Source organism: Prionailurus viverrinus, chromosome B2 (assembly GCF_022837055.1).
Source record: "Prionailurus viverrinus isolate Anna chromosome B2, UM_Priviv_1.0, whole genome shotgun sequence".
Lineage (NCBI taxonomy): Eukaryota > Metazoa > Chordata > Mammalia > Carnivora > Felidae > Prionailurus > Prionailurus viverrinus.
The window spans coordinates 3,221,886-3,280,474 of NC_062565.1; the positions used below are offsets into that span (position 1 = coordinate 3,221,886).

The following is a 58,589-nucleotide window of genomic DNA, read 5'->3' on the forward strand; positions in this document are numbered from 1 at the left end:
CAGATCTGCTATCATGACAGCTTAGCGCGTTGGGGAGAGTAGCTAACCACTCTCTCCTTTCTTCTGTAGCTGCCTACCAACATCTAGCAAAACATTCCAGGTTGAGTATCACCAGAGTGGTTTCGATAGCATCACAACAGTTCTTTATGGAAATAACCGCTTACCATTGAGGCCACAACTCACTTTTCAAAACATACTTATTGGGCAGATGTTCAATAAGATCTGATGAGGAAAGCAAAGGCCGGCAGAAAGTAACCAAAAATGAATTATCTGACAACACGTGGCCCACTGATGCGCATTGGAGACACCCAGAGCATGACATGCCTACAGCTTGTCATGACTCATGCTTTACTAGACCATAAAGGGTAACCCTATCTTGACAACGGCCACCCCTCCAAGATCCTGTAAATCTCACTTTCAACACACACCAAGTCCTTGGAGACTTACTTATCCCTCACTCCCACTAACTAAAAAGTATATCATCAGTCACCCCTCACAACCCCTGCGGAGCTCTTTCCGCCCACGGGTCCTGTCCCTGTGCTTTGATAAAAAGCAACTTTTTGCACGGTGAGACGTCTTGACCACCATGCGGCCGACTGAATGGAGGCAGAGACCAAAGAATTGAATTAGGATGCTAGACCTGGGAAGAAAAATGATCCAAATCTTGAAAATAAGGCGAAAAGATTACAGAACATCCTTTCAAAATTATGTTAGAGCATGTTCAACATGCCCACCTAAGGGGCCACCGATTTTCTCGGATATTGCTACTCCAGGGCTTAGACTCCGTAAAGTTAAAAGTTATCCTGCAGAAGACTGATTAATTTCAAATGATTCCTGTCCAGCAGAAATGCAGCTAGTTTCTGTCTTTTGGAAAATAACCCCAAAGATTATACTTTTTGCTGTTCTGTGGGACATTCGCTAGTTTTTCACTCAATTTTGCAATATTATTTGAGCATTCTTTTTTTTCCCCACTGATAATGCATTTACCAGTCTCTTCTCCTGTCACTTGAACTAGTTTACTAATACTGTCCATTTCCTCATCAACAACCTAAATAAATCTCTGCCATTTAATCTCCATTGATACTTGAAGATTAGACTTTGACAGTCTCCAAGGTACTCCGGTGGCTGAGCAAAAGCTATGAAGTGTGAAAGTGTCCATTTTTATTATAATCTGGTGCTTTCCTGGATGGGACTTCCCTACGCTTCCCCGGGAAGACCACTCCGTGACTGTACAATGTCCGGACGCATGCAGGACACGTTTAGGAATCCAGATTTCAAGGGAGAGTTCTCTGGGCTCCGTTTCATTCCATGCACTACTTTCTGCAACCTGTTGTGGGTGGGACATACATGCGCTCAGGTTGGGGATAATCTTTACAGCTGGGAAAAGTACTCCAAATTACCTAGTTCAATTTACCCTTTGGGGCAGAGTGAGGAGGTGTGATAAGATCCATGACCAGGTGGGCTTCTTGTTTCATGGGGGCGGGGGGGGGGGGAGCCACATATTTCTAAGTCAAAATCACTACCTACTTCCTACCAACCTCCTGCACAGCACTCTGCTGATTCCTGCACTGTTGGTCTGCAGATTTCTGGTTTCTGGATGTCATCGTCACTCGTCCCGTTCCAGGCCCAGACAGCTGGATAATATGGGGATGCCAGGTTCTGCTTCTCAGGTGACCAGAGCTGCTCAACCTTCCATGGTTGTTGGTTCATCAGGGTAAAGTGGGGGCGGGGGGATACTAGAGGTGATGCTGTCTTCAGAAATCAGAAATCACCATCTCATCGTTCCCCGAAGCTGGAATTTTCATCGGGCAGGAAATGTCACTTCTGAGTTCCCTCTAATGGAGTTCAGGGCTCGTCACAGCAGGCACGTTGCTCAGCACTTTCTAAGTATGTGCCGGGGGCTCCCCAGGAGCCATCGTCTTTAGAGCAAAGTGGGAAGAGGGGTGCAGGAAGGGCAGGATGGGGCTAAAGAGAGAAGCTAAGTCACCGCAGCACAACAGCCTCGGTCTGCAAACGCTTTCTCACATTATTCTGTTTCAAAAGCGCGAAGGAGAACCGGGAGGATACTTGCTATCGAACAAATTCAAACACATCGAAGATGGTGGGATGCGGTCCCCAAGGGGCCTAGGGAGGCAGGAAAGGGTCTCTCCGGAGGGAGGCCGCCTCTGGGCGGAAAACGATGCTCCAGGTGAGGCTCGAACTCACAACCTCGGCATCACCCGCACACATACTGCTGTATAAGTACCGCGCGCTAACCGATTGCGCCACTGGAGCACCTGCTCCCCACTTCCGGTCGCTAGCTACACGGCCTACGCAGGGGCGTCCGCCGGCGGGAAGCGAGCCCAGCCCGCGCGTCCCCGGCTGTCCCCGCGCGCCCAGGCGGAGCGGGTTCCTCTGCCACCCCGCCCGGGGCCCGAAGGCGCGGAGGGCGCTCTGCTCGCGGAAACGGCGGCGGCTGCTTCCGGGGACACACAGGTGCACGCGCTCGGGCGACCCCGGCGGGCCCCCCAGGACTGCGCTCCACGCGCAGGGCTGGCCGGTGGCGGGGGGGTGGGGGGGCGCACGGAGGCCGCTCTCCGCCTCTCCTCCCACCCCCCCCCCCCCCCCGCGGTGTCCCAGCACCTGGTGGACACCCGAGGATGCTCGCGGCCGCCAGAGGGCGCGTGCGGGGCTGCCCGCTGCAGCCGAGTGACCCGCGACCTGTCGCCGGAGCCCGCGGCTCCTCCCACCCCTGGCATCCCTCCCCGGGACAGGACATGGGAACTCCCGGGACAAACAGCCGGAACAGGTCCGAGATCGGCTCCCCCAAGTTCCCGGTGTCCCAATGCCACGTCCAACTAGGTTTTCAAAATATCTAACTGCGTTAAAGACCTCAGAGCTAGGAGAGTTGTGAGAAGGTGTGTGTGTGTGTGTGTGTGTGTGTGTGTGTGTCTTTACGTTTACCCGGAGTGCGGGGTCTTTCTTGGGGGTGGGTGACGTGGGAGACAGATTATGTAGAGTTAGCTGGCCGTTTCTATCCCTGGCACTTTCTTCTTCTTTTTTTTTAAATTACCACTTGTCATGTACATGCGTATATGATATGTCAAAGCAAACAAAAACTGTACTGTAAGATAGAAAAATGTTGAGTCCTATGTGAAAGGTACTATGTGTTTAAAGAGGCAAAAGAGCCCCTGAAGTCTTCTGGAAGCTTATAAATACCAGTTGCCCCTAAAGGTGTCTTCCAACTCAGATAAAAGATTACCACGGAACTTAAGAGCACTAAGTAATGTCCCACTGTCTTCCACAATACGGATAAAGGGCATCTGGGCACCCGAGGAAAAGTCTAGTGTACTGAAGCTACTAACTCAAAGGATTATTTTTTAGAGCTACACAGACCCTGAGAAAATCCTAAGCTGCTCTCACGTGGGAAATGTGCAGGAGACTGAGCCTTGGTCCATCTTTTCTCAGACTAACCTAAGTCAGCCTCGTGCACTAAGGTGTCCACTGGAGGTCATGAATTAACCTCTCCTAAGGCATCTAGAATGGAACTATTTGGGTGCCACCCTTGGAGAAAATGGTGACTGGTGGTCATCTGTTTTCTATAGATTAGATCAGCTCAGGTATAGATCTCTGGTTGGGAAAGGTTTGGAATCTGTGTGTGGACCCCACCCCATCGTACTGAACTGCACTCAAGAATCACACTCCCCGGGGCCACTGAGCCAAGAAAATATGTTGCCCTTTCCAATGGAGCTCCCGCCAACCTTGAAACTTAAAGACCTTGCCATGTCTACTCTCCCTAAGTCTCAGGATTGGGTCTCCAAGTGCACGTGGTTGTCAAAAGCGATCTTTACCTTGTCGAATTACATCTGATTTCCCGCCACAAACATCCCTTCTTTCCCCGGCCACTGGCACGAGCAGACTATCCTCTTAATTGTACAACGGACTCGTACAAAAACCTATAGTTCTGAGCTAGAAATGTATTGCACACTCGACAAAATTCCTACTGAATTTTTAAACATTTTGGTATAGTGGATACCTAACAGGAAAGGTCGGCTGAGTGAACGTGACAAATCCCTCCACCCCGAGGAGGAGTCTTGTGTTCCTGGATCATTCATTCGTTCCAAAAATATTTATGTGGCACCTGCCTCGTGACAGACAGTATGTTAGGGCTCAGAACACTGAAATGAATAGAATGGACAAGATAGTCCTGGCCTTCCCAGAATTTGCATTTTAAAAGCTTCCAGAGAGGTTCTTAGCAGCCCTCTGCGTCGTCCTCTCCTCATTCTTTATATTTACTTACTCATTAATTCCTTCATCAACAAACTTGCCGAGTGTCCACCATTGGCCAAGCGGCGTGCTAGTCAGTAGGGGGAGGGGCCAAAGGTGTCACGTGGGCTAACAGCATTCTGATGAAGGATGGAAGTGGGCAGTCTGACCAGTGCACCCTTAACACAAAACTGGTTTCCACTTTTATCTCCCCAGGTATCTCCATGATTGTCCTGTAATCTCTCTCACGTCCCCTTCAGTCTTGTACAGGAACCTTCAGTCTTGTACAGGAATGCAGTGTTCCTGCCTAGTCAGTATTAGAAGTTAGAACGAAGGACACAAGCCGTAACTTTTGAGGTACACGAGTGCCAAGGAAAACAAAGACATGGCTGGGTGGAGAGGTGTGGGAAATGTTTTTTTTTTTTTAATAACCTCTATACTCAAGATGGGGCTCGAACTCACAACCCCAAGATCAAGAGCCACATGCTCCACAACAGAGCCAACCAGGCGCCCTGGGAAATGATATAGGTTTGTGGGTTTTTTAATGTTTTATTGATTTGGGGGAGAGAAAGCATGGGCAGGGGAGGGGCAGAGAGAGGGGGACAGAGGATCTGAAGCGGGCTCTGTGGATGCGGGGCTCAAATTCACAAACTGTGAGATCGTGACCGGAGTCAGAGTCGATGCTTAACCGACTGAGCCAACCGGGGGCCCCTGCTATGTTTTTTGTTTTTTTAAACAGAGACAGCAGGGAGGAAGGTAGAGTTCACATACTTAGGATGTCACCGAGTGTCCCTACCAAGGGGGACACAGGCGAGGACCGCAAGCTTCTACTCTTGAAGAGGTTAGGCTGTCACAGGATTAAAGCTGAAACAGAACGATTAAAAGAAGAAATAAGAGAAAAGGTAAGCCGGGACCGTCAGCAGGAAGATAGGGGACAAGAGGCAACGACCGTGCCAGGGAAAGCTGAGCATCAGAAAAAAACTTGACTTCTCTCGACATCACCGAGGAACGGATTTGGCGTCTGCTATTTTTTTTCCCCCCTTTCTGTCAACAGGTATTGGCTGAGATCTTCTTGCATGTAAGGCACTGGGCCGAGTGTGATGGGAGGTTAAGTCGGGGCTCTTGTCCTCCAGGGACTTCCAGCCCAGGGACACCCAGAAAAAGCGTAGTAACAACGCAAGGCTGCGAGGGCCCGTGCAGGGTTCCAGCGAGGGGAAGGCTCTCGGCCCTGCCGTCCAGGGCACAGAGACAGGAGGGGACAGGGCCGGAGGGAGGAGGCAGAACTCTGCAAGCTGAGAGGAGATGGGACTTGGATGGCGGTTTAAGGATGGGGAGAAACCCCAAAGGCAGTGAGAAAATCTAGCTCGTGTGCCTTCCCCTCACATTTTTCCAGTCAGCACCCTTTTGTGTGAAGTGTGATATAGGCCGTACCCGCGTCCTCATCCTGGTGGGCACCTTCGCGGGCTCGGCCCTGCTGTGGTGGGCCTTCAACCTCTCCACCTGGGTGAGGGTAGAGGTCCCGGGCACTGCCCCCGTCCCGTTCAGCGCCCTCTTGGCCATCTGCAGCGGTGACGTCACGGGCTGGATTCCTTCATCAAGATCGAGTAAGTTCTGCGCTCGAAAGGGAGGGCCCCACACCGATCCCATCCTTCCCAGGAATTGTCGGCCCCTCTTTCCACCCCATGGGGGCCCGGTGGGGCGTCAGGCCTCTGGGGGGGACCACAAGCCCAACTGGAATCACCATTCTGGAATCACCATTCTAGAATCGCTATTCTAGATCTTTTTGCGGCTCCCTCTGCTTCCCACCAGTTGCCCTTGGCTCCCACCTTGAAGTCTGTGCCCTGCTTCTTTAGCATTCTAGGGACTCAGACCCAGGAAGGAAGGGGACCCTAGAGGGAGCTGCTGGCCTTTCTCCCCTCTCCCTTCCTAATTCAGACCACTTCGCATTTGGTCGGATTTTCGTGATCGTCGCCCTTCTTCTGTCCTTCTTCCTGAGCTTTATCCTCCTGGCCTTCCCTCAGCCCCTTCCTGGCACCAGAAACACTGCTTTCTCTTCACAGCCACCTTCTTCCTCCGAGGCAGGGGATAGGAGGGCGAGGACCCCCGTCTGCACCTGGTACCGGGCCGGGGTGGTGGTCCTCTGGGCAGAGCCCCTCGGAAGCGGGTCGGGGACGACTGAGGAGAAAGCGAATCCAATGCAAATGAACCGGACGAAACAGGGTCGGGGAGGCAGGGTGACGTAGCCCCTAAGGGACGGAGCCCTGGGGCCATAAACTAAGCTGACCGCACAGGTCGTTGTTGCCTTTCTTTCCGCACAGGGACCCGTGTGTTCCTTGGGTTATTGCTGCACAGTCTACACATCCGGAAACCAAGGAGCTCACACAGGGAAGCGAACATCACCTTTCTCTACCTCTCCTTGATCCTTTCGCTCAGCGCCACACTGTTTTTCTTATCCGGTGAACATTCTCGGGGCTCTGCAAGTCCTGGGGGTAGATCCTGAATGCAGAGCCATCACCTGTGGGGCTCAGCCCTTCCCCTCAAGTGCTGCTGGTTCTGGGCGGGGATTGGAGCAGTGGTTGTGGGCCTGGATTGGGTGCCGCGAGTGGTTGTGGGCCTGGATTGGGCGCAGTGGTTGTGGGCTGGGATTGGGCGCAGTGGTTCTGGGCCTGGATTGGGTGCCGCGAGTGGTTCTGGGCCTGGATTGGGTGCCGCGAGTGGTTGTGGGCCTGGATTGGGCGCAGTGGTTGTGGGCCTGGATTGGGTGCCTCGAGTGGTTGTGGGCCTGGATTGGGCGCAGTGGTTGTGGGCTGGGATTGGGCGCAGTGGTTCTGGGCCTGGATTGGGTGCCGCGAGTGGTTCTGGGCCTGGATTGGGTGCCGCGAGTGGTTGTGGGCCTGGATTGGGCGCAGTGGTTGTGGGCCTGGATTGGGTGCCGTGAGTGGTTGTGGGCTGGGATTGGGCGCAGTGGTTGTGGGCCGGGATTGGGCGCAGTGGTTGTGGGCCTGGATTGGGCGCAATGGTTGTGGGCTGGGATTGGGCGCAGTGGTTCTGGGCCTGGATTGGGTTCCGCGAGTGGTTGTGGGCCTGGATTGGGCGCAGTGGTTGTGGGCTGGGATTGGGCGCAGTGGTTGTGGGCCTGGATTGGGCGCAGTGGTTGTGGGCTGGGATTGGGCGCAGTGGTTCTGGGCCTGGATTGGGTGCCGCGAGTGGTTGTGGGCCTGGATTGGGCGCAGTGGTTGTGGGCCGGGATTGGGCGCAGTGGTTGTGGGCTGGGATTGGGCGCAGTGGTTCTGGGCCTGGATTGGGTGCCGCGAGTGGTTGTGGGCCTGGATTGGGCGCAGTGGTTGTGGGCTGGGATTGGGCGCAGTGGTTGTGGGCCGGGATTGGGCGCAGTGGTTGTGGGCTGGGATTGGGCGCAGTGGTTCTGGGCCTGGATTGGGTGCCGCGAGTGGTTGTGGGCCTGGATTGGGCGCAGTGGCATGTCCCCGCCCACCGCGGCTGCTCCTACTCTATAAAGTCAGAGTTTTGCCTTCACCGAAGCCACAGAATCCACTCTCCTGAATCGTCGGTGAGAACCGTGTCTTGGAGATCAGAGAAGATTTGGAAGACGGATTCTAGCAGGACGAGGGGCCGGTGGGGGGGAGACGGGATGGACAGAGAAGTCCGCTCCCTGCAGCACGCTCCCATTGGTCGAACCCGCTTTGCAAAATGGTTCATCGTTAAACTTCCTGACATGTATCAAGTAGCGTAGCGTTCCAGCTTCAAAACCGTCGTTCTTTCCTCGGGAATTCCCTCTTTCTGCAGCTTCCGCCACTTGTTGGCTCCGGTGTGTTTTACGGAAGCCAATCCAAGTGGAACCCAAGCAAACACCAGGGGCCGATGAGGCCCGGCAACAGTCGTAGAGGAAACTGGGTAAACTGGGCTGGCCTGACCTCGGTGGCGGCAAGAAGGCTAACTGTAAGAGACACATCGCGTCCAACGTGTAACTCAAGGCTTCCCGGCGACACACACTCGTGTTTCATTACCGCGTGGGACCAGAAGGAGTTGGCCTGTGACTAACCCGTGTTCAGATACGGGCTAGGATTCCAGGAGTTTAAGTTTTCACAAGAGGGAAGACCCAGGTGGGGTCCCGGGAGGGATGAGTGTGCTTTGGCTCTTAGGGATTTGACATGAAAACCTTCTCCTCACCCTGAAGATTCCTGAGGCCCAGCCACCCGCACACGCTGTTCCCGGTCTCCCGGAAGTCATCTTCTAAAGGTAACAAAGCTCATTCCCCATCTGTGAGGCCCAAGTGTTGGCAAAAACTTCTCTGCCCCGTGGAAATTTCAGGAGTGGAACCTCTTCACCGTTGTATTATTCAGGACTCTTTCTGGTGCCGGGAACGAAACCAGATCTAAACTACCTTAAACCATGAAAATCATTGGAAACACGCATGAGTAGCTCCTAGACTCAAAGAAAGCTTTGGTAGAATCCAGGCTACACAACAGATTTGGGCGGGGGTGGGGGGGAGGACAGCTAGAATCCGAAGCAGGCTCCAGGCTCCCAGCTGTCAGCACAGAGCCGGAGGCGGGGCTTGAACCCATGAACAGCAGGGTCATGACCTGAGCTGAAGTCAGACACTTAACCAACGGAGCCACCCAGGTGCCCTTAATTTTTTATTTTTATTTTTTTGATGTTTATTTATTTATTTTGAGAGAGAGAGTGCACACACGCACTCGTGCCGGGGAGGGGCAGAGGGAGAGAGAGAGAATCCCAAGCAGGCTCCGCACTTTCAGCCCAGAGCCCGATGCGGGGCTCGATCCCGCAAACCGTGAGACCACGACCTGAGCCCCTGAGCGGGAAACCAAGAGTCTGACATTGGACGTTTAACCGGCTGAGCCTCCCGGGCGCCCCTTAATTTTTTTTTTTTCTTATCGTGTGCATGTCATACATGGAAACAACAAAAAGAATATTAAAACGTGTAAGAAATGAACCAGCAAATCTGGAAAAAAACATCGCCAGTGTATCTGCAGCCTCCGGCGCCCTGCCAGCGGCCTTTCTAGCTCTTTTCCTGCTGCTTGGCTCCCGTTCTCCCGCCGACTCAAACCACAGTTCCTTCCACCTGGTGAAACTTCCCTCAGCTGTGCCAGGCACCTTCTGGAACGTGCAGGCGTGCGCGCCCGGAACCCCCTGGCCCCTTCCTTCCTTCTTCACAAGGTCAGATGTGTTTCTCCTTCAAGACGAAGTCGGCTGTGACCCGGTCAGGCAGAGCTCCCGCCGACTTCCCCTCCGGAGTTCGGTGCCTCGTTTCCATGCTGGTAACAACACATTTTCTTCTTTGTTTCTGGGATGACCGGTCTCCTGTCTTACTGTGCTGATGAGTTTCGATTTGTCTCTCTCTGGCTGGATGTTTGCTCCTCGAGAAAATGGGGATTCAGCTTCATCTGCGAATCCTTAGTGTTTCACACATTGCTTGGTAAATACCTATGCAGTTATTGAGTTCTGAGTTATTGAGTTATTTTGAGTTTGAGTTTTTGACATGAAGTTGGGGGCCGGCGGGGGGAGGGGACCGGACGTGGCTGTCAGTGGAGACCACGTCTTACAGCCGAGATCCGCCAGGACCTTCCCTGCCCCATGTTATCTAATCTCCCAACAAACCTGCAAAGTGACGGTCACCCTCACACCGCAGATAGGACATGCGGAGGCTGAAAAATTACGTGATTTGGCCATCGCATAGCTGATAAAAGGCAGGGTCCAGGTGTGAAGCTGGGTCTCTGTCCCAGCCCGCTCTCCGTTTCCCTAGCAGCGCCTTCTCCTGGACGGCGACGAGAAGAGAGGGTCCGCCTCACGTCGGAAGACGTTAAACTGCGGCGATGCCCGAAAGGAGCCGCTCACGAGGACGAAATAAATTAAAAATGCCGACAGCCGTTGAAGATGCCGCAAAACTACGTGTGGGAACCGGTGAGGGTTGTGTGTTTTGCAAACTTGGTGGCATAAATTACTGAGAGAGTTAAGAGTTGAGGGCCCCCGCTCCGTCCCGGGGGAGCAGACGGCTGAGTCCCAGCGCCGTGCTCTGTGTGGCACGCGTTGGCCGCGGACACTCCAGACCTACACACTGCGGTATCGTCTCACTCCGGGGTCGTGAAGATCCGTGACACGCGGCATCATTAACAGCCCAAAGTACATGCTTCCGATACCTAGGTCAACACGTTGTCAGGTGCAATGAACGTCCGGCTACTGTACCTGCATCGAATACGAACTGCAGGTCACGTCACTTCTCTGAGGGTTAGATCCGGAAATGGGGCCGTGATCTGATGTAGGTGAACGTAAGGAATAGAGCTCTCAGCTCTCAAAAATGCCTTAAAGGCTATTGATTTCATTTTATGTCAAACCCAGGGACGGAGCTGACTCCCGCGTGGGTACCCCACCGCCAATCCCACGGCCCCCACGCCTCCTTTCCAACAGAAACATGTTTTCCTTCACATGACAAAATCCCCTCCACCTCCTCGGCTTTGGAGGAGATAGACCCCCCACTCCCGGCTCCAGAAGAAGAATTAGGGTTGACCTAATCAACCACAGTGGGCCTGCTCCGGGGAATAACTCCCGCCAGTTATGCACATCTAGCCGGAAATCTACCGGGAGCAGACAGGAGACGTTGTCCTCCACAAGAGACAGAGGAAAGAGGCCTGTCTGGGTTTTTGTCTTGTTTTGTTTTGTTTTCCTTCTGGACTTTAAAGCTCGTGAGAGTTTGAGGAACTGCAGGGAAACCGGCTGGAGCGTGAGATCCATCTGTTGAGACGGGACGGGGTGCAACGATTTTCCCTCAATTCTTCAGGCACAGACGTTCACTGGGGAACTCAGTTATTGCTGACCCTGAGGGTGCTGCCCTCAAGGGACACGCAATTCAGTGAGCGACACCCCCCGGGGAAACGGCCCGTGGGCAGCACAGCGCCATCTAGGGGAGCCCCGGGCGCTCTGCGCCGACGACAGCGGGAAGGCACAAAGCCCGAACTGGGTAAGAAGGAGTCTGACCCGGTTGGCGGTGTTTCTCACCGCCTGCGGTCACGCTGGTCCCCGACCCCCGGCTTCCGGCAGCTCTCCAACAGCTAGGCCGCAACACCTCCATCATTTGGGGTTGGCAGGGGCTCGGCCACGAGGTCAGTGCCCTCAGCCGGCGGGACACCGAACTAATGAGACCTCGAGGTAGACCGCGAATCCGGAAAGGGGCCGAGTGCACGCGAGCGACACCCAGAAACCGGGGGGACGGAGGAATGCGAGGACCTGGGGAAGACTAATTACTGATGCTTGAACGGCCGCCTCCGCCGGCGGGGCCAGTGGCGCAATGGATAACGCGTCTGACTACGGATCAGAAGATTCCAGGTTCGACTCCTGGCTGGCTCGGCGGCCCCTGTCCTTTTGGGGGCAGAGGGGGCGGTGGGGCTTACCACCTGCAGGGGCTGTTTTATTATGAGGAGTTGCATTAGAACTCTGGTTCCGTCCCCACACCCCTGAGGACGGAGGGAAGACGGACGAAGCAGGCCAGAGTCTGTCACAAATGGACCAATGACATCTTCGACACCAGCCCATTTTGCATGAAACCGTCTCCGGTTTGGGGACGCTCGCCCCTTTGTTACCGCTCCGAATCCTCTGACAATCCTGCTCCGTTTCCTCCGGTGCGGGGCCGTCGGAATCCACACCGCAACAATCCACAGCGACTTCATCCCGGACGGAGGAGAGAAGCTGGAGGGCGAGGACAGAACGCACGGGAATCATCCACCAGCCCCCCCTCCACCCCGAGAGAAGCAGCTGGGAGACGATGAGCCCTTCTCTCGGTGACAGGGAAGACCTAGACCTTGTGACTACCCAGTGGCAGGGTATGGGGCTGGGCTCAGCTGGGCGGCATGGGGCCCAGACGCAGCGGGGCTCCTCCCGCCCCCGCAGGTGCAGAGCAGCCGCCCCACGTGGCGCAGTGCGCGCCCTGCGCATCGCGCCCCTCCAGCCCCGGGCCTCCAAAGTGACAGGTCCCTGTGGCCGCTGCTGCTGCAGGGCTCGTCCCCACTTCGGGGGCGGGGGGAGGGGTGGTCACCGACGCACACGCGAGCGGGCCAGCCGACAGAATGGCAGAGAGAGGATCCCGGCCAGTAAAGGGACGGACTTTCTATCCTACTTTGAGACCAACGCTGGACGAGCGCAGGGGGCAGCGGAGAGAATTCGGGAGACAGAAAAGAGAACAGAAGGGCCTGGGCTGAGCGGCTCCTTCCATCGTGGCGGCCCAAACTTTGTCTTTAAACTTTGGGGAGCAGAGATACGTTCCTGGAGTCCAAACTCAGATGCCACCAGCACTGGTCGCCACTCCAGTGACAACCACTATTAACAGAGCCAGTGTGTCTCCCACGGGCAAGTGTGTAGGGATTTGCACCCGCATTGGCTTCCTACTCGCAAAGCCCGCGGTCCCAGACCTCCCTCTGTACATCCACTTCGCTCTGCGCTGGAAATCCGTCACGAGGTCATCGCTCTCCAGATGACCCAGATCACCAGCGAGGAACCGACGTGAGCGGCTCATGTGACTCGAAGAAAATAGGACTTGAAGGACTTGAAGAAAACAAACCTGAATCAGACCTCTCCAGGTAGGGGACCCTGCAGTGGGAAAGTTCCCATGTCCTCTGCCTCCCGCGATGACCCCACTTACAACTCAACCCACCCTGTTTCCCCCCCCCCCCCCCCCCCCCCCGGCCTGGCCTGTGTCTAGACCCACTTCCTGCTGTGACGCGGTACCCAGGTGACCCTCCCAGGCCCGCCGAAAACAAAACTTCTTCCTCTCCCAGACTGTCAGGTTGACCAATGGCAAACAGGTACCTCCGGCCCCTTTGCTGCTGGATTCCTGCCCCGTTCCCGGGGTGCACCCCACCTTTGTGTCCAAAATGGAAGCATTTTCATTCTCCTGAAATTGGCTTCAGCCTCTGATTGCAGTCCCAAACCTGCTCTTTATGAAGGGGACCGTGGGGGTAACACGTCTTCCTAACGTCTCTGTTGACTGGATTCATTTTGTTCTTAAAACAGCGATGTCGATTGACATCTTGCACACGGGAAAATAAAGTCACGTTGAACCCCCACGTTGGGGTCTTCCGATGGGGAGAGGAAAGTCCCACCGATCACCCTGCTGGACCAATTCCTTGCCTCGGACCTCAAAACCGAGGCCCAATTCCTCCTCCGATGTCTGCATTACGGAATGCCTTTTCTCCACGCACAGGGCAGTGGTTCCTTGGGACCTCTCCATAGAATTCCATATGAGATCAGATCCGAAAGAGTTTCACACCCAAGGGCCTTGGGGTCAATCCATCTAGCATCTAGGGACGTACTCTGACCCCCGCCCCGCCCACAGCATGCAGTAGGCCCTCAAATGAAGATTTGCCGGATGAGTAAAGGTGTGCAACTCCAACCGAGTTACTGGAGAATACCTCTGGCTGGACCCTCACACAATGCCCTGACCGACCCCCTGGCCTTGACCGACCTCCCGGCCTTCGCGCTCAGCTTAGTGCTGCCCCCTGTTGGAATGTTACTGAAATGCAAATTCAGATACAGCCCAGACTAATTTACCAGCAAACTTAGCTACCGAGACTGTCCAAATGCTTTATCCTGACATCCAAAGCCATTCGTGAGGAGGGCTGGCCCGTCGAACACCTTCACTCCTGGATTTTTTTCCCGTGCACGCTCAAGCAAAAGTAAGTCCTTCCTAATTTGCCTTCAAACCCTGTTGTTTCATTCTTCAGGGACTCGGCAGATTCTCTTGGGTTAAAGCAGATGAACGGCTTCTCATCCTCAAAACAGTTGTGAGCACCTCCTTGAGTGGAGGTGCACAGAGAAAGAGAACAACGAATTGAGAAAGCTCAGATTTTTCTTCCCCTTCTGGCCTGATTTGACAGGCAGTGCCCGGAAAGCAGCACAGATTTTCTTCCGAAGGGAAGAAAACCCAGCTTCCGATCAAAGCCTTAGATTCAGTTTCGGGGGGGGTGGGGAGGCAATGAAAGCGGTAGATCCCAGCCCGCCACACTCAGATTCCCACTGAGGGCGCCACAGTCACAACCTGAGTAGTAACCGCTGCATGATCACGGCCGGCCACTAGCAAAAGCCGATCACTTCCATTTCTTACAAATTAATCGTGGCAACTGCCTCTTCCTTAAGCCACTAAGAGCTCCAAAAGGGGTGCTGTGTGATTTATTTTGAATAAAACCGCCACGGGTGACGCGTTCTTGCCTCCTTTCGGCTGTGCGCAATTATCTCGTCCGTTCCAGGAAACCAGAGGGCCCCCCAGCGAGCATGTGGCCTCAGTTTAAGAATGGTTCCTCCTTGAATTGACCCTATGAAAGAGTACAAGACAGAGGGAAACTGTCTCCTCCATGTCACCAATGTCTGACCAGGCAATAGCTGGGACCAGCATCGTCCTAGACAGGATCTAGACCGTCAACCTTTCCAGAAGCCTTTACTCTAGAGGAAGTATGGAAAATGTAACAGCAATTTCACATACTTTCCGGTACAGAATTAAAAAAAAAAAAAAAAGATGAAGAGAGAGACAGGTGGGGCATTGATGTAGCTGGAGAGGTCGGGGAAGGGCTCTCTAAGGCTGTGACATTTGAGTAATGGCCTCCGTGATGCAAAAGAGTCAAGTCTGGACACAGAAGAATTGAGAGGCTGACAGCTGGAGTGGGGACCTCTCTGGCCCTTGTTGCCAGAACCTCATGCTGGGCTCTTGGTGTATCTAAGGCTTCGGCTCAAGGTGAAGCAGAGGACAGGCCATCAGCGTGGGATGAGATGCAGGGACGTCCCACGGGCCAGCCCGCTAGGAGTCATGACCTTCCCGAACTCGCCCTTGCTGGAACTCTCACTAGATCTGACACGTGCTGGGGAAGGAATTACCCTACAGCCTTTTCTGCTGGGCATTTACCGTGTGACTGGGTCAACCTGCCGCTGACTGGGTCCCTTGACAGATAGCTGTCTTGGGGCACAGAGGTGGCCTTGGAAAAGTTTCTCATTGGTTCTGTTTGTGACCTAGCAGGCGATCCCCAGGAATTCGCCCTGGGTGTCATTAAAACGTGGGAGCACGACGGTAGGGGTGAGGCCCAGGCACCTTTAACCGCCTGCCGCCGCGCACCGCCTGTTCCCGACGTGCCTGCGGGCGTCTTCTCTGACAACTCTGGGTCACAGCCTTGGTTTCCGTCACTCTGATCTCAGGGCCGCCCCGTGCAGAGGCCTCCGATCCACACTTGCCTCCATCTGACATCGGGCGTCATCCTTCTCCCTTTCCTTCCCGGGCTAAATAAACCTTCACGCAAATCTCAATCACGGGGAGCAGGGGCCCCTTCCCGCCACCCCCGAAATCCGCTTCTTCCGGCCCGGAGAACCGGGAGTGGCCGTCGGCGCATCCCCGGGCTCGGACGCCTCTCGCGGCCTGCCTGCGACCGCCTTCCGTCCCGCGGATCGCGGCCTGTCGGGCTTCTTCCCCTCCCCGTCCCGTCTGCGCCGAGAAAGAAGAAACAAAAAATCCAAAGTCCGTTATTACCTCCGTTTGAACTTGCCGTGCAGGTCAGAAGCCCCGCGGTTGCCCCGGGGCGTGGAGGTCGCCGCCGCCGGCAGGGGGAGGACGGCGCGGGAGGGGGGAGAGGGCGGGCTCGCGTCCCCCCAACCCCGTCTCGGGCGCCGTGCGGCTGCGGGGACCCCGCTGTCCCCGCCCGGCCGCCCCGAGGCACGTGGTCGTCCACTCCAGTAATTAAACAGGCCTCGCCCTCCCCCCAGGGCGTTCCTACGGCCGCGCCTGCGCTCCCCTCCCCCATTCTCCCCACCTCCCCCTCCCCTCCACCTCCCCTACCTCCCCCACCTCCCCCCGGTACCCTCCGCGGCCGCATCCCCCCCCAGGAGCAGTTTGGTGCCTACGCTCCGCGGCGGTCGTGCTTCTCCGCCCTTCCGTGGGGCACATTCGGGGTCTGGCTGTTCGTCTGCAGTACTGACCGGGACCGCCAGGCGGCGCACGTTTACCCGGGCGAAGGCGCATCCCGGAACAGAGGAGAGGCGCCCCCACGCGGGGTTTCCGTGGTGTAGCGGTCATCACGCTCGCCTCACACGCGAGAGGTCCCCGGTTCGAGACCGGGCGGGAACAGCCTGCGTCTTTTTGCCTCCGCGACCCGGGGCCGTCCCGCCGCCCCCTCCGGAGGCCGCCTCGGCGCGGGGCTGTGGGGGTCCCGTCCCGGGGGACTCCCTCCCGCCCCGAAAGGGCGCGCTTCTGTCCCGGAGAGCGCGCGACGGGAGGCTCTGGTGGCACCAGATCTTTTGGGGACTCTGCCCCCTTCCGCCCCCCGCGGAGGGACCGGTGACCGCCGCGCCCCGGGCCTGGCCGGTCTCGAGAAGATGCGCGCTCAGCTGAATCCACGTTCCGCGTCCATGAACTTGACCCGCCCGGTACTCTGGGTCCCCAAGGACGGGGAATAATGGAGACCACGCATCTCCTTATTAAAGAAAACTTGGAGGGACCCACGGCACACCTACGGGGAATTAGCTCAGGTGGTAGAGCGCTCGCTTAGCATGCGAGAGGTGGTGGGATCGATGCCCACATTCTCCACTTTTGGCCTTGGCCCCACAAACCCCTAGCACATAGACTGTTAGGTTGTAAAATCTGTGACCCCGAAGGACGAGGCATAGTCAGTTGCTGTTTTTCTCCGTTGTCCCTTGCAGCCCGACCCTAAGTGCAACACGGCTCAGGGACGTGCAATGCGCGTAAACCAGATTCAGAGAGTCCAGTAAACCCAAGAGGGATAAATCCAAAGAAAATCACACCCGAGCACATCACAGTCAAACCGCTGAAGATGAAAGAAAAGCACGTGAAAGCTGCCAGGGGAAAACGAAACCACAATCTGCATGTTTGTGGAATTCTTATCAGAAACCATAGAAGCTAGAAAGACAGGGAAGGATGTTTTTCTAAATGCTAAAAGAAAATAATTGTTAAGCTGAAATTTTATCTGTAACAAAAATATCCTTCAGACATGAAGGTGAGATAAATACATTTCTCACTTAAAAGAGGACCGAGAAAATCCACTGGTATCAGAACAGCTTAAAAAAAAAAAAAAAACTGGACTGAAGAGAATTGACAGGGAATTTGGAGCATCGGCGGCGAAGGAAGGGATGCCGGAGTGGCCCAGTCGGTAGAGCATCTGGCCCTTGATCTCAGGATCGTGAGTTCAAGCGCCATATTAGACACAGGACCCACTAAAAAATAGGTGAAGGAATAATTTCTCAGCAGAAAAGCGAGTATGATAGACTGATATTCTCTGGAGCTCTTCAGAGTCCTTTTTATAATTTTTTAAGTAAGCTCCTGATAACCGAAAGCAAAAATTATAACACTGATTAATTTTCATTTCATCTAAATATACTATATTCACGACACAAATGGGTTAGAGTTAAGGGATCTAAAAGGTGATAAGGTTTCTAGGTTCGACTTGAATGGTATGACATTGATTCTAAAATAGACTGCAAAATGTTAAGTATGTATAGGGTAATACATGTGCGAATTGCTATTATTAATAACCTAGATAATGGCTATATACAAATAGGTATAGTAAAAACACACACACAAACACAAAAGACAAATTAATAGTGTGTTTCTTTTTTTTTTTTTTTTTTTTTTTTTTGGAGTCTTGGAAGCTTGACTACCCTACGTTCTCCTACAAATGGACCTTGAGAGCTTGTTTGGAGGTTCTAGCAGGGGAGCGCAGCTACTCGTATACCCTTGACCGAAGAACGGTCCTCCTCTATCGGGGAAGGTCGTCCTCTTCGACCGAGCGCGCAGCTTCGGGAGGGACGCACATGGAGCGGTGAGGGAGGAAGGGGACACCCGCCTAGCCAGCCAGATCAGCCGAATCAACCCTGGCGATCAATGGGGTGACAGATGTCGCAGCCAGATCGCCCTCACATCCTAATAGTGTGTTTCTAAAAGTCAAAAGGAAGTAGGAAGACAGAAAAAGAATGAAACACAGAATGAACAAAGTAAAAATCATAGACCTATACACAAACATATCCTTAATAACATTGAACGTAACTGGTCTAAACACAGCAGTTACATACTAGAGATGGTCAGAATGTATGAAAAATAAACCATGGCCCAAACATGTGCTGATTATAAGAAACTCACCTCAAATATAATGGCTTCGGTAGAGTAAAAGAATGGGGAAAATTAAGCCACTAAGGAAAAAAAAAGTGAATTGGAGATGTTTATATCCGACAAAGTAGATTTCAAAGCAAAGAAACTTTCCACATATAAAGAGAGAGGTGGTGTAATTATTTGGTGTCTGTTCACCCAAGAGATGGAACTTCTAAAGGTGCATGCATCTGGCCACAGATCTCCCAAACTCAAACAAAAGTTAATAAACCTAAAAAGAAAATTAAACCAAAAACTCCACACTTCTGGCTGCAGGTGTTAACACTTGTCTCTATCAGTTGATACATCTAGTAGGTAACAAATCAGCAAATACGTTGAAGAACTGAACACCAGCATCCACCGATTGACCTTATAGAGCAAAGTTACAACGTAGGTAAGGAAGAAGAAGCAAAGATTGGGAGAAGAGGAAGATCGTACCAAAACTAGAAAACCAAGAACGGTCAGTGTGCAGAAGAGTGATGTTACTAAAATTGATACTTTAGGAGTTTACAGAGTTATCTATCTGTAAATGCCCGGGGGCGGGGAGAAAGTGGTGAAGCTGGGAATTGGATAATTTCCTTCCCATCTCTTGTGGGCTGGGGTCGCCAGATTCCTTCTGGAGCTCCTGAGCTGAGTACCATGCCCAGCCAAGAGCATCTCCCCAGCAAATAAGTCCTGAATTAATGGAAGAGAAGTGATAGATGCAGAAGAATTGCACAAAAGCAAAGTTCGGTAATTATCAAGTCCCCGGATGTGGGAGTTGAAGGAGGAGAATGAGTGAAAACTGACTTGGAGGTCTAAGCCCAAAGGCCGGCGCGCAGAGGGCTAGACGGGCCACTTCGGACAGCAGAGGCGTCTTGAGTTGGGGCAGAGAAAGAGCTCCCACGGTGCAGTCTAACAAATCTGCTTCTCAATTCGGGTTTTGCCACTGAGCAGCTCTGGGAAGTTAGGAGCAATACTGAATTTATCTGAGCCTCCATTGTATCTGGGAAGTGCAGATTTTGATAAATAGTTGTGTTGCCCGAATCCTACTGGACTCTGTGAGATAAGCTCCACAAATCTCTCTGTAATTACTGGTGCGTCACAAAGCAAAGCAAAGGGCAAGGCTTTTACGACGTTTGGTTTGTGCTTTTCCCAGGGAGGATGCCTCCAGTCAGGTAGATGTCAGGGGAGGTAAAACAGAGGAAGACAGAGAAGTACGGGCTATAGACAAATGTGAGGATTATTTACTCACTTATATTCATTTAGTCCTCCAGGCTGTGAACTCCTCTTAAATAAGCACCTCGTATGTTTATTTCCAACAAAGGAGACCTTGGAAGGCGTAAGATCGCCTGAGATCTCCGAGGGCAGGAACAACCACATCACTGGAACCCCGGAGCAGCAAAAGCCAGGCATTACTGTCCCCAGTCCTGCAGCCCCGATGGACCTAGCCTTGGGCCGATTCCTGGAAAAGCCTGGACTTCACGGATCTTGGGCGTAAATTCCTTCGGGTGCGGCATTAGTTTATATGGAGTGATTTTCAAGTAGCATCGATTGTATTTCTTGAAAGCTGGAAACCAATAGAGCAGCGGTGCTTGGAAAATATTTGATATTTTACTTTAAATGTGAGCAGCCCCTGCAAGCTGCCCTCTTAGCGCAGCCGGCAGCGCGTCAGTCTCATAATCTGAAGGTCCTGAGTTCGAGCCTCAGAGAGGGCAAGCCGAGTCCTTTTTCTTCACGGTTGGCCAGAACCTAAGATTACTTTGATTTTTTTAAAAAAAGAAAGAAAGAGCACAAAGTAAAATTATCAAGTGGCTCCTGATAAGGATTTTTTTTTCAAGACTGACTCAGTACGTGCTGAGGACCGTGAAATCAGTTTTGTAGTTCGTTGGGCTTCCCAGTGGTTTCAGGAAAATGAACGCCGGAGAAACTCAGATTGTGCCAGAAACTACAAGCTATACTGTGTTGCTGGTCTTCTTCTCTGTCTTATGCAAGAAGCAGGGGAAATTTCTCTTCCAACTCCCCGCTCTGAAGGTCCCCCAAGCGCAATTAAGGGGTGAGAGAAGTGTAAAATCCTTTTTGACTCTTTTTATCCTTCAATAAATATTCCTAGAGCACATCTAGCTGATCAGTGGGCAGTTCTGGGGGCAGTAATTAAAGGGTGTAACAATGCAAAAACTCCCTCCCTCCCGGAGCTGCATCCCTGTGCGGGGGGGGGGGGGGGGGTGAGAGGAACAGACAAGAAGCAAATAGGAAAAATGAAGGATGACCCAGTGACAACGTTTACTGTGGGGGGATCGGTCGACAGTAAAGGGGGGCGGGAGCGTGGAGGTGGTTCGTTCAGCCTTCCGGGAAAGAGTCAGAAGAGTTAGCACCTTGAAGATACTTTTCAGTCTCTCCTTCCTTCTTGCTTGTTGAGATCCTTGTGCCTTAGTTCTTCTAACACTGTCACTAGCGTAATTTTTAGCCATCAAGGCGACTGGGGGGGGGGGGCGGTAGGAGAGCTATTTGCAGGTTGAGGTTAGAATTCACCACCAGGGTTCTCGTCTTGGACAGAACAGCCTTTCTTCTACGTGGCAAACGTAGCTCCTGGGGAAGGGAAGAGCCCATGAGGGCTCGAGAAATGGATTGTTCTCTGGGCAAAGCAGGAAGCCGGGCTGCGGGACGTAACGTGCGCAGGTTGCAGGGTCCCGGTCCCCGGATGAGCTCGGGACGTCGGGATGGTGAAGCAGCGGACCTGACTCAAATGTCCGTGGTGGAGAGAAACATTCTCGATTTCATTCCGCGCTTTGCCGGGCACGTGCATCGGAGTTGTTACCTACTGAGTTCAGGCGAGGAAGGGAGAAAAGAAACACGTGGTTTCTTTCACGATGGAGAAAAGCCTTTTCCCGTGATTTCTGACTCCACGTCTCGAACATCCCTGACAGATAATTAGGATGAAAAGAGATTCTGACGCCTGGAGCATCAGTGTTGATCTTTCCTGACCATTTCTTGACTTCTCTAAAATTAAATGCTGAGTAAAAGCCAGTTTCGATGTCCTCTTACAAATTCTTCCTCCTCCCCCTCGCCCTCCCTTATCCTTGTCCCGGGATCCTAGTGTCTCCATATGCCAATCCTATCTTTCTCTGGGAGTTAGGGAGAGGGATCAAGCCCGACCCAGTGACCGGGGCCACGCTGGGAGGGGCTGGAGGTGCAGATGTGAGGCCCAGGGGTCCCCCACGTTCTCCTCCTGGGTGGCCATATCTCCAAATCGGGTGCCAATCGCAGCCCTGCTTTTACAGGGAGATACACAACTTCTGGGACAGCCCTGTCATTTCAACGGGGCACCCCACCCGGCTGGGACCTTTCATTTGCCTTCTGGCTGCCGTTCAAGATAGTGAAAGCGTTTCGGAGCTAGATCACTGTCACGGCGACCAACGGTAGGTCTCCCTTTCCCTCACACTCCCCGACAGAAACAGCAGTTTCGGTGCTTTTGCTGAAGTCATATTTGAGATGCTCTGCCCTCGGTCGGGTCGTCTTCAATGGGTAGTGACGTAACCCCACGTACCGGGTGAGATCCACACAATGGGCTGGGGCACGTGCCCAGAAGGACCACAGGTCAAAAGAGGCTTCGAGCATGAGAATTGGGTCAGATGTTAGAATGCCCTTCTTTGCAGTGAGAGTCGCGGGAAAGACCCCTGTTTTCTCCAGCAACGATTCTTCCTTCTTTCTTAATAGGCTCCTGCCGTCCCTAGGGCTTCTCTCCTGAACTCAATCCCAGGAAACGTCGGGCCTTTTGTAAAAAAATGGCAATGTATGCATTTCTGGTGCTTTTCTGATTTCACGCCCAAGGCAGCTCAGGCTTAGCCTTTGACCCACACTCTCTGTCACCGGGCTGTAGACAAAGAAGAAAAACCTGAGAAAGAGCTGGGGAGAGGGCGACCGTCATCTGCACCGGGCTGTGCTGGGCGTTTCCGACTCAAGATTCCCAGCTTTAGGCTAGTGAGAAGGTGGGCCTCCTGCCCTATTTTCTGGACAGAGAGGTCCTGGTGAGAAGAAGGCCTCCCCGCTTCGCCTCGGGAAGCAAAGAAGGCCGGCGAGGGGCACCTAGAGACACAGGGTGAAAAGGGAACCTGTGGGTCTGCGGTGTCTGTGCCCCATGTGTCTGGAGGGGAACACAAAGCCCCAGGCTGTCAGGGGCAAGAAGATGGGGGAACTAGGGGGATTCTCAGAGAAAGGCCATGAAAGGAGGGTAGAAGTATGATCTTCCTTAGGGAGATTCATGACCCGTCCGCCAGGACCCATTCATGCTCTTATTCACATGACAGATGAGTGGATCTGTCCACTATGGACATGAGTGGGTTTGGGCTTCCATTCACGAGACATTAATTAAAAATCTCTTCCGTATCCGCCGCTTGGGCTCAAGCCTTCTCCGTGCCCGTGATTCCTTCTTCTCCCTCCGATGTCTACACCCGGTGTCTCGACGACTGCTGTACATCTGTCCTCCCCAACCTCTTCTCTCTTCCCACTCGTGTATCCCTTCACCCATTCTATGATGTTTACGGAGGATGTGTTTATTCTATGCGGGCAGCGCCCTGGGCCCTGAGGATACAGACTCATGGTACTCGGAGGCGCGAGAGGTAACAGGACAAACCCCAACCCTTCAACATCTCCCCAGTGTCTTTCCGTTCTCGTCAGTTTCGGTGTCCCCATTGCCAACCTCGCTGGCATTCCACATTAAAAACCGTTCCTACAATGTTACTTTGGTTACGTAAACCATCTGCCTGGAGTTTTCTGAAAGGTTCTGGAGCTCCACACTATCTCCCCAACATAGAGCCTCCCTATGCAGGTTTCCTAACCACTGCCTCCCTCCGTGTCTATTTCTCACACACACACACACACACACACACGCACACACGCACACACCCCACCCTAACTGAACAGGTATATTTCTTAACACAGGAATTCCTCCATACGTGCCTGTTCTTTCTCCCTGTTGACGCCTCCTCGGGACTCCTCAACGTCCATTTTTTATCTCTTCATGCTGATACGATCTCTCCTCTTAGTTCCTATAGCTCTGCCTGTTTGGGATTTTCTGTTTTGTATTACTTTGTATTTTTTTTTTTTTTTTCCGGCTCTTCTCCTGGTCGTGGATCTGTAACTGCCACACGACTTGCTTTACGTAGTAAGACTCGAATGTCAATCTCCGAATGCCCTCAGGGCGTGGGTTTCCGTAGTGTAGTGGTTATCACGCTCGCCTAACACGCGAGAGGTCCCCGGTTCGAAACCGGGCGGAAACAGTTGGTTTCTTTTGCCTTCCCGGAGAAATCACCGGCTCCTATTCTAGGCAGCCCCACCTGAGAGGAACGAGTGATCATCTCCCTTTTCTTGTTGGGTTTATGTTTTTGTCTTTAGGACACAGAGAACCATCCTGAGATAGCTGGGCCGTTTTAGCCGATGTATTCTGGATGAGCCCTTTCCCTGAGATGTGTCTTCTAGTCCCGGAGAATCTGAAACGTGCAAGTTTGGGGACTCTGGAGTTTTCCCGTGGCTGCTTTCTCCTCCTTCCCCTGGCAGAGGAAAAGGTACCCGTCGCTCTCTGGCCCTGGGTCATCTCGGAGAAGACACGCCCTTAGTGGCTCCTGATTTCATACTAAAGGCTCTGACATTTTCTGTGTTGGGGGCCGCCCAGGACAGTGAGCACTGACTGAAGGGAGGACCGGTAAGGTCAAAGACTGGAGGAGGAAGTGGGTGAGGTGGGGAATTAGCTCAGGCGGTAGAGCGCTCGCTTAGCATGTGAGAGGTAGTGGGATCGACGCCCACATTCTCCAGACTCTGCTGTTTTGACCCAATGCTTGAGCTCACAACTCCACACCTTCCAACCCATTGAATTCACTGAGAAAATATTAGCCACTTTGAACCCACTAATTTGGATGCTTTTTCGTACCTTGCCTCTGAGCAAGTTCAAGACCAGCCTTCTTTGGCTCTACCTGTGCGGGGAAAGGAGATCTACAATCAATTTATGACTTGTTTTGTTTCTACAGAGGAGCTGTGATCCCAAGGGACACATTCAGTTGCTCTTTTTCTCCATTTCTCCTGCAGCCTGGCCCTCCTGACAAGCGCAGGGCAGAGCAGAGTGAGGAAGGATCCAACTTCCTTCTCAGTGGATTGAGATGGTGAACCCCAAGTGACCAGAAAATACTGGGGAAGACACGTGGAAAGCAAACACATCAAGTTGTTTATGAACTCTTGAACGCACCAGGCGAGCTGTGGACAAGGGGCTCTGACCCTAAACAACACGGGATAGGCTTTGAGAACCGCACTGAGCGGTAGCCCGCTGCCCCGGTCCACACTGGCCACTGGGGTGCACACACTCCAGAGATCTCCAAAGAGTATTATAAAGGCTTTGAAAACAGAAGGGACCTTGAAACCATAGCACGTCGAGGGCTGGTTGGTACTTGGAACTTGAACACAAGGCAAAATACCCACAAAAACAAAGCTTCTCTGTAAGATTTGAGTGAGACACAAAGCCTTATAACATAATATTTAAGTGGCCAGGTTCTCATCCAAAATGATTCAGCATATAAAGAACCAAGAAAGTCTTCGATCACTTGGAGGAGAGAATCAACAGATACCAATATTGAGGTGACACACGTTTTGGAATCATCTGACAAGTACTTTACAGCAGTAATGATTAAATGCTCCAAGAACCAGGGCAAAGAGTTCTTTGATATGAACGGAATGTTGGAAAATCTTAGCAAATAATCTGAAGATGTAAATCCAAGTTGAAACTTCAGAACTGAAAAGGGTATGAACCAAAATTATGAATGAAAACACTGGATTGTCTCAATAGCAGAAGGAGATGGCTGAGAAACTTTCGGTCAGTATGAAGGCAGAACAATATTAAGTACCCAATCTAAATGGCAGAGAGAAAAGTGCATTTTAAAAGCTGGACAGAGCCTCAGGCGCAAATAGGAAAATCACAAAGAAATTATATTTACATCATTGCAGAAGAAGAGGAGAAGGTCATTGAAAAAAGGAAAATAATTGAATTATTAATGGCTGAAGATTCCCCCAAACTTGGCAAAAGACATATATCAGATTCAAGACGTTCAGCAAACCTCAAGCAGGATAATGTGGGTAAATCCACACACAGACATGTCACAATTAGCCTGCTGGAAACAAAAGGGAAAAAAAATCCTGACAGCATCAAGACAAAAACCAAAAGGAAACTACAATCTGGATGATGAGATGTATTTCTCATCAGAAACCACAAGGACCGGAAGGAAATGACATAACATCTATTAAATGCGGAAAGAAAGACCTGTTAACCCCAGAAGGCTCAGGAGAGCAAAAATTATCCTCTGGACATAAAGGTGAAAGAAATACATGCTCACTTAAAGGTAAAACTAAGAGAACCCACTGCTAGCAGAAGTGCTAGAGAAGAACTCGTAAAATTGGGAGACAAGAAAAGGGATACCGGAAGGAAACTTAGATACAAAGAGTGAATGAACGATAGCAGAGAGAGGCAATATCCCAGGTAAATGTGACACACTGTTATTCCCTCTTGAGTTCTTTAAAGTAGGGTTGATGATCGAAAGTGAAAATGACAACATTGTCTGATGGAGCTTTCACTGTATCTCTGTGTACCATACAGGTAACATAAGGAGGTTACGGTAAAGAAATTACAGGGTCGTGAGGTTTTTTTATTTAACTCGAATGGTAAGTTAATGACTCGAAGTATCCCGTGAAAAGTTCTGCATGCGTCTGGTAATTGCTGGACCGCTTACTGACAACATGCAAATAAGCCAAAAGTATCTAGCAAGAGAAACAAAAAGAAGAATGAAAAGCAAAGGGAATAGGCCATCAATTAAGTAGTAAACTGATAGGCAAACCTATCAAAATATCAGAAAACTGAACGTAAGTAATCTAAACATATCAATTAAGAGTCAGATGGTCAGGATGTATTAAAATAGATTTCTCGCGATAGGAAACTCACTTCAAATATCCTTATAGCTGAGATTAAAAGGTGTATGCAAGAACTAGGATTTAAATAAAATTTTGAAAAAGAAAAAAAAGAAGTTACGTGCAAGATTCAGGGTCATACACAAGACTGAAAGCAAAGAAAGGGGAAAGGTACACCATACAAGCATCAAGCCAAAAAAAAGCTGAGGCGGATATATCAGTATCGATACATTTCAAAGCAAAGCAACACTTCCAGGTTATATAGAGAAGTGTTACATACTTATAAGGTGTCAGCTCACCAAAGGAATAACCGTGTATCCCCTAAATGTGTATGCCCCTGGCCACAGAGCTTCAAAACTCATAAACAAAAGCCAATAAATCTGAAAAGAAAAATAGAAAACCCCACAATTATAGTGGCAGACGTCAACACTCCTCATGCATTGATGGGCTGAGTAGGTAACAAATCGACAGACATGGTGAAGAATTGAACGCCATCCACGATCTAATTGGCCTTATAGAGCAAACTCACGATACAGACATGTTCCCCGGCGAACTGGGAGACCCTGGGCCCTGGGGCCTTGACCCATAGGAGTCAGACCCATAGGAGTGGCCGAAGGTTTCTGGTCTCGTCTTGAGAAGGAATTCGAGGACAGACACGTAGCACGTGGGTCAAGCCACACAAGCAAGAAAGTTTCTTAAAGTGAAAATCACACTCTGGAGATAGGACAGGGGGTGAGGGACAGAGAGAGAGCTGTGCGCCCTGGGGTCGGGCTTCCATCTTTTACTGACGGTCGTGAACCAAGGGACGGAATGCTCATCACTTGGGGCTGGGTTCCCACTTTTCCTCCTCTCTTGCTCAGGGGCTTGCTGTCATGGCCCGGCCCTCTTGGGCCCATCTGGGGTGCTGGGGCTTCTCGGGGAGCAGTGGCTCCAATCAGGCCTCTGACCCTCCCCACAGCTGGGCACAGCCTCCTCCGTGCTGGCCTCCAGGCTTCCTCTTACAGCTAACTGCCCGCTCTGACAGACAGAAGGGCAAAGAGTTGAGAGGAAAGCAAGGTCCTATCAAAACTAAGAAATCAAGGGTGGAAGCGTGATATTAACGAGACTGCTATTTGAGAGCCAGTTATCATAAATGTCAGGAAGACTGCTCTGGTGAGACTGGAAGGGGTCACTTCTTGTCCATATTTATCCTTCCCTCTCTTGGGGTCTGAGGCGGTCAGAGTCCTCTCCCCCATCTCCCGGCCTCAGCCCGGTCCAACCTTCTAGACTTTCCCTGACTTTGGATCTACTGGACACGCTCTATCCTGATCCTGGTACCTCCACCTTGATCCGGGGACACATAGAACCATTCTGAATGAGCCTCAGGGATACACTCAGAGAAATGGGACCAGTTGCCATGTGCTGTAGGCCACCCCCTCACTCGCCCCCCAGGCACTGTGTTGAGACAGCACGGATCTCACAGGCCTGTAAGGTCCATTTGAAGCCCCGGTCACACTCTTTCCTGCTGCCTGCACACATTTCTTTCGTTCTTCAATCATTAATGCAGACTTTTAAAAGTACTTAACACAAGGCAATAAGCACCCTGCCCGCGATGCATCCTTCCCCTTACAGTCTAATGGGGAAGATGGCTGAACAACAGAGATTCCCAACTTGGTAAACGTCACAAAACAGATGTTTTCCTGGATCTCTGCGAGAGGCAACAGGGGCCAGGTGCCCCCCAGAAGATGGCTTTGGGTCTGACAAGTAGCTGGACGAGCAAAGAGCAGTGAACGTTTGGGCGGTCTATTGGAGGCACGTCAAGTCCAGTACCCCTGGAGTCAAATGGCAGAAAAAGAGGAAATAGGAATAAAGAAGGGGGCAGAGGCCAGGGCCTGGGTTGCTCTGAAAGGCTTTACTTACCTGCTCAGGCCAAGGACAGCCCGGCCCAAGTAAGCAGAACATAAGGAGAGAAATTCACCTGAAGAACCCGGTCACCGCTGGGGAATCTTTGGACATCTGTCCGCCCTACACCCTGTTCAACATTGATGAGCGGAGGAGGCTGAGCTTCACCTTCTGATGAGCGGAGGAGGCTGACCTTCACCTTCTTATCCGTTCACGGATTTTTAGGGAGTGGGGACAAAAACCACACATGGCCCGTACGGGGATCGAACCCGCGACCTTGGCGTTATTAGCACCACGCTCTAACCAACTGAGCTAACCGGCCAGCTGCGGGAGTGGGTTTCCTACACTCAACTAGATAGTAAAGATGAAGAACCAATCGCTTTCAAAGGAAGTTTCCTTTTCAGATTCACCTTGGAGCTTGGAAGACGTCGCGATCCTCGGTTTATTCAAGGCCCGAAATTTCAATTACAATACAGGGCTGCACGAGGCAAGTTCAAAAGTCACCTGCTCGGGTGTCTCGCCACCACCTTATGTGAAAGGCAACCTCAGCTCCCTTCCTGCGTCCTCGCGAGGTGAAGGGTCTCGTGTTTGCTCGCGGAGCTCCCGCGAGGTGGCAATCACGCCCGCTCTCCGCCTGCGCCTCGTGGCTTCGAACGCAGTGCCCACTGTGCTCTCCACCCATTTTCTTCTAAAGGCAGAACTTGAGCTCGCCCCCCCCCCCCCTTTTTACCTAATTCGGGAAAGCACTCCCACGTTTCTCTTTGCAAAGGTCACTTTGGATAAACACGTCCCATGGCAGTGCTTCGTGACCGCATTTCTTGAAACACGTGACGCTCATTGACACCTGTGCCCAGAAAGACTCAGCTTTGAGGTTCCTTCCGACCGAGGGAGCTCCGCGGACCTCTGCGTGGGACGCGGTTGACCCGAAGACGATCCTGACGTCCCTCCCGCCCGGCTGGCCGCTCCTGGCGCAGGAATTCACTGGGATTCCGTTCCGGAAGCTTCTGGGAGGCCGGGTAACGGGGTGGGCCGAGCAGCCCAGGGCCCGGACCGCGGCGCAGGACGCACGGACGGGCACGGTGGCCCTGCCGCGAATCACCGAATAAATAACGGGGTCTCCACCGGCCGCCTCGCTTTCACGGCAGGTGCAGGGCTTCGGGCCTGGACCTTTCTGCCAGGGGCCCGAGTCTTCGTCAGGCTGTTGGACTTGGCCCTCACGCCTCCCCAGTTCACTTCCCACAGGCTGGCCTGTCTTTCCACGCCGCTTCCTGAAGTCCGTCCACCGGTCCTGGGAGCGCGCCGCGTTCGCGCCCGCGCCCCGCGTTCGCGCCCGCGCCCCGCGTTCGCGCCCGCGCCCCGCGTTCGCGCCCGCGCCCCGCGTTCGCGCCCGCGCCCCGCGTTCGCGCCCTGCGCACCTGTTGCTGCCCTCGTCCGCGCTCTGCACGGCCCAATGTTTCCTGTTGGGCAGTGGAGCCCGCCCTTCCTCACCCTCTCCCTGCCCTCCTCCCCTCCTCCCCCCTTCCTCCTCTCCCTCCCTTTACCCCTCTCCCTCCTCTCCCCCCCTCTTCCTCCACTTCCTGGATAGACTGCGGGCCTAGCCTCGGGTAGAGGAGGAAAGAAAACAGGGAGGAAAGCTTGGAGGAAATGGGTTGAGGACACGCATACCCTCTTTGTTGCTTTTGTCCGGTCCAAAGGCCAAATCCCAAACCGGGGAAGGGAAAGAGGGCAAAGGTAAACCCTGCGGAAACGGGCGAGGGCGATGCCGGGTAAGTGTGTTCTCCCGTGCGACGGAATCCCACGACTGTTCCAGAATCTCCAGAGAACCCAGCATTTTGCTGCATGTCCTTATCACCACGTTTCCCTGAGAATTTGGCCCGTGAAAGAACAGGACGCAGAGAAGAGCCCTTCCTTCTCCCGGCCTCCAAGCTTTGAACTTGGTCACCAGCCCCAGGGGTCACCCCGCCCCTCCCCCACCCCACCCCCTCCCGCGCGGGTCAAACCCCTTGGACCCTGAAAAAAAAATTGAAACAAATATTTTTGAGTTGTCAGAAAAGCAAACCCAAGACACGCTGGCCTGGCCGGGATGTGAGGAAAGTCAACCTTGGTGCGCTGTGGACGAGAGTGCCGACTGGTGCAGCCACTGTGGAAAGCGGTATGGAGCTTCTTTTAAAAAGTAAAAGTAGAAATACCATATGCTCCAGGAATTCCACTACTGGGTTATTACCCACAGAAAACGAGGACACCAATTTGAAAAGTTATGCGCACCCCTATGTTTTCTGCAGCATTATCTACAATAGCCCGGCTGTGGAAGCCCCCCCCCCCCCCCCCCGTGTCTATCCATAGCTGAGTGGATAGAGAAGGCGTGGTGTATATGTACCCAAGGGAATACTCCTCAGCCATGAAATAAAAGAATGAGACCTTGCCATTTGTGTCCACGTGTACGGACGTTGAGGGCATTATGTCAAGAGAGGGAGTCATACCATATGACTTCACTTCTACGTGGAATCTAAAAAAACCAAAAGAACAAACAAACAATAGAAGCAGACTCATAAAGCCAGAGAATAAACAAGCGGTTGGCAGAGGGATGGGGTGGGTGGTGACGAAATTCATAAAGGGGGATGACGAGGTACGAACTTCCAGTTATAAAATAAATAGGTCAGGGAGATGAAAAGTACAGCACGGGGAATATAGTGATTGATCTTGTGACGACGTCGTATGGTGACCACACCCATCGTGCGGAGCACTGAGTGATGCAGAGTTGTTGAATCACCGCGTTGTGCACCTGAAACTAATAGAAACTTGTGAGTCAGCCACGCTTCAGTAGTAACAGTAATGAGAGTTCTGAGAAAGAAGGGAGGGAGGGAGGGAGAAGGAAGGAGGGAAGGAAGGAGGAAGGAAGGAAAAGGAAGGGGAGGGAGGAAAGAAGGAAGGGAAGGGGGGAAGGGAAGAAGGACAGGAAGGAATGAAGGGAGGGAGGGAAGGAGGGTAGGAGAGAGTTAAAGAGGGAAGAAAGGAGGGAGGGAAGGAGGAGGGAAGGAAAGAAGGAAAAAGACCCCTCCAGCCTGGGGCGCCCGCGGAAACTCCTGGACAGAGGATGCCCCACTCTCAGGTCGGTAGGGAGGCGGTGAGAGAGACTCTGTACCCCCCACCCCCCCTAGCCCCGCAGCCCTAGGCCTGCAGAAGGAGACGGGAGAGAGTCTGGGGCGCCGGGCACAGCCAGGGGACAGCGACACCAGTTTTGGGCTCCACCAGAGCGGGGCCCGCGGCTCCGCGCCCCGACGCCCCGCTCTCCCCGCCTCCCTGTTTGTACCGGAGACTCTTTGGGAGATTTAATGCGGATTTTCACCCTGACCGCGCGGCCCTCCTCCTGAGGGGGGAGGACAAACACTCAATCCGCCCAAGCCAAGGACTCACTGCACAGGAAAAGTCTCCACCCCAAGCCCAGGGACACAGACTAGGCTCCAACGGTCTTCACTCTGACTTGTTCAGGCCCACCACTCAAGGACCAGACCAAAGGTGAACCTGGGTAAGTACGCGAGCGCCTCGGGGTCCTCCCACGACCCAGTCCTGCTGATTGAACCAGTGATTCACCTGCTTTACAAAGTCGCACTCTTAAATACAGAGAACAATCTGAGGGTTGATGGGGGGCGGGGGAGGGGAGAGGGGGAGGTGGGGGGATGGGCATTGAGGAGGGCACTTGTTGGGATGAGCACTTGGTGTTGTATGGAAGCGATGAACCACGGGAATCTACCCCCAAAACCGAGAGCGCACTTTACGCACTGTATGTTAGCCAATTTGGCAATAAATTATATTTTTTTAAAAATCCACCCCATCCCGGCCTAGAAGGATCTTATCAACTTTCGCCCTAAAACTGTCTTAGGATTAATAACTCCATCCTCCAAACCCTTCACATCTTCTCTTCTGACCCTGAGTTGAGGCACTCCTGCGACTGCCTGGGGCTCTTTGTTGTTGAGCTGATCACACAAGCTGGGTTTCCTGGGATCAACTTGTTTTGGGGGGGGGGGAGGGAGGGGTTTCTAGACAATGTTGATTCTGATCGCTGCCTCGCACATTTATAAATGAACAGGCATTCTCGATCCACCATTATGTGATTAATTAACATAAATGAACACCCCTGTCTGATTACCTCCAAACGATTATGACATTCAACTGTCTAGATATCTCTAAAACAGCTCCTACATTCAAGCCCCTCTCCGCTTGGTCTCGGTCTGATGTCCTCAGAGTGTACCTCACAAGCCCCAGAGAGAAAAGAAACAAAAATGAGGAAAAGCTGGACTCCATCAAAGTCAAAACCTCTGTGCCTCACAGGGCACAAGAGAGTCAAAAGGGCACAGAATGGGAGGCAGCACTTGCAAATCACACGTCTAATAAGCGTCTCGTAGCCAGCGTAGATCAAAATCAACAGCGAATGATGCCACGCATGCAGATCAGAACGAGGGTATGAATTCCTGCCCTCTACGAACGTGGCAACCTAATAAGGAAGAAACTGAGGCAAACCACAATTATGAGACAGTGGAGCTACTGACTGAGTGCGGGGACTCCTGAGAACCCCCCCCCCCCCCCCCGCACTGAATGCATCGAGGGGTGAAGGAGAGTGTGTAGGGACTGGTGGGGATGGTGGGACTGTTTCAGGCACGTAGAAATAATGCCAAGTCCTGGAGTCGATTCAGCAACTGGTTTTCCCTTGTTTTGAAGAGCTAGAAGTAGTTACGTGTGAATTCTAGTAGGAAAATGATGCTGGAGATATATTCAATGCTGAGATAATAAAGGCAAAAGAATACTAACTTTATGGTGGTAACCATAGGCAGTCATTCGACACTTCTAAGGAGTGAGTTTTAAAACTAGCTTTGCAGTTGAAAGAGCACCTTGGAGTTGGGTCCTATGAAGAAAACATTGAAGGGGGAAATCTTGCGGAGACTTAGGTGGGTTAAGAAGCTGTTACTTCTTAATAATGTAGTCAGGTGATCTCAACTAAGATGGGGAAGGGAAACAAGAAAGATGGATAGATAGATAGATAGATAGATAACATGCTGTCTTTATGGTATAAAATGAATGATATTCTAGAGAGCACAGTCTCAACAAAAGTAAATTAGAATAACAAATAGGTATCTGGAAAGTCCCCATATGTCTGAAATTAAACAACATACATCTAAATAATATTGGTCAAAGAAGCTATGTCAAGGCAAGTTAAAAAAAAAAACATTTGAAATTGAATGTTAGTAAAAATGCAACTTTAGGAAAAAATTTGGAGTGCAGTAAAAGTAATGACAAAAGAAAATTTAGAGTTGGAAGTTCTTATATTAAAAAAGAAAAAAGGTTTGAAACCAATAATAAAAGATTTCACCTTGAGAAGCTAGACAAAGAAGAGTACATTAAATCCAAAGAAGGAAAGCGCAAAAAGCAGAAATTGATAAAATATAAAATAAGCAATAAAGAAAGCTTTTTAAATTCTATTTATCTCTTTGTTTTATTTTAAATTTCAGTTAATTAACATACAGTGCAATATTGGTTTCAGTAATAGAATTTAGTGATTCATCACTTACACACAACACCCAGTGCTCATCACAACAGGTGCCCTCCTTAGTACCCATCACCCATCCAGCCCATCCCCCACCCCATCTCCCTCCGTGAACCCTCAGATGGTTCTCTCTATTCCTAAGAGTCTCTTGTGGTTTGTTTCCCTCTCTTCTCCCCCGCCCCCAACGTGTTCATCTGTTTTGTTTCTTAAATTCCACATATGAGTGCGATCATATGATGTTTTTCTCTGATTGACTTATTTCACTTAGCATAATACATTCTAGCTCCAACCACGTCATTGCAAATGGCAAGATTTCATTCTTTTTGATGGCTGAGATATATTCCATTGTGTGTGTGTGTATACATATAAATGCATATGCATATATATCTATATATCTATATATCTATATATATCTCACATTTTCTTTATCTGTTTGTCAGTCGATGGATATTTGGGCTCTCTCCATAGTTTGGCTATCATTGAAAATAATGATAAAGAAAATTAATGAAACAAAATCTGGTTCTCTGAAAATGTCAATAAATAAATAGGCCAATAAAAAAAGAGAGGATGAAATTTTTCGTTAACAAAAGAGGACATCACTTGGAGCGACTGGGTGGCTCAGTTGGTTAAGCATCCCACTTTGGCTCAGGTCATGATCTCACAGTTTGTGAGTTCGAGCCCCACATTGAACGCTGTGCTGACAGCTCAGAGCCTGGAGCCTGCTTCAGATTCTGTGTCTCCCTGTCTCTCTCTGCCCCTCCCCAACTCACACACACACACTCTCTCTCTCAAAAATAAATAAATATTTTTTAAAAGGAGGACATCACTGGAGACACTACTGAGATTAGAAAGAATGATGAAAGGATCTATGCATAATATTAAGGTAACTGGGAATATTATGAAAAACTTTTTGCCAGAAACTATAGGGTTAGGCAAAATGGGAAAATCCCTTTAAAACACAATTTATGCATGCTAACTAGACTTATTGTGCTGATCATTTCACAACATATACAAATGTCAAACCACTATGTTGAACACCTGAAACTAATACAATATGTCAGCTAAACCTCAACAAGAACAAGCAAACAAAAAAAAATAAAAATACAGCTTACTTAAAACACAGTTCACTTAAACATACACAAGAGGAAATAGAAATATTGAAAAGCCCTGTAACTATTAAAGATATTCAACTCATACATTTAAAACTTTCCACAAAGCCACTGAGTATTTTTAAAAATATTAAGCTATTTAATATTTTTGGTATGTTTTCATTCACTGGTATATTTAATTAAGTACTTTTAGAAAAAACAAGAATATCAGTCAATCCAATCTGAACATGTTCCAGATAGAAAAGCAGGGAATGCTTTCTGTTTTGTTTTATAAGCACAGCATAACCTGGGCACCAAAAGCAGAGAAAATCCTTACGAGAAAACTATAGGCCAATATCCCTCATTAACATAGAGGCAAAAATTGTTTTTCAAATATTAATGAATTAAATCCAGCAATCTATAAAAAGGGTAATACACCATGAATTAGGAGACATTGTCTCACGAATGAAAGTTTACTTCAGTATTGGAAAGTCAATCAAATGTAACATATTAGCAGGGCAAAGATATATAGATAATAATCTCATTTGATACAGAAAAAATATTTGACCAAATATACCATCCATATGACTTTTTAACTCAGTAAACAAGAAATAGGTGCAAAAATGTCTGTTCATACCATGTCCATTCTACATTTTACTGGAAGCCCCAACCAGTGCAAACAAAACCAAACCAAACAAAACAAAACTGGAATGAATGAATGAATGAATGAATGAATGAATGAATAACACATATTTTAAAAGAAGACATAAAACCATATTGATTTGCACACAACATAACAGCTACACAGAAAATCCTCATAAATCTACAAAAATAAGCATTATATCTATAAGTAAATTTAGGTCACAGATTACAACAATAATAAAGAAACATTAATTGTATTTATATATATACTGGCAACAAAGAATTGAAACATTAAGTGAGCATTTTCAATTACAATCAATAAAATACTTAGGGATACATTTAACAAGATGCACAAGACCTGACCATAGAAATTTACAAAAATTGGAAAATTCAGTATTACTAAGATGTCAATTTTTTCTGAGTTGATCTGTAAATTCAATAAAATACTAACCAGTAGGGGCGCCTGGGTGGCTCAGTTGGCTGAACGTCTGACTTCAGCTCAGGTCATGATCTCTCAGTTCGTGAGATGGAGCCCTGCGTCGGGCTCTGGTGCTGACCGCTCAGAGCCTGAAGCCTGCTTCAGATTCTGTGTCCCCCTTTCTCTCCAACCCCACCCCTGCTTGTGCTCTGTCTCTCTCTTTCAAAAATGAATAAACATTAAAAAAAAATTAAATACTAATCAGTAACTCAATAGCAGGAGTTTTTGTAGAAACTGACAAGCTGATTCTGAAGAACATAGAATAGCCAAAATAATTAGGAAAAGAAAAACAAATGTAGAGGAATTATACCACATGATTTCAAGATTTTATATTATAAAGCTATAGTAATCAAAATATTGGAGTACTGCCATACTTACATAGATTAATGGGAAAGGAGAGAATGTCCAGAAACAGACCTACGCATCTTGATTTATGACAGACGTAAAATGTCATTTAATGGGAGAAAGGAAAGGTTTTTCAAACATGGTCCTTAGCAACTGGATAAACGTATGGAAAATATGAATCTCCATTCTTATCTTGCACTTAATACAAAAAACAAAATCAAAATCATTCATATACAGTACATGAAATTTAACACAAACTATCAAATGTGTAGAAGTAAACAAGAAAAAAAACCTGCATGTAATTAATGTAGAAAAAGCATTCTAATCAGGGACCCAAAGAGCATGAGCTGTTAAAAAAAAGAAATTGGATTTCATAAAATTGTTAAATGTTTGCTTTCTTTTTTTTAAGATTTTTTCTAAAAAAGAAATCTCTATGCCCAACATGGGGCTCAAATTCACAACCCTGAGAACAAGAGTCACATACTTCCCTGACTGAGCCAGCCAGGCACCTCTTAGATGTTTTCTTTCTAAAACACAATATTAAGAAAATGCAAAGTCAAGACAAAGACTTGAGAAAAATATTTAAGGTACTTTTATATGTGAACTTATTATATACACAAACTATAACATAGGACTTGTATTGAAAATATAAAACATACTCTTCCCACTCAGTGATATAAGGACAGACACCCAGTAAGCATAAGAGCACAAAAATTCAAGCACGAATTTCATAAAATGAGACGCATACATGAGCAACAGTCACATTGAACGGTGTTCAGCAACATTGACCTTCAGGGAAATGCAAAGTAAATCCGAATGAAAATTAAAACCCCTACATATAAAGGAAGACGACTGACAACATCAAACATTGCCCAGATGTGGGGAAATTGAAACTCTCACACACTGGTGGGTGCAGTGTAAATTTGAGCTCCCAGTTTGGAAAAATATTTGACAGTTGACGATGAAGTGAAACATACGCTTAAGATATAACCAGGCAATTCTCCTCCTAAATATTTAAGTGAAATAAAACCATATGCCTGCCAAAACATTTTATATGAATTTTCATTCATACTAGTCCATCAAATGTCTGTCACAGGTAAGTGAATAATAATGTTTCAGGCATATTCACACAACGGAAGAGTAGTCGGCGGTAAAGAATGTACATCTGATACGTGCAATAATACAGGTGAACCCTCCAAAACAGGCGGGGTGAAAAAAATGTATGAAATTCAAGAACAAAATTCATCCACATTGACAGAAATCAGTCCAGTGGTCTCACGCAGCTATAGTGGAGGCGTGTGTGGGAAGTTCATGGCAAAGGGTCCTGAGGGAACTCTGAGATGATGGATATTTGGAGCTGAATTGTAGTTCCCCCAAAAGATATGGGTTGAAGTCCTACCCCTCAGTGTGTGGAAATGTGACCTGACTCGGAAATAGGGTTGTTCTAGAAGTAATCGAGTTAAAATGAGGTCTTGAGGTGAGCCCTAATCTGATCTGACTTGTGTCCCTACCAAAGGGGGAGATTTGGACATGGAGAGACACATGCCAGGAGGGAGGCCATGTGAAGGCACATCAGCGGAAGACGGTCTGGTGGCTGGAGTGGGGCGTCTACTGGGGAGACAACTCCTAGGATTGCTGGCAAATACCAGAAGCTTGGAGAGGCAAGGAAGGATTCTGCCGAGAGCCATGAGAGAGAGCACCGCCTGACAGAGACCTTGACTTCAGACTTCTAGACTCTAGAGCTAAGACCATAAATGTTTGTTTTAAGCCATCCAGTTTTTGGCACTTTGTTATGGCGGCCCTAGAAAACCCATACAATGAAACTGCTCCATATCTTTTTGTTTTCCTCCTTTCTTTTTATTTTTAATTTTTAATTTTTCCTTCCTTCCTTCCTTCTTTCCTTCCTTCCTTGTTTCTCTTTCATTCTTTTGTTCTTTCCAAGTTAGTTAACATACAGTGTCATAATAATTTCAGGAATAGAATTTAGTGATTCATCACTTACATAGAACACCCAGTGCTCATCCCACAGGTGCCTTCCTTAATGCCCCTCACCCATTTAGCCCATCCCTCCACCCAACAGCCCACCAGCAACCCTCAGTTTGTTCTCTGTATTTAAGTCTCTTACGGTTTGTCTCCCTCTCTGTTTTTATATCATTTTTGCTTTCCTTCCCTTAGGTTCATCTGTTTTGTTTCTGAAATTCCACATATGAGTGAAATAATATGATATTTGTCTTTCTCTAATTTCACTTAGAATAATACCCTCCACCTCCATCCACGTAGTTGCAAATGGCAAGATTTTATTCTTTTTGATTTCCAAGTAATACTCCATTGTATATATATACTACATCTTTATCCATTCATCCATCGATGGACATTTGGGCTCTTTCCATACTTTGGTTATTGTCAGTAGCACTGCTACAAACATTGGGGTGCATGTGCCCCTTTGAAACAGCACACCTGTATCCCTTGGGTAAATACCTAGTAATGCAATTCCGGGGCCGTAGGGTAGTTCTATTTTTTTTTTTTTTTTTTTTTGAGGAACCTCCATACTGTTTTCCAGAGTGGCCGCACCAGCTTGCATTCCCACCAACAATGCAAAAGGGTTCCCCTTCCTCTGTATCCTCGCCAACATCTGTTGATGCCTGAGTTGTTAACGTTAGCCATTCTGACAGGTGTGAAGTGGCATTTTATTGTGGTTTTGATTTGTATTTCCCTGATGATAAGTGATGTGGAGCATTTTTCCATGTGTTGGTTGGCCACCCGGATGTCTTCTTTGGAAAAGTGTCTATTCATGTCTTCTGCTCATTTCTTCACTGGGTTATTTGGGTTTGGGGTATTGAGTTGGTAAGTTCTTTATAGATTTTGGATACTAACCCTTTACCAGATATGTCATATGCAAATATCTTCTTCTATTCCGTTGGTTGCCTTTTAGTTTTGCTGATTGTTTCCTTCGCTGTGCAGAAGCTTTTTATTTTGATGAGGTCCCAGTAGTTCATTTTTGCTTTTGTTTCCCTTGCCTCCAGAGACGTGTTGAGAAAGAAGTTGCTGCGGCCAAGGTCAAGGAGGTTTTTGCCTGCTTCCTCCCTGAGGATTTTGATGGCTTCCTGTCTTACATTGAAGTCTTTCATCCATTTTGAGTTTATTTTTGTGTATGGTGTAAGAAAGTGGTCCAGGTTCATTCTTCTGCATGTCGCTGTCCAGTTTTCCCAGCACCACTTGCTGAGGAGACTGTCTTTATGCCATTGGATATTCTTTCCTGCTTTGTCAGAGATTAGTTGCCCATACGTTTGTGGGTCCATTTCTGGGTTCTCTGTTCTGTTCCGTTGATCTCAGTGTCTGTTTTTGTGCCAGTGTCATACTGTTTTGATGATTACAGCTTTGTAGTATAGCTTGAAATCCGTGATTGTGATGCCTCCAGGTTTGGTTTTCTTTTTCAGGATTACTTTGGCTATTTGGGGTCTTTTCTGGTTCCATACAAATTTTAGGATTGTTTGTTCTAGCTCTGTGAAGAATGCTGGTGTTATTTTGATAGGGATTGCGAAACTGTTCTATATTTTAATTGTGGTGATGGTTACATGCTCGCATACCTTGTCAAAATTCATTGAACTACACACTTAAGATGTCTGCATTTTACTGCATATAAATTATGCTTCAATCGTGTTGATATTTTGTAAACCGGCACCACGATATGGACCACCGTAAAATAAATCACCATAAATGAGTCCCCCAGGCCAGCTACTTCTTTAAAAAACAGAGTTCTAGACTCAATGGTCTAAAAGTCAGTAGAAAAGCAAGCGCTCCAGACTCCAGGAGAAACAGGTAACAGCAGGTCTCACCCCCTAATGGGGAAGCCATGAATAGCTCAGGTAACAGATGAAAGATGAATTATTTGAAGGAACAATAAGTGGAAAGATGCTAGGGTTTGTCGCCCGGGTGTGGGGTGCAGGAGCGCTTCCAAGCGCTCGGAGCAGGCGTGCTAGAGAGGGACCCCTGTGCTCCCCGCTCCGACCGCAGGGCGCAGGGGAAGGGGGGGTGGGGGTTGGGGGGGTGCTTCCCGCGGGCCTTTGCTCCTGTCTCCCCCCCCCCCCCCCCCCCCCCCCGCCTCCCGCGCAGGGCAGGTCCGCGCCTCCAGGGCCCCAGGCTGTGTTCTAGATAGAAGCCCCCTTCCGGCTCCGCCCCGGCGGTGCCGCTTCCCGAGGGTCCGAACCGCCTGGAAACTAGAAAGTGGGACTGGAATGGAATCCGCCTCAAGGTCATAAAACAGGCTGAACGACGCAGGCGCCAGGGGGAATTAGCTCAAGTGGTAGAGCGCTCGCTTAGCATGCGAGAGGTAGCGGGATCGACGCCTGCATTCTCCACTTTTGCTCGCGGGACGTCCCCCCCCCCCCCCCCCCAGAGCAGTTTCTGCAGAACCCAAGGAATAAGTCATTCAAAATTCTGATTTTTGTTAGCTTCTAAGGAGTCTGAAAGTATGCTTTCTATTTTTCTCTAAGATGCACATTTGAGAATTAATACTGTGTTTGTGCTTATGTTTACTCGTTTAATGATATTGTCTAAAATTATTTTGTGTATCAGTTTTATATGTCAACATTTGATTATATATATGAGATGTGTATATGACAGTATAGACATTTGAGCTCCTATATCAGCGTTAATATTGATGGCTAAAAATGGGAAATTTGGACATTATGTACCTCAAGGTGAGGCACACAATACCTACCAAATTTTACTGTTAAGGTATTTGAACCTGAAGCTAAGGGAACCTCTGCCTCGAACTACCAGTTGGCAGGAAATAGAGCAAGTCAAGAAACATGTCAAGGGACACCACAAAGAGGCAATTGCATAAATCCACAAGGTGGGAAATTACGTAGGATAAAAGACCCAGCTCCTTTACCAAGTCCATTGGCACGAACCACTACTCTGTATGACTCTGGCGTAGTGGATACATGTTGTTATACGTTTGTCAAGACCCATAGAACGTATCACAAGAATGTTAACTATGGACTTCAGTCACTAATCGTAATATTGATTCACCCATTGTAACACATGTGCCAGACTAATGGCAAATGTTGCTAACAGGGGATGGGGCGCCTGGGTGGCTGGGTCAGGTAAGCATCAGACTTTGGCTCAGGTCATGATCCCACAGTTCTTGGGTTCAAGCCTCACATGGGGCTCTATGCTGACAGCTCGGAGCCTGGAGCCTGCTTTGGATTCAGTGTGTGTGTCTCTCTCTCAAACACTGAATAAACATTGTAAAAAATTAAAAAAATATATATATAGGGGACACTATGGAGGAGCAAAGGTAACGTTGTCTATCGGAAACAATATACTTTCCACTCAAAAATTGTTTTTTAATATAAAAGTGCTCTAAAAAATAAAGTATATTAGCTAATTAATAATCATTTAAAAAGAAAAGCAAGGGACCTTCTATAGCTGACAAGAGACTTAAAACATTAAAGAAAGTGTGGATTTTACTTGGTTTCTTGGTGACCTGTGAAGGGAGATGGTATTTGCGACTGAAGTCTGAAAAAAAATGTACGCGCAGGCGTTAAGGTTCTCCTTGGCGTAAAATTCACTGATTCCACTCTCAAGAAATTGGTACATTTTCGTCCTGATCTCTACTGCCAAATTCCGGAAGGAGAAATGTGCGTGGATCCCAACCTTCCTTCAGCCCACAGCCGACGACAGGCTACTCGCGTGTGGCATCTCATGTACACTGCTTTTATTCAGGCCGCTGCGATCTCCTTAAAGTTGTAAAATCCAATAGGAATTTCTACATTTTTTCTTCCTGAGGGCTACAGTTTTTGAAATTCTCTCCACCCTGCCCCATCTCTTCCTGGGATTTGGATAGCGCCAGCTAGCTCTCCTGGAACTCTCCAGTGGTCTTCGTGTCCTCACCTTTTCTCTCTCTTTCTCTGTGAATATTCTTTGAGGTTCTGTCCTTGGGCCGCTTCTTCTCTCGAGCTAATTTGCCTGGGTGGGGGACGGTTGGATCTGTGACCGTTCTTACCTTATATGTAAATATTTCTACAAATGTGATCCCCTTCTCACCAGGAGGTTCAGAACTATTATTACCTTATACCTGTGCTATCCGACAGAAATAGGCATCGTACATATAATTTTAAATGTTCTAGTAGTCACATTCAAAAGCAAACAGAAACAGGGGCGCCTGGGTAGCTCAGTGGGTTAAACGTCCAACTCTTAATTTGGCTCAGGTCGTGATCTCATGGTGAGTTCGAGCCCGGTGCAGAGCCTGCTTGAGAATCTCTCTCTCTCTCTCTCTCTGCTCCTCCCCTGCTCACTCGCTTTCTCTCTCAAAAAATAAACTTACATATAAAAAACACACACACAAACAGAAACAAGTGAAAATCCCAAATATTATCAGTTCAACAACTAATCAATATAAAAATTATTTTTTTTAATTTTTTTCAATGTTTTATATTTATTTGTGAGACAGAGCATGAGCAGGGGAGGGGCAGAGAGAGAGGGAGACACAGAATCGGAAACAGGTTCCAGGCTCTGAGCTGTCAGCCCAGAGCCCGACGCGGGGCTCGAACCTGTCAACCCCAAGATCATGACCTGAGCGGAAGTCGGCGATCAACCGACTGAGCCACCCAGGCACCCCAGTATAAAAATTATTAATGAGATATTTTGCACTCTTTGCCTCATACTAAGTTTTTGAAACCTGATGTAGATGTTACGCTTCTGGTGCATCTCATTTCATAGCACATTTCAAATACTTGATAACCACACGTCACTGGTGGCTCCAGTATTGAGTTGTACAGCCCCAAGTGGTTTATTTCTCTTTGCTTCAATTACAAGCACTTTCTCTATTCTGGAGGGCCATCTCTCCTGAGTTCCAATTTTCGTCCATAATCCCTTACTGGTATCTCTACTCGCACATCCCATGAGTATTTCAGAACTCACAGGACCTGGCAAGAACCTAATCATTTCTCTCCCCAAGTCTGCTTTAGTGAAGAATATCCAGTCTTGGGAGAAAGCACGACCATCCGCACAATTGCCCAAGCCAGAGAGCTAAGGACCTCTCCTTCCTTATCATCATCTGCGTTCAGTTTTCCACCAAATTCTGTCAATTCTACCTCTCCGTCTAAATTAGAAACATTAGCTCCTCTTAATCTTCCCTTTGAGTAACCCAGGGAATGTTGCCTTGGGGTCATTGGCATTACTCTTCCTTCTGCTTGAAGACTCGGGAGTCTTGGCCTTCTTGACTCTTCACATTATTGAGGCTCACCTCAAGATCATCCCTCAGAGCACTTTCCCCTGAACCATTAGTGCTTACTTCCATCGTCTCTGAAACTACCTAGTTTATGATTTTGTGTTTTTGTCTCCCCATACAAGAATGTATGACTTAGGTCTGTCTTGGCTGTGACTGAATCCCCAAGACGCGTAGCTAATGTGGAGCCCCAGAGGCTAACAGCTGAGGTAAGCCCTCATGAAATGTCTGCTCAAGGGAGAAATGAGTCTCATTGGCTGCCAGTGCCCTGCCGGGTCCACCAAGGTGATGCCCTAATGCGCCTTCTGACCTTCGAGCTTAACTTTCACTTCTTTCCAAGCCATCTTTTGCAGAAGCACCACAGCTGTCTTTTGAAAAACGCAGATTTGCTCATGTCACAGTTACTTCCGCCGATAAGAAGGTGTCCAGAGCCCCTCATCCTCTGAATGGTTAGCCCACTCTCCCCTCTATGCAAGTTAACTGCTTGTTAGTCCCCCTTCATTCCAGGTGATTTTGTTCCCCTGGGACCTTGCCTGTGCCTATAACGCCCATTTCTAAGTTAGCCGTTTGGCTCCTTATCCAATACAATGTAATTACAGGAGCGATCTTGAGAAGAAGAGGAAAGGAAGGGGAAGAACAGGAACAGATGGTTTCTTTTTTACATTTTCTGATTAGGACAAAGTGCGGGTTCAAGTTATGACTGCCCAAAGTTCAGCTTCTAAGGGGAAAGGGACAGAAAAGGAAGCCAGAGGCCTCTGATCACACGGTGCCGGCTCAGAGGACTTGATGTCAAGGCCACGGGGCAGAGTGTGTTCGTGGCCACGAAGAACACAGCAAGTCAGTTTTACTTTATTCTTTATTCATGTGTATTCAATTCTATTTTTCCTTCCCTTTCATTTTGAGGTGCAAGTGTTTGGAACTATTTCGCTCTGTCAGTAGCCAGGGCTCTGTCTACTCTTGGCTGAGAACCTCCTCTCCCCCACGCAGCCCTGGCCCCATGGCCCCCACCCTCTGCAGGCAGATCTGGGCTCACCTCAGACAGAGCTGTGCAGGGCCCCCGGGGCCACTCTTCCCCCAGGACTAGACCGTGCGTCGGGCCTGAGATGCTGTCTGGGACTGGATGGCCCACGGGTTGGAGGAGGCATGCTGAGTTCCTGGCCTTACCGGGCTTCTGTGGGTGGGAAGGCTCAGGGAAGGCTGTGAAAGGGAAAAGGGGGGTGTTTCCTGGAAAGAAGACAGAGAGGCCAGGGCTCTTCCAGGCACAGGAGCAGTGGGAGTGGAGGGTCTCCAGGGGCGGGGGGAGCAGGGCTGGGGGCAGAATATCTTTTACCTTTCTTGCCGTAACCCAGACACCTACATGTTTCTGAAACTTGGCTTTCTTCTACCCACCAGCAAGGAGCTCTACCTTTTCCCTGCTCCAAAATGTGCCTGTAAACACGGTGGGCCATTTGAACAGGTGGCACCTTCCCGGAGAATGGTCTTTCCTCTAAGTGAACGTCAGTGTCTAGGAAACCTGGTATATTTTTCCTCACTGGCCGCGAAGGGTCAGTTCGCTTCCCTCCCGATCTCGTACCGCACTCATGGAAGGCAATGTGGCCAAATCTATCAAAATTAACTCAGCGGCTGCACTTCTAGGATTTCATGCTACAGACACTCTTACCTGTGCCAGGAAATGCGCATAATAACTGCAGCTTTGTTTGTAACGTCATGGGACTGGAAACACCCTAAAGACTCTTCAACAGGAGGACAGTTAAATAAAATACAGTAACTGCTTACAACCGAATCTCTGGTGGACTTGAAAAGGGGGGGGGAAGAGCACAAGAGGAAAAACAAAGAGATCCAAGGTCCACTGATAAAAGCAGCTTTTCACAGCATGAACAGCAAGAACCGGATACGTAAAAATACACTTAGGTTCACAGATACTTTCTTGTACATTCCTTAGGTATCTTAGGAAATACACATGAGCATTTGCTAACTTTAACTGCATTTGGGGCAGGGTCTTGAGCACTGGGAACGCGAGCGCCCTTTGGAAAACCTCTTGAATATTGAACTGTGTTCATTTGTTACCGATTCAAAAACTATATAAAATTTAAGAGTAAGGGGCGCCTGGGGGGCTCAGTCGGTTAAGTGTCAGACTCTTTTTTTTTTTTAATATTTATTTATTTTTGAGAGAGAGACAGAGTGCGAGCAGGGGAGGAGCAGAGAGAGAGGGAGACACAGAATCCTAAGTGTTGGACTCTTGATCTCGGCCCAGGGCATGACCTCGCGGTTCGTGGGACTGGGCTCCACATCAGGCTCGGTGCTAGCACCGAGATTCTCTCTCTCCCTCTCTCTTTTGCCCCTGTCCTGCTTGCTTGCTCTCTCTCAAATAAATAAATTTAAAATTATCAAAAATAAAAGAATACAAGTAAGGTAACTGCCCCAACCGTCTCTACGCTTTTCTGTTTTTCAAGAGCAAAAACAAAAGGCAGACGTGAATTCGTTGTATTCTTTAGCCCCAGTCTCGCTGATGCCACGTCTTTGCTCTTGCTGTGCCCAAGGCTGAGAGCTGGGGTCACAGGGGGGAAACTAAAGCAGAAAGCCTCACTCCTTCCCACGGGGCTCCGATGGCCTGAGGGCCGGGCGGGGATCCTCGGCCAGCCCACCAGATGCCCATGGGAGCGAACGAGTGTAGGTGGCAGAAACCTCAAAGCTACCGTGTATCTCCCTACTGCTCAAGCCCTCTGTGTGGGACGATCAAACAGTGCCAGCTGGGGGTAGGGATTGAAGGGAGGTAACGGAATGTGGCCACTGTGACACCTGCCCCCCCACACCCCACCCCCGCAGACCCGGAACCAGATGGACCTTCAGCCCTGCGTGTACCCCCGGCTGCTAATCCCACACCTGCCATTCCCTCTGGAGATAATGCCCTCGAGTCCCCCAGTCTCAACCCTTGGACGTGGCGGGGGGGGGGGGGGGGAATGTCCCTCCTGCAGATCTTCCCGACCCTGGATCAAGTCTCTGTCAGCCTGTCCCCAAAGCTCAATGGATCACTCTTTTAATTGAGTCATCTAAATAGCATATTCAGGGGCGCCTGGGGGGCTCAGTCGGTTAAGCCACCGACTTCGGCTCAGGTCATGATCTCACAGCTCTTGGTTCAAGCCCAGCGTCGGGCTCTGTGCTGACAGCTCAGAGCCTGGAGCCCGCTTTGGATTCTGTCTCCCTCTCTCTCTGTCCTTCCCCCACTCACACTGTCTCTCTCTGTATCTCGAAAAAGGAATAATATTAAAAAAATGAAAGCTGAACCTTGATTTCTTTCGACCGATTATTTTGTTTAGCAACTTAAAAAAAACCAACCAACAACAGCAACAAAACCCACCACATTCCTTTTTATGTCTAAAGGACAGCATGTTTAATTGGTGTTTTAAACTTAAAAAAAAAGTGCTTATCTTGAATTACATATAAATGACCATTTTTCCTATGTACAGGGTTTTCCCACTTACCCCTGGACTAGGCACCCCCGGGGCCAGAGGTGCCAACACAGCGCCCGGAGTGGCTTCCCCCCAGGCCACCATCCAGTCAGCCACAGCAGTTGATGATCCTAACTTTTGACAAAACAGAAGGCGATTCTGGAATACCCGGATGAACCAACAGGGCGGTGCCTGAGGCGGTCTTCCCCACTCGGGACAGGTTCAGGTCCCCATGAACCTGGGAGCTGCGCCCTGTGATGGAGACAAGAGAGCCATTGGTTGTCCTCACGCCCTTGCCCCGGGCACTCTCCGGGATGTTAGGCAGTTATTCGGTCCTCACTTCACCTTGGTGGCCTGAAAAGTCAAGGGGTCCGGGAGACGTGATAATTTCTTACGCTCCAGGGGCGAAGCCTTTCCCAGGACCTCCTCATGGCCTCAGCATCACCCTCAGCAATCTCGGGGTTTGGGCTCCTATTGGAAACGAGAAAACGTCGTGAGAAAGCGCCCAAAGGCAGGGACTGTCCCACTGCTGTGTACCTCTGAGTGAGTCCCCTCCCCCGGCAGGCTAGGCCCCAGTAAGTTCTGAGAACGGGTGGGGTGGAATTGCTTTCTCGCTGGCAAGTTTTTGCACGTTTGTTTCCATCTCCAGGAGCCTCTAGGGCAAAAGGGGGAACAACTAGGTGGGTTCTGTGTGTGGCACAGAGAATGGCCTCTTTCCTGAAGCTAGGGCCCCGGACTGGCATTGCACTTGAAACAGGGAGGCCGGGCGGGTGGTGATGGGATCCCAGGCAGGTGGGTAAACGCTTCTTTAAGGACACACTTCCCAACACTGTGTTTCCTCCTTTCTTCCTGCGTGAATTCAGTTTCTATAAAGTCCACTGGGCGTCGTAACCTCCCGTGGCCTTGACCCTCCGGCACCCTGCAGCCCGCGGCGCGAGCCAGGGCCTGTTCTGAGACTTGCTGGCCCCTCTTCCTTCCTTCCTTCCTTCCTTCCTCCCTCCCTCCCTCCCTCCCTCCCTCCCTTCTTTCCTTCCTCCCTTCCTTCCTCCCTTCCTCTCTTCCTTCCTTCCTTCCTCCCTCCCTTCTTTCCTTCCTCCCTTCCTCCCTTCCTTCCTTCCTTCCTTCTTTCCTTCCTTCCTTCCCAGGTCAGCCCCACGTAAAGCCGGGTCCGGTTGGCCGAGGGGTGCCGGCCGCCCTACCGTCAGGTGCTCCCGCCGCGGGAACCGGAGCCGCCTGGCGCGCGCCCGGCCGACACCCAGCGCCCCCGCGCGGCCGGACCTCCGCGCTCCCCGCGCACGCCCCTTGCCGCGCGCTCCCTCGCGGTCCACGCGCAGTCCGTGGGAGTGCCCGGCAAGCCCTCGCCAGCTCCGCCGCGGGGGGAGCCAAACGCGGAAAAAAGGCAGAAAGACGCAACTGACTACGCTTCAAAGACGTCCGGGATCGCCCGGTCTTCTGCGCCCGTGACCCTGAGAACGGGAAAAGCAGCCGAGCGCCGTGCACCTGTGCGCCGGGACGCAGCCCTGCGGGCGGCCGATCGCGAGGCCGCGGGTCCCCACCGCGAGCGCGCCACAGGCCCGCGCGGCGAAGTCGGGGGAGGGCAGCGCCCGCGGGTCCCCGCCCGTCCCGGCACGTGCCGCGGGCCGTCCCCGCCCGGTTTCTCGGGACACGCGGGCGCCCGAGCCTCACCCGTCCCCGGGCCCGCACCTCCGGGACGCAGCCGTGGGGCACGGCTCGGATGGGGACCCGGGCGCTCGCTGTGCGAAAGCGCCGCATCTCAAGTGGCGCCACCCTCTGGATTCAGGATGGGAGACGCTACGTCCCAGCTCTCCCAGGATGCTCCAACAACTCACCCCTAAAAGGGGGTTAAGGTTACCACCTGCGGTGAAAACGCGGAGGGGCGCACGCTTCCGCGCAAAAGGACTTGCCCTCTCTGAGGCTCGAACTCAGGACCTTCAGATTATGAGACTGACGCGCTGCCCACTGCGCTAAGAAGGCGACGGGTACCAGGCTCCGATTAGACCTTAAAAGAATCATCTGATTCCTGGAAACCATGATGTGCCCACCGAACACTTGTGTTTGACCTTTGGCGGGTGTTTTCCGTCTCCCTTTCTGTTGATCTGGATTGTCTTTCCCTCGGAGACATGAATGAATTTTTGACCGTCCACAGTCTCCTCTGTTGGGAGTAGTAGACTCACTAAATAGTTGAATGAATACCTCCCGAATATGTCCATAGTCTACACTTTTCTGTCCATTGAAATCTGCATTTCCACGTATGTCACCCGAGATACTCCCCTCGAAGTATCACAAACTGATTATATGAGTCTCCATGTTTTCTCCAGGCAACCAAAAATTCTATTAAAGATCCTATTCACAGGAGGATGCCTGGCTGGCTCAGTGGGTAGAGCAGGGGACCCTTAATCTTGAGGGTCGTCCATTCAACCAACCTCAATTCACAGCCTGCCGTGGTCTTGGCACCTGGGTTCAAAATTTCCAAGGCAACCTTGGCCCTTTGTCCCTCCAATCCCCGCAGATAACTTCAGATCATCCGTTCTCAAAGAGTGGTGGATAGATCCAGGGGATTCCTGAGACACTTTCAAGGTATGTGAGGCCAATAATGTTTTCATAACATCAAGGCTTTATTTGTTATGCAAAAAGCTGATGGTCCAAAAACAGTCGGTAAAACTCCTAGTTCCGTCTATGGATTAAGCATCTAATATCAAGAGGTACCACTGACCCCTCGCTGTGTCCACAGCTGCCACATTCTCTGGGGACAAGTGTTTTCCTTAAGAATGTCCTTGATGAAGCAGTAAAAAAAGTATATACTTGGATGGAGCAGCATTTTCATTTGAAAGAATAAATAAGAAACCAAACTGTGACATAGTCAGACATTTTCGCAAAAATCAAAGAAATCAGCCCGTACCAAAAAGTAATAAACTCAAAGGCAAGAACCGAGAGGCTTTGTTTGCAATGACGAGTTATTAGCTTTCAGGTGAAAATCAGCTTTTAGGAGACATCATGAACTTGCAGCTTCCCAACACCTACAGGCATTTCTGATGAGATTGGTGACGGTGTTAACGAATGTTCTTTTCTGTTGGATACTCTACACTGAAATGTTCCAACATTTGGAAAAGCGAGATATCTCAGTGGACCAATACGACCAAGTTGTTACCAAATCACGCATCCAAAGATAGCGAGAAGGCTTCAGATTCCACATCACAGCCAACCCTACGGAAAGTACAACCTGTCGCGTTTTGGTATAAGGTCATCAGAGAAGAATGTCCATGGTTACCTGAAAAGGCTATTAAAATACTCTTTCCCTTTCTAACAACATATCTGTATGATGCCAAACTTTCTTCATATGCTTACAGCATTTTGAATGTAGAAGCAGATATGAAAATCTGTCTTCCACTAAGCCAGTCATTAAGGAGAGTTAAAGAAAAACATATATGGTTATTTTTTCATGAAGTGTGACTCATGATAACACCTAGTAGGTTGATCGCGCTCATTTTAGAAAAAACCGAACAGATAAATACTTTTAAATTTGCCGTCTGAACTCTTAACATAGTAAATACTGAGGGGTATAATCCACAAAGAACGTTGGGTTTCACAATAATTTTTAAGAGCGTAAAGAGTCCTGGGGAACCTGGCTGGCTTAGTCCACACAGCACGCGACCTTGATCTCTGGGTTGTAAGTTCGAGCCCCACACTGGGTGTAGATATTACTTAAACATAAAATTCTTTAAAAAAAAAAAAAAAAAAAGAGTAAAGAGTCCGGACACCAGAAAGCTTGAGGACCACTATGGTAGATTATTTCTATAAGACCTCCCTTAAACCTCCCTTCCTTGTCATCGCATCATTCATTCTACTCATTGAGAACGTGTTGTGTGCTGAGCACTGTCCTGGGGTTGGGGGTTTAGAGGGAACTGAGCAATCCTTGACCTCAGGAGCTGACAGGACAAAGGCCCAAACGTCATCATTCCAACGATTAAACATATCCTCCCAAAGACTCCATTTTGATAACATAACCCTTCCGCTCTGTATTAGTCAGCTAGGGCTGCTGTAACAAAACACCACAGACCGTGGGGCTTAAACTGAGAAATTTTTCTCCCAGTCCTGGAGGCTAGATCAAGATCCAAGATCAAATCAGGGCGTCGGTGGGTTTGCCTTCTCCTCAGGTCCCCCTCCTTGACTTGTTGATGGCCGCCTTCTGTCTCCCGGGTCTTTGAGCGTGGACGCGTCTGGTTTCTCTCCGTGTCCTAACCTCCTCTATTTAGAAGGACACCAGGCAGATTGGATTAGGGTCTACTCTAATGACCTCTCTAAAGGCGCCATCTCCAAACACGGCCACCTTCTGAGGTGCCAAGGACTAGGGTATGGACTCACTCTCGGTGTGGCCTAGAGAAATGACTGGCTCTGAGTCCTGGTTCTGAAGGTGGGTTTAAACCTCGGCCACTTGTTATCTGCTTATTCACGCGGGTCCATGCCAAGTTTACGGGATCCAGTGCCGATCCCGGGAAAAGGAGGGAGGGAGGTAACTCTACACGTGTTCTTATTTCTACCCGCCTGGTTCCTTCCGCGGGAACCTCTATAGCATCCATGCCATGTGGGTTCTGAGATTTTCTCTCTCCATATTTGGGTGAATCTCTCTCTCTCTCTCTTTTTTTTTTTTTTTTTTTTTTTTTTACTTAATTTAGGGAAGTCCCTTAATTCCTTTTTCAAAGTCTAGTCCAATACGCCTCTCTTACAAAACATCTCCTCCTCTGCCCTACATCCTCTTCAGACTCTTTTCAGTTCTTGGCTTAGATGCTCGGGGGTGAGGGGGGCAAGGTGAAAGGAAGCAGGGAAACCTGGCCACAGCCACTTTCTACATTTCTGCACACAGCTCGATCGAAACTTGTATGGAAACCTAAAAGGAGAAAAGCAGCCCCACATGTTGGGATCTCAAAATACACAGCGCAAACACAAACAGGGAACTGCGGGTAACAGGCCAGGAATTACCTGCTCTCTGCTCTGGTTTAAAACAGTTTTTAGGGGCGCCTGGGTGGCGCAGTCGGTTAAGCGTCCGACTTCAGCCAGGTCACGATCTCGCGGTCCGTGAGTTGGAGCCCCGCATCGGGCTCTGTGCTGATGGCTCAGAGCCTGGAGCCTGCTTCCGATTCTGTGTCTCCCTCTCTCTCTGCCCCTCCCCCGCTCATGCTCTGTCTCTCTCTGTCTCAAAAATAAATAAATAAAATGTTAAAAAAATTAAAAAAAAATAAATAAAACCGTTTTTACACTGTGGCATGTGAGAGACAGATAAGTGGCAGCGACCGGCCAGAACAAGGTATCCTTCCAAAGCTACAAGAGCCGCGCAATTCACGGCTCGTACACAGAATGCTTTTGTTGTCGCGGGGGAAGGAGGCAGGCTTCGTCCATGTGCAGCAGAGGTCGTCCTAACAGGTGGCAGGCCACCTTCCTGAGCTCTGAATGTCTGCAAAGACCCACAGAAAGTGGCCGTTGGCCTTGCTTTCCGATGGTGACCCCTGGCAGCCTCCCAGGAGGGCCCGTTTTCTGCTGACGGTTTGGCGGCCAGCCCGCAGCCTGGTCCTTTGGCCCTTCCAACTACTGTATCAGTGTGCTTGTCCACATGTTTAAACCATTTCTTAAAACTGGTTTCACTGACGGACAGCGGAACCCTGCCTGCGGCGATCCCCGGATCCAGGGGAAGCCTCCGTGTCAGGAAAAGGCTTGGCCGCCTGGCGACTTGCCTCTTCTTGGGACTACGCACCTTCCCGGCACACCCTTCCAGGTTCCATATCAATAACACCTCCAGACCTACCCTTGCCTTAAATGCGCAATTCCAGGGGTCCTTTCTCGTGAACACATCTCCCCACACGTTGTCTAACACCGAAAAACATATTTGCAAGAGGCTAGGACCTTACATCGCCGCAACTGGTACTTAGAAATAGAACTTAAATAAGTTTATCCATTTTGGGGCGCCTGGGTGGCTCAGTTGGTCAGGCATCTGCCTTTTGATTTCGACTCAGGTCACGATCTCATGGTTCATAAAAATAAATAAATAAAGTTCATCCATCTTGAAAGAGAGAGACAGAGGAAGCATGCGGGCAGGGGAAGGGCAGAGAGAGAGACAGAGAGGGAGAGACAGAATCCCAAGTAGGCTCCTTACTGCCAGTGCAAAGCCCAACGTGGGGCTCCGTCTCTCAAACTGTAAGATCTGACCTGAGCCGAAATCAAGAGTCAGACACTTAACTGACTGAGCCACCAGGCGCCCCACACAATAAATATAATTAATATCTATTTCCATACATAGTTACATTTTTTTCTTGTGATGAGGACGTTTAAGATCTACTCTCTTAGCAATTTTCAAATGTAAAATACAGTATTATTAAGTATAGTCACCATGGTGAAACTTACATCCCCATGACTTATTTGTTTTATAACTGGCAGTTAGTACCTTTTGACCCCCTCCACCCATTTTGCCCACCCCCACCCCCATCCTCGCTCCCATGAAAGAATGCTTTTGGGGGCACCTGGGTGGCTCAGTGGGTTAAGTGGCTGACTTCGGCTCAGGTCATGATGTACAGTTCATGGGTTCGAGCCCCACGTCGGGCTCTGTGCTGACAGCTTGGAGCCTGAAGCCTGCTTTGGATTCTGTGTCTTCCTCTCTGTCCCTCCTCCACCCCTGCTCTGTTTCTCTCTCTCTCTCTCTCAAAATCAAATACACATTTTAAGAATTTTTAAAAAGGAATGCTTTTTATTTTATTTGTCAGTTCTAAATGAAAATGATACAATGTTTACACCCATGCTCAGAAATTGAAAACGTCAAGTGGCTTCTTTATGTTCCGAGCATTGCTGGACCTACCGCGTGCGTTTGCGTTACCCCCATGGGGAGCTGCCTCTCAGATCCGCGAGGTGTCCTTGGATAGGGTGATAAAGTCCTAATAATACCAAAACTAATTAAGGGACAGTCATATAACTTTACCAATTGGCCCTCTCCAAACTCTGTGATAAGGATGTGACCTCCCCTGGGATATAACAACATAGAACATACCGTTAGGTCTTCCATTATCATTTTATTTCCATTCACTGGGACGCATTTTCTTCCTCCCTCCGTAGGAAGACCTAAGTCGTTTCGTGCCTTCTCCCAAGTAATACAGTCTCAGTCCCAAAGTTAGACGCTGAGCTCCATGTAACACCCTAAAATTCATACTTGAAATAAAGGTCATACTTCTCCCTGCCCCCACTGGAGCTGTTGAGTGCTAGCCCCTTGGGTAGTTGCTAGGGAAAATGTTTCCTCTCTCTTTCCTCCTGCTTCTCTCCCCCTGAGTTGCTTTCATTTCTCCGCTAGGGCCCATTTAAACTAGCGTTAAGTTGATCCCACGCCAATGCTCTCTCTCTCTCTCTCCCACCTCCCGCATGTGTTCTGTGGGAAATGTCCATGCCTGGTTGGCCTTGAAGCTCTAAAACTACAGGCCAATCTCACCGAAGAATCAACTTCAGGCAGTCAAGCCGCCCATCTGTTGCCTTAATATTCCCCTGGCCTCCTCCAGCGTGTCCCCCGTATTTTGGTGCCATTGACTGGCCTTGTTGACGCCGCTCTTGTGAAGATTTAGGAAGAGAGAAGGAGCACCTCAGTTTAAACTCTTGTGTGGGGGGAGTGTGCAGAAATAATGGCCCACCCACAGCTCACTCCCAAACCCTTTTCGGGAATTCTGTGTCAAGTGCCTTTGCTTTGTGCTACAGAGTTGCCCTCCTGACCCGGCTCAGGACGTGACGCCACTGGTTGGGCTTCTGCCGCCCTAGACGCCCCTCGTGCCGATCAGACTTTAACACCGTGTGCTGAGCTGCTCTCATCTCACCAGGGCTCCAACACCATGTTTTGGGCCCCGTTCCTAAGGGGATGCCTCCTGCATCGTGCTTGGGGTAAACAATCCGCAGCAAGGGGTATCCGCATCCCGCCTGGGATCCAACACTCCGTGTCACCTCCCAACATGGATACTTTCTTCACCTGGGAAAGTCCGGGACACCACAGCTCCCCAGTCCGAACTTGGTCTGACATGCCTAATGACTTTCTTCAGGAAGGAAAAGTAAAGGGAAATGGAATGGAAGAAAAGAAGAAGGCAAAAGAGGGAGAGTAGGATGAAGACTTTTTTTTTTTTAATTGAAGCATAGCTGGCATACAATATTATATTCGTTTCATGTATACATCATAGTGATTTGACATCAACAAAATGAAAATTCAACCTGCTGAATGGGAGAAGGTATTTGCGAATGACATATCCAATAAGGGGCTAATATCCAAAAATATATAAAGAATTTATAGAGCTCACCACCAAAAAATATTAATAATAATCCGATTAAAAATGGGCAGAGGTCCTGAATAGACACTTTTCCACAGAAGTCATACAGATGGTCAACAGACACATGAGAAGATGCTCAACATCACTCATCATCAGGGAGATACAAATCAAAACCACAATGAAATATCACTTCACACCTGTCACAATGGCTAGAATCAAAAAGACAAGCAATAACGAATGTAAGGGAAGACTGGGGATAAAGGACCCCTCGGGCACTGTTGGTGGGAATGCAAACTGGTACAGCCACTGTGGAAAACAGTATGGAGGTTCCTCAAAAAATTAAAAATAGAACTACCATATGATCCAGTAATTCCGTCACTGTGTATTCACCCAAAGAAAACAAAAATACTAATTTGAGAAGATACACGCACCCCTACATTTACTGCAGTAATAGTTGTAATAGCCAAGATATGGAAGCAGCCCACATGTCCATTGGCGGACGAATGGATAAAGAAGATATGGTGTATAGGGGCGCCTGGGTGGTGCAGTCGGTTAAGCGTCCGACTTCAGCCAGGTCACGATCTCGCGGTCCGGGAGTTCGAGCCCCGCGTCAGGCTCTGGGCTGATGGCTCAGAGCCTGGAGCCTGTTTCCGATTCTGTGTCTCCCTCTCTCTCTGCCCCTCCCCCATTCATGCTCTGTCTCTCTCTGTCCCCAAAATAAATAAACGTTGAAAAAATAAATTAAAAAAAAAAGAAGATATGGTGTATAGATATAGATCTAGGAACATTACTCAGTCGTGAAAAAGAACAAGACCTTGCCACTTATGACAACATGGATGGACCTGGATGGTATTACGTTATGTGAAATACGTCAGATATAAAAAGACAAATACCATATCATTTCACTCGTATGTGGAATCTAAAGAATAAGACGAAAGAACAAACAAACAAACAAGCAGAAACAGATCTATAAATATAAAAAGCAAACAAACTTATGGTTGACAGAAAGAGGGGGCTGGAGGAGTGAGCGAAAAGGGTGAAAGAGAGTGGGAGATGCAGGCTTCCAGTCATAGAATGAATAAGTCACAGGGATCAAAGGTACAGACAGCATAGGGAATATAGTCCATGGTATTACGATAGTGTTGGGTGGTGACAGATGCAGCTACACTTGGGTGAGCACAGCCCAACAGAGAGAGATGTTGAGTCACTATGCTGAGCACCTGAAACTAATGTAATGTTGTGTGTCAAATACGTTTCAATTCAGAAAAAAACTGAATTGATTAATTAAAATTAAAATGGACAAAGGATTCAAATAAAAACTTCTCTAAAGAAGATGTACAGGGGCGCCTGGGTGGCTCAGTTGGTTAAGCATCCAACTTCAGCTCGGGTCATGATCTCATCATTCGTGGGGGTGTGCCCGCATTGGGCTCTGTGTTGACAGCTCAGAGCCTGGACAGCTAAAGAGACTGTGTCCCTCCCTCTCTCTCTGCCCCTCCCCTGCTCATGCTCTGTCTCTCTCTCTCTCTCTCTCCCAAAAAAAATTTTAAAAAAAGATGGCCAGTAAGCGCATGAAAAAATGTTCATCATTACTCATCAGAGAAATGCAAAACAAAACTACAATGAGATATCATCTGCTAGGATGGCTAGAATTAAAACAAAAAGGGAAATAAATGTTGGCAAAAGATGTGGAGAAATTGGGACCCTCGTATAATGCCAGTGGGAATGTAAAACGTAAATTGCTGTGTAAAACAGATGACTTCCTCAAAAAGCTAAACATAGAATCACCGTATCAGCTAGCAATTCTACTCCTAGGTATATACCCAAAATAATTGAGAATAGAGACCCACTCAGATACTTGTATTTCAATGTGCATTGCAGCACTGTTCACAACAGCCAAAAGCTAGAAATGACACAAATGGCCATCAACAGATGAATGGGTAAACCAAATGTGGTATCATATATATATATGTATATATATGTGTATATATATATATGTATGCGTATATATATACATATATATATGAGATACATACACATATACATTTATACATGTGTATATATATATGATAGTATCCAGTCATAAAATGGAAGTTTTCATAATGCTAAAACATGGATGAACCTCAAAAAGTGAAATGAGTGAAATAAGCCAGATACCAAAGTATAAATATTATATGCATCCACTTATATGAAATGCCTAGAATAGGCAAATTCATAGAACAGAAAATGGATTTGAGGATATGAGGAGTCAGGGGAAGACAGGTATGAATGGGTTGAGTTTCTAGTTGGGTGATGGATAAAGATTTGGAAATAGTGATGGTTGGAGAACACTGTAAATGTAATTAATGTTTTTAAATTGTACACTTAAGAATGGTTAACATGGTATGTTTTATGTTATACACGTTTTGCCACAAGAAATTTTTTTTTAGAAGAAAAAGACATTTGGTTTTTTGACAACATCCCCAACATGATAAAATTAGTCAACATTGGAAAAAACAAAAAGAATTCTGCAGTGGCAAATGGCAGACTCCAAATCATTGCCTGAAAATTACTTAAAACCAGCTGTTTTTTACATAATCCACTTGAAATACGGGGAAGGAAAGACAGGGTGGTGGTCTGGTGGTTTCTTCTCCCAACCCCTCTGATCCCAGCTGTATTCTAAACTAGTCTGCCTTCTGAAATAATTGTACTGTACAAGCACTCAACTGGGGGGAAGGGGCAAAATCACAGGGATATCGAGGTTTAGAAACATTGTGTAGGTGTACATGGGGTTGTACAGAAGGTTTCCCTTACTCATTGGAGATGAGAATGAGGCCCTTTAAACCTCCTTCTTATCCAAATTTGAACCTAACTCCACAAGAGTAATGGACAGACGCAGTGGAACAGACACTTCGATAGGAATAGAACTCAGGCTTCTCCCTGAAGGAAGCCACGAGCATAACCACACACACGCATGCAAAACACACAAAGCACATACAGCACACCTCTCCGTGCAAAATGAACAAACCTTTTGGAATCTCTAAAAGTAAGAAAGAAGAGTTTTCTTTGAGCCCAACTTAGGGACAGCTGCTGGGGAAACCTGTTCTTCGTGGGGAAGAAAATGTTCCGGAGAATGAACGGTCTTTACAGGGCGATATGCTCGCTTTTCCATCTTGTAAGAGCTCAAAAGATTGTAGACTAGCCCAGAGGCGGGAATCATGTGTGTCGTTGCCACAGAGTGGAGCGGAGCGAGCAGGAGCATCTCCAGGACAAGACGGTTTCCTTACACTACTCATCGACGGAGGGAGTACACGATGCACGGTGGCCA

General features: G+C 49.1%; 8 non-coding genes across 8 annotated transcripts; 5 read left to right on the top strand and 3 right to left on the bottom strand.

Moving 5' to 3' along the window:
* Window positions 1-2,180: 2,180 nt before the first annotated feature.
* On the bottom strand, window positions 2,181-2,274 carry TRNAI-UAU (transfer RNA isoleucine (anticodon UAU)). Its single transcript has 2 exons — window positions 2,237-2,274; window positions 2,181-2,216 (listed from the first exon to the last, which is right to left on the bottom strand). It is a non-coding gene; the product is annotated as a tRNA-Ile (tRNA).
* Window positions 2,275-11,552: 9,278 nt separating this feature from the next.
* On the top strand, window positions 11,553-11,625 carry TRNAR-ACG (transfer RNA arginine (anticodon ACG)). The gene has a single exon. It is a non-coding gene; the product is annotated as a tRNA-Arg (tRNA).
* Window positions 11,626-16,302: 4,677 nt separating this feature from the next.
* Window positions 16,303-16,375, top strand: TRNAV-CAC (transfer RNA valine (anticodon CAC)). Its single transcript has one exon. It is a non-coding gene; the product is annotated as a tRNA-Val (tRNA).
* Window positions 16,376-16,761: 386 nt separating this feature from the next.
* Window positions 16,762-16,834, top strand: TRNAA-AGC (transfer RNA alanine (anticodon AGC)). The gene has a single exon. It is a non-coding gene; the product is annotated as a tRNA-Ala (tRNA).
* A 3,196-nt stretch (window positions 16,835-20,030) lies between these two features.
* Window positions 20,031-20,103, top strand: TRNAM-CAU (transfer RNA methionine (anticodon CAU)). Its single transcript has one exon. It is a non-coding gene; the product is annotated as a tRNA-Met (tRNA).
* Window positions 20,104-23,591: 3,488 nt separating this feature from the next.
* On the top strand, window positions 23,592-23,664 carry TRNAV-AAC (transfer RNA valine (anticodon AAC)). The gene has a single exon. It is a non-coding gene; the product is annotated as a tRNA-Val (tRNA).
* Window positions 23,665-28,458: 4,794 nt separating this feature from the next.
* On the bottom strand, window positions 28,459-28,532 carry TRNAI-AAU (transfer RNA isoleucine (anticodon AAU)). Its single transcript has one exon. It is a non-coding gene; the product is annotated as a tRNA-Ile (tRNA).
* A 20,375-nt stretch (window positions 28,533-48,907) lies between these two features.
* On the bottom strand, window positions 48,908-48,980 carry TRNAM-CAU (transfer RNA methionine (anticodon CAU)). The gene has a single exon. It is a non-coding gene; the product is annotated as a tRNA-Met (tRNA).
* Window positions 48,981-58,589: the final 9,609 nt, after the last annotated feature.